The 61,757-nt window shown below is 28.3% G+C and overlaps 2 protein-coding genes across 2 annotated transcripts; both read left to right on the top strand.

Annotated features, from left to right (window-relative positions):
• Positions 1-6,638: 6,638 nt before the first annotated feature.
• LOC119674691 (BMP-binding endothelial regulator protein-like) lies at positions 6,639-23,763 on the top strand. Its single transcript, XM_038085846.1, has 7 exons — positions 6,639-6,727; positions 6,779-6,858; positions 12,850-12,869; positions 16,614-16,713; positions 16,782-16,964; positions 21,949-22,161; positions 22,254-23,763. The coding sequence occupies exons 1-7, from the start codon at positions 6,639-6,641 to the stop codon at positions 23,657-23,659; spliced, it is 2,091 nt and encodes a 696-aa protein (XP_037941774.1). The 3' UTR covers positions 23,660-23,763.
• Positions 23,764-35,131: 11,368 nt separating this feature from the next.
• LOC119682898 (antigen 5 like allergen Cul n 1) lies at positions 35,132-59,317 on the top strand. Its single transcript, XM_038096436.1, has 4 exons — positions 35,132-35,230; positions 56,499-56,648; positions 58,572-58,816; positions 58,888-59,317. Exons 1-4 carry the CDS (start codon positions 35,189-35,191, stop codon positions 59,138-59,140), a joined length of 690 nt encoding a protein of 229 aa, XP_037952364.1. The 5' UTR covers positions 35,132-35,188; the 3' UTR covers positions 59,141-59,317.
• The last annotated feature ends 2,440 nt before the right edge of the window (positions 59,318-61,757 follow it).

The following is a 61,757-nucleotide window of genomic DNA, read 5'->3' as shown; positions in this document are numbered from 1 at the left end:
TTCCCACGGAAATATTTGCTGTACTAAATACGTGATTCCATATATTGTTGCCGATATGAACATTCAGGGAAAAAGTCCATATTTTTACAGACAAGCACACAACTATAAATGCTACCTCGTCCCAGATATTTTACGAATGTATATAAGTCATTAAGTTCTTCTTCTTAGTGTCCGCTTCCCTTAGTAGGATATAGGACCGCAAGTCATTAACTTAATATATATTATGTTATTTAATAGATTTAATTACGGATAGATCAGTACAGCACCAATGAACAATTTTACAATTATGTAAAAAGTTTCTTTTCGTCTAAAGAATTAATGAAAATAATGACACTGCAGACTAGAACTATAAACTTTGAATGTTTATAGCTATCGGAGTGACTACACATCACAGTGGAAGTTTGATCCTCTCAGCTTTTAAATAATAATTTATAATTATTTATTTATTATTTATTCATTCATTATTTTATTTATAAAAATTTATAATCACTTTATTATTATATAATTTAAATAATTAATTGATAATTAAAATTTTTAATATTACTGAAGTTTGCTTCATCTAAAGCAGATTGATCCTTGTAATTTGCACTATAATTTTCTTCTAAGAATATGTTGATTAGTTGATCATCCATCGCTATCCTAAGCTAAAGGACTTTATGTCAAGTGCGTCTTGTCTTCAAACCAATTTGTATTTTTTGTATAAAATTCTTGCATCTTAATAGTATTATATAGGATTATCTTTTTAAGAGTACTATTGATGTAAATATTATTTTCCATATATCTCAACAAATTTCAATTTACAGAAGTATTCCCCACTTCATAATAATAAAAAGAAAATTATACATGAATAAATAACTCTGACAACTTCAATAAATCTATGATCATCTAAATAATTTAAAATGGTTTATAAATATTTAATAGTAATCAAAAGTGAACAAAGCAAACAGCATCAGCCAGTTTCTTCCAGTTCAAGCTTATTTATCCTGTTTAAGGTATTGTGAACTACTCAAGCTCCAGTACAGTGGTACTTCTAGTATTGTTCCCAATTTGACGTAATCTACTTCATTTTAATTTATTTTTTATGCAAGAATATGCAAACATACTATAACTCTAACTTAAGCTATTGTTGCCAGCCAGGCTTCCACATATACACTCGTATCTGTTTTTATGCTCGATTGTAGCCTTTGGATCGAGTGCAATTTTTTCCCAGCTCTAAATCTGAAATAATCAAATGGAATAAATTTTATATAAATTAATATTGTGGCATTTGTCAAGTCTGTGTGGGCCAATAATTTATTGCATATGAATTGGATGCAGACTTGTGGAAAACTGTGTGGACAAAAATCGTATATGACAATAAGAAGGAAAATGTGTTACATTTCGAAGTTGTTTCAGTATTTCAGAAAAATGAATAAATGAAAAATTATTATTTGGATTTTTGTTCGTTTTACTTATTTTTCTTTTTTGTTTTTGTATGACAACATAAAGAAAAGCATAAAAATACGAGCATTTGACCCATAAATCGAATGACAACTGCAATGAAATTGTCGCCAAATTTTGTGTTCATGTATGTACGTACGAATATATTCATATATGTACACTTTTAGCGCTTAACATGGTCAGTTCGCTAGAAAGTTATTGACCCAAGTTATGCATTTAAACTATGCTCAAAAGGACACACAGGGTTGAGTTGAAGCAAATACTACTAATCCGCATATATCGTTAGATATACAACTTCTTCTCTTTGCTAATATTAATGCATAAAATTCGGGGTAACATATAGTACATGTTACGCATATATGTACACATCCTTTTGGCTGGGAATTGTGAATTGAGTTTTTTATTTCTTAATCCTGCATTCCTCTTGACGCCACTAAGTTAAGTAGATGTTTATGGATATGGCGGAAGCCTGTCAACATGTCGAAACATTACTTTACATCTTGCTGGGTAGAAATATATTTTATTTATTTATGGTTGCAAATATTGCAATATGTGCATATAAATATTAATATTTGATTCCAAATGATAGTATTTGCTTTCTCTGTGCTCTCTCAGACAAGACATACATTTCATTTCGGATTTTCTGAAAAGTATTAAAGTATAAAGAAATAAATCTTTGTTTTCAGTATTATTTGCACAATGCTTTTATATCTTTATCTGATTTTATGTGTTATAATAAGATTAAGTGCATTTTCTTGATATCCTTGGCCTGCTTATCATCCATAGTAATTATTTTTATGCTTGAACTGATGTATACATTTAAAGTGTTTTTTTTAAATTATTATATTGTCTTAGTTTTCCACATATTGTTTAATATTATTTATTCTGTCATTTTTATGAATTTAAAATGAACATTTTAGTACACTTTATTTTAATGTGTTCATTTTTTGTAAACTATAATGAAACAAGTTTGAAAAATATTATATAGCAAGTTAAAGCACAATAAATATTCTATAATAATTTATTTTAAAATAAAGTAATTCATAGACTGACCCAATTGAACTGCAACATTTGCAACTTTTCAGAACGCTGTCTTTTTTAATTAAAGTCCAATTTTATTCAACTAACAAAAAAAAGAGGTTATAAAAAAAACTAAATTTTTACGATTAGTTGTCGACATTACAGTATTTAGCACGAACTAATTTGTTTGACAAACTAGACATGTGAACATGCGAAAACTTTATTTATTCAGAAAGAAGGGCCTTTTGGACCTTTTGGACGACAAAATGGACTGTACCAAAATGATAACCATGAAGGTTACTATGCGATAGAAATAATATTGACGAGTTTTTGATGTGCCAGTGCAGATGTTTTTATCAAAATATTGATTGTATAATATAGTATAGTACCCTCTGACATTAGTTAGCATAACAATGCGTTATTATCATTAAAATTTATTATTATAATCAGTATTCTATTGACAAACTTAGTGACGAACTCCATTCAAATTATTATTTTCACTTTATATAAGATGTGTTTATAGATTAGTTATTTATGCCATTGTGATATGCTATAAATTTTTTCAAAAAAAAGTACCAGTTTAGTCTAATTTTCTAAATTGGGCTGAAATCATTGGGAAAAATGTATTGAGATAAAATTTTATCGAAAAATTAAAAATAAAAGAGATTAAAACGTGGAGCTTGAGCATTGAAAGTTTGTGCAGTCTTGGCTACTTGTGAAATAACACGATTAGTGGTCGCTTATAATTTGACAGGCACAAGTTCTAAGCCTGGGAATTACAGTCCACACAAATTACGGACAATGAACTAATTTAAAACAAATCGAATATTTCCTGAGGTCACTGGTGATGTATACTTGCCAATATTCGAAACAGAGTTTTATGGTCAGCCAAATTTTAGTACACTAACATAAATTTTTGTTGTTGTCTTTTTATTTCTATTCGAACGCTTCTAACTTTTAAATAATTTCTTACTATGATACTAATAATAATTAATATAATAATTGTTTGAGTACTTCTCAGAACACTATTGAACATCATTTTATGTGGTTATTTTAAAAATAATATTAAACAGAAAAACATTTAAATTACTATTATTTGATGGGTATTTGGATAGAAACCCATTAAAAATACAATACTTGCATTGGTTTTGGATATTATTGGTAATATATTTTTATGGTGGGACGTTGCCACAAAATTACTTGGGTCCTTTTTCGTCCTTCTATTCTCGGATGTCGTTATTGAGTTAAAGCTGGGGTAATATAATGGTAATATATACAATCACACTTAATTAAAAAACTAAAAAATTAAAAAACTTTGACAATTCACTGTATTTTGTAGATCTTGATGCAATATATTATATAGAGAGATTAAAAAAATAAGGAGAAATAATGAGTTTTTCAAATTAAGAGGACATTATGTTAAAAAATAAACAAAAAATTTTAGAAATGTTTCAGTTTTTTCAAAAAACAAAACTTAAAGTTTTCCTTATTTTAGTAATCCATCGTTAAAATACACCTCCTATTAACTCCTTAGCATGTAAGTTTAACCTCATAACACAATTATTTTTCCCGCTTAATTGACTTATCATGTTAGCAGTTCGCGACATGCTCGTACATTTCAGAGTATTAAACGAATACTAAACCGTTGTATTCGTTTTTTTTTAAATAACTTTATCTTTTTTTTTTGTATTTACTATCAATAGTAAAAAATGCAATAAAAGTTTTAGATGAATATTCATTTATAAAAATTGGAAATCAATTTTTTTATGACTCAAGGTCGTCAAGCAAGTTTTGTCACAATTATCGAAAACCGCGAAACTACATTTGTTTGGTACACTTGGCGCCATTTTATTCGCACAACTAAACTGTTCGAGCGGTCGCTGCCTCATCCACATTTGCACCCTATGGCGTCTATTCCGCAACTGGGTTCCACAAGTGTAAATATTCATTTATCTTCTCTTATTCGCTAATAAAAATCGAGCTCAAGCTCCGATTTGAAATCTCGCAAAATGATTTATAATTCATTAACTAAGCACATAAAACGATCTTAGTTAATTTGGCTTAAATTCTGTTTAATTAAGAAGAAAATCTATTCTCTCGTGCTCGTATTATTCAAATATCTGAAAACGTTTAATACGAGCCAGAAGAGTCGCCGAACCATAGACCGCAAGCCGTAAAGCGTAAACCGTAAACCGCGGACCGCATTTACAATTTTATGATTTTGTTGGATTTTCGTTGAATTATTTTTATATTTCGTATTGTTTCAAGTTTGTGGATTGTTTTCTGTTTTCTGTTTTTTATTTTATTTTTCTGTTTTTTTTGTTTTTTTTTGCTACATTTGAATTCTCTTTTATTAACTTATCCGTAAGATTTTGTGGTTTGATTCGCAAATTTATGCTAGTAGTCTGGTGTTGTTGTATTTTTCAGTGGGCGTAACCAAAAATGTGCTGGCGCCACCTTATTTAATTTACTTGTCGTTAAGAAAAAGCATGCCAAGATTTTTATACTCTTAAGGCGACCGGCTTAAAGCGTTTCTACTGTATTTGCCGATTGTTTTTTATTGCATTCAATATTTCAAATAAATTCAATAAAGCATTTTTGTTTTTATTTTTATATTTATTTTTAACAATAAGATTTCACAAATTACAAGATTTTAATCTAAAGGAATATGAGGTAAATGGGGCCGGTCAATATTTTGTGTCTTCCACATAATGTATACGAATTATTCCAAGCTTTCAAACTTGACTCGAAAATTGAATTTAACATCAAATTAATTTAAAAATCAAACAATAAACATATATATTATTATGTTGAAGCTGTTTTGAGCTAGTGCACTTAAGCACTTATACTCTTTTTTAACTCTAAGTTTCTTCAAAACCCCTTTCTACACCTTGACTAAATTATTGTTTATCACTTCATCAGACTAAGCAATAATTGACCTCAGATCTGCATACCTCCCCTAGGAGCCTGTAACCATTTTGAGATTTGATAACGCGGTGTTGGTTAGTCTGTCAGATTTCGCAAATAATTTCAGGGCTCTATCGAAAGGCTGTTATCTGTAGACTTTGTTTAGGCCAATCTTATTAAGGGGTTTAAAGTTTAAACAAATGTAAGGGTAACAATGTATGTACCCAAAACATAAAATTGATGAAAATATTAATAGAAATTCATGTGAACAAGTAATGCTAGTTATCAGTATAAAAAATATAGGACATAAAAGTTGGTTGCAGTTCAATTGGTCCACATTCATTTATAAATTGTATGTGAACCAATTAAACTGTTGCTAGTTACTAGTATAAAAGATAGAGAAGTTTGAAGTTAAATAGTTCACATCTGTTTTATTCATGATATATGAGTTTAAAGCTTGTTGCAGTTTATTGCATGCAATTTATAAATGAATGTGGACCAATTAACTTCAAACTCCTCTATCTTTTATACTGGCAACTCGCAACAGATGACCACATTTTGCCTAAAGTTGTTTATATTATTTGCAAGCGCACAGAAACTTTTGCCGTTGGTTGGTTGGTTGCACTGACAGTTCAGCAGATAACTTTTCGTTCCGCCATTTTGCTACCACCTCCTTTTCAAGAAGCCTAAAGATAGAAAAAGGCAGACTAAATACATACCATCGAATTTAGATAATATAATTAGTCTTTTGTCCTTAACGATGAATAGTTCAACTAGCTGTTAAAAAGTGCCCTCTTCCTCTCATATATTTGCAGTTTATATTCATTTGTTTTGCTTAAAGTCCAGGTTTTAGTAGCATATTCTAGCTGCTTTTCTCTGGGTATATTCTTTTCTGCGTAATACCAACATTACAAAATTAATATCCAAATTAAGCTATTTGAACAAGACACTTTTGAGATATAAACCCCTTTTTATAGATTTTTTTTTTTATAATTTTTATTATTTTTCAATTCAATATTTTGTTAAATAAAGCTTAGGAATGTATGCTTAGGAATGTATGGAAATCGAGTCAAATATCTCGTAAAACAAAACTTCGCATCTTCAAATCATATATAAAATCTATGCTCTTCTATGGCTGTGAAACATGAAAAGCTTACAACCGCATTGAGTCAAAAACAAGTGCTTGCGCAGAATACTTGGTATAAGATAGCCTGAAAGAATAAGAAATAAAGACCTGTGGAGCCGATGGATTGGCAACGCACTTCGAAGACATGCTAACAATATTACAAGAACAACACTCAGATGGAACCCCCAAGGATCTAAAAGGCATGGCGCATCAGCACAAACATGGCTCAGAACTGTAGACAGAGAACCTTATAATGCTAATTATAACTGAAATAATATAACACAGGTATGACGCGAAGCATCCAGTAGAGTTAGGTTTAGATCTATGGCAGAGGCTGTATGCTTCACGAGCAGAAGAGGACAATAGTGAGTGACCTTGTTAAATATTGAGAATATTAAATTTGTAATCAACTACTCGTATGTGTAGTACTAAACCTTAAATATTACAAAAATAATAGAAGAATAACATTACATTTCCTGCACATTCATCAAATAAATTAGTTCAGAATATCTAAGATATTTACTTTAAGAAGATTGCTAAATACTTTTGCGTTTTTTTCTTTTTTTGCTTAATTCTTGTAGAGCTATGACCTATTAAAAACGCTTTTTGTATTAAAACACATAACACAAAAAATAAATTCACTACTTAAAAGAATAAAATATTAATCTCTGTGCTTAATAGAAAAAGCAATAAAACAAATCACTTAAGCTCAAACTATTCTTAACTACTCGCAAACTGGTTGAACAATTAATTTTAGTGTTAATATGTATAAACATTCTTATAGAAGCTCATAAAAGTGCAAAATGTTGAAAGAATGTGAACTCCTATAAATTGTCAATACAATAAAATAACATAAAAATAAATAATTTCATCGTTAAACAACGTCAACGTCATCAAAATAGTCGAAAGCCAACAATCCGAAAATCCGAAAAGCCGAAAGAATAGAATTGATATTCCTAATCCACAGGGTTGGCTAGCCATCGCCGAATGTATGGATTTCATTATATTTGCATTTATAGCCTGAGTATTGATAAAAACACTATAGATATTTAGATACGCGTGTATGTATCTCTATTTATGTGTGTTAAGATATAAAAAAAAATAAACTCGAATAGTTTAGCAAAATTTGTGTTTATGTATTTTTTATATAGTTTTTATGTTAACAGAGTCAACTCGAAATTAACACGCGACAAAGCTAATCATTTGCTGTCAAAAGCAAGGTCGTTAGAGGCCGTTTGCAAATGTGATTGTCTGATATTAAAGTGGTTATGACCATATACAATATATTCGTATCTTAGTGAATATGTGGTGTAAGTGTATGTTAAGTTACTTGTGTGGATATACAAAACAAAACCAACTTATACCGAGACTTGGAGTTATATTTCATCTTTGGACTTCTTTGCTTACACTGTTCCGCCTCTGGAAACAAGTGAAATATCTGTGCAGAGGTGAGGAAATAAAAAAAAAGAAATTTTTTTACTAAAAGTACGAAGATATACACATATACATATCTGAAGAAATGTTTAGATAAAACTATAAATAAGACTAAAATTTTCTTAAAATTATTTGCTAAAATTCAAGCAAAAAGTAATAATCAGTTTTATTAAAACTATGTTTCTTGAACCTTAAAAGGAAATCACATTTTATTGGCATAATTAACTTATGTAAACACTTTAAATAGCTGATGTCTACACTTTGATAATTTTATGTGTGTCGAGCACATTTAAACTTGATATGCTGGCGAGATTGTCATTAAGTGGAGCTTGAAATATTTTTGCATAGAATAGAAAGAAAAAAAATTATATTTTTACTCATAAAAATATATTCATTTACTTAAAGTGGTCCACACATTAATTGCGGTATCAAAATCGAATTGTACATCGATTTGTAAATGTGAATATATATTAAATATACGAGTAGACAGAAGTATTTAAAATTTCAGCCTACCACTGCTTCACCTTCTAGATCTGCGCGTAGATCTAGAGTACTTAGCACACTTCAAGCGTCAAATGGCAAATTTTCACTATGTCATGTTGGAATTACAATGGTTGTATCTGTTAACAGACCAGCGGGCAAAGTCCAGTTTATGTGTAATAAATTACAAAAACTCTACTTAAGTTGTCTGTTCAGTTTGAGTTTAGTTTTATGTTAAAATCAGTTTACTTTTTATGGCGCCTTTTAACTGCTTTTTATTTGAAAACATTTCAGTTAGAAAAGAAACTTTGTAAGATTTAAAGTAGTTTAGTAAATATAATAATAATAGTCAAATATAATTACTTTTACTCCAATTATATTTACAGCTTATGAAAAAAAAAATAATGCAGTGCTTTTAAATAACTGCAACAATAATTTGAAATTCTTGGACATATAGATATTACTGATGCATAAAAATATTCGAATTTTATATTAACTTTAGTGATTATAATTTTTAATACCTACATAAATAAGGACAGTATTTTATATGACTGAAAAGTAGTAATAATTGTAGTTACATGCTACTGGAATGAATCTGCAAAACTGTAATTCTCTGAAAACAAGTTATTCACAGAAAAAGAAAAGATATATAATAAATCATGGTTTTAATTCAATACTACAACCAATTGAAACCATTTCGTGCGACATGTAAATAGTGAATGGGGCCATACTGGCTCAGTAGTCAAGTCAAAGACTAAATGGTCAATCTATTTCAAATGTAGAAATTCTGACTTGTCAAGTCAGCAACAGCAAATATTTAGGTATTTAGAGGTATTTAGGTTAACATCTGTCTTTACAAGGCACTGGACCCTAAAACGGCATAAAACGGAGCTAGGGTCCCTGCTACAGTTGTCAACCAGCTCTCGTAGTAAGTATACGAGAAAACTTGTTGTGTCTATATCCAGGCTTGACAAGAACTAGTGCAAAGTTTGTTGGGCCCCCTTCTTTAACACACTAAGCGATGTCTCCAGCATTAGCACAGATCAGACTCTCGTCTTTATAAATGCTTCTGGCTGGTTCTAGTTTGACCATTCTTCTACTCATTATTACTGGGATAGATTCAAAACAGCTTTCTTAGTTTATTGCAAAGGATTCGTTCCTCCTTTTACTTCAACTAACTAACGAGTTGCAGCACTGAGTTGTTCTTTAGCTTCTCTAGGATTTTCATAATAAGCTCTTCATTAGTGACGAAATATTAGACAACATCATTTTAATCCTTTCCAAAAAAGTTTAAATGTTGCTCTTCAAAGTCACAAAATCTTTAAAGTCGAATGTCGCATTTTTAACAAATGTGGCACACATAATTTTAAATATTCAAAATATTGATTGCTCTGTTCAATCTTCTAGTACTTCTACTTAATCATTAACGGTAAATCATTTCCATTCCCAAAACCAGTACTATCACTCTTAACCCAATCAGCCCACTTATCAACAATCGTTTTCGGATGAGTCGACTGAAATTATATATTTGTCAATGAGATAAGAGATATTGAGAGCCTATTTATTGCATGTGGAGTTTTCAAGAGTAGATTTCTTATATACCCTTTATAACGATCAATTTTAAATATGCTCTCTCTCCCTTTTAATTTTTTTACATGTATAGCGAATAATTAGGAAACGCCTCGTACACCACATTATTGCTTTGGATCACAATAATACATGTTTTCTTTCTTAAACTATGAAAAAGTTTACAAAATATATTTTAAGAAAATATAAACTATTAAACATACATTACTAATTTTATAATTTAAGTTATTAATGTTATTACATCGTCTTCACAAAACTAGATTATCTGTTTTGGACAATCTTTATCGTGAATGTGTGTAGAGATATTCTCTTAATAATATTCTTCCAGCTTTTTTTTTGTATTTTTACTTAATTTTGTTTAAGTAATCTTTAAAAGTAAGACTAATAAATCTGTAAAGATTTTCTCATTTCAAATATATCTGCAAACACTCTAGTTATTAAACGAAGGATTTATGTTAAATTGGATGTTTAAATTGCATGCTGGATGAGAAAGTATTGTTTGCTAACTAGGTTTTGACGAGGCTTAGAATCTCATGAGGTTTATTTAGATTCTTGTATGGTATAAAATAATTTTAGTGTGACCTAAGAATATATATGTCAGTTAAGGTGAAAATAACAACTTGAGAGCCTGAAGTAAGCAATGTGTATTGCATTGGGTTCAGAATCAGAGTACCGTCGAGGACTCCAATCTTTATATTCATGGTAATAGAAAAGCAGGTTTAGATTTTTATTTGGAATTTTTTTTAATACAACATGATTATATTATATTATGTTGTTCACATTTTTAGAAATATATAACTGAATGTTGTACATTAGTATGTTTTTATGCTACAAAATAATATCATAATTAAGCAATATCTGAAAAAAATTTTAAGTCCATTAATAACATTATTTAATATCAATATTGATACGAATATTTAATACACATACTTGTTACTTAAATACATATTGATTCAAATTAAATATCTTATATATAAAATAAAATGTGTTTAAGCTGAACATAATAATTACATTAGATATATTTTAATCTACATTAATTTGTGTATGAAGTATACTTCTCCATAAACATAGCTTAATCTAAGCTAAAATTCCAATTTAAAAATGTATTTCAAAATTATGCTTAATATACATATGGGTACAAACATACAATATATCAATATTATAGATATATTTTCTAAGATCTCACCAGCAAATGTTTATACAGTTGCGAATTATCTTAATTTATATTATTAAGATAAACAAAATAATGGCTAATAAAATGTTGCTAAATGAAGTGAATTTTATGGCCACTCTGACCAACTACCTCATATGAGAATGCAATCAGTAAAATAATAATGCCGTACATTATTGCATATTTGAGATAAGTTATTTCAGATTTCGAGAAGGCAAGAAGGCAAGAAATCTTTGGAGTAATGCAACAGTCACTCGCAATTGTTGTTTATGGGCTGTCACATGCAATTTGTAATATTTTGTGTCTTTGGATTTGAACAAATAATTATTGGTATTGAAATGTAGTGAAACGATGTCAGGTGCATTCAATGTGAACAGCTGGCCATAGAAGCCCGCCTCCCAGGTACATTATAATCGCGTGCACATCGACTTCACATTTAGATTTTAATTCATAAGTAAGCAGCATTTGTTCAGATTGTTATTTGTGGCAATTGCCAGATGAATAATGTTGTTTTCCTTTTTTTTTTTTGTGCTTGATACTTTTTATGTTCGTTGTCTTCATATCAAACCATAGTACATATCACAATTTTTTACTTGTTTAAGTATTTTGTCTGGCATTCGTTTTTTGTGAACAAAATGCCACATGGTAAACAGGATTATAATGAACTTAATTTTCTAAAAAATTCTAACATGTACATAAAGTGCATTTTCATTAATTATGATTTATATCTACATTGCTATTATTGAATAATTTTTGTTAAATTAAGTTAAAAATTTGTAATTATGTTCAGCTTTTACAATAACTTAATAATTAATGAAACAATATTATTACTATTATTATAAGTATTTTATTCATACTCTTATAGGAAGTTTAAGAAAAACATAAGCTTTCCAAATATTTTTGTTGTTTGATATTAACTAACTCGTTAAACGATTTGCCAATTTCATTTTGAATCTTCCATCTGCATGATATCTGCGGTTGACCACAGCTCCAAGTAACCTGATGATAATAAATATCAATTTCATTTTATAAAAAATTAAATGAAAACACTTACGCATTCGTTATTTATACTACAATTGATTGTAGTGAAAAAGTTTGTTTTTTTTATAACAAAAATGAAATATAAGTATTTGTAGCTACTAGTCTACACTGGCTTGACTTTCAACAATTTTTTGTGAGAATGCAAATACGTCATCGTCATCGTCAAACGCCTGCAAGACAGCGAGATACCCATAAGGACTGATCGATCTACATATATGGCGGTTCTTGAGGACCAAATGAGTAAAATGTCATTAATTACTAATTGGGTACACTATCTTACAGAGCATTCTTATTCAAATAAAAATATACCCTTCTAACGATGCTGCTCTATATATTTTTTCGACTCAAAAATAGGTAAAATCTCTTTCTTTTTTTCGTTTTCAAACAACTACAAAACCCATATAATAATTTTATTAATACTGTTGCGAATTCTAATTTTGAAGTCTCATGTAATGAAACGTAGTACACAACATAATTGCACAGTTCGTGTCATTGATTATGCAATTTTTTAGCAATGCAATGCGGACACTGTCCACATATGATCCAGCCAGTTCAATGTCATGAAATATAATTTGAACAATTGGGGCAGCAAAGTATTTATAACTCAAATCTTTGAAATGTTCTAGTTATTGTTTTTTTACAGAACTACAAGAATTTCACAACGTAATAAAAGATTTAAATATTTGATTTTAAAATAGATATCTGATCAAAGAAGTAACTTCTCCATACAAAGTAATCCAAAGGAATGAGGTCATTTGATCATGGGGCCAACCGGAAGCAAAGATATATAAGCCAACAATTCCACCAGCCTAAAGTTACAAAGCAAAGCTTTTAATTATCGAATAGGTTGATAGTAAAAACTTAAAAATCTACCCATTAACAATAGCTTAAATTTAGTTATAAACTATTAAAGTAACTTTAAGCTAACTTTGAACTTTCTTTCATTCGTACTTGGAAATACGTTCGAGTAGTATAAAACTAGATCATAAGCAGATTGATTTGTATAAAAACAAATTATGTGTCTATAATGGCAACAATCAGTAGTTAATATAATTTCAAACTTATTTTATTTGACAAAAAAAGTTAATAAATTTTCAAAATAATAACAAGTCCTTAAAATAATGTAAGATTATATTCAAAACCTTCTATTAAACAATCTTAATACTAAAATATTATTATAATATTTTTATAAAATTGAATTTATTTTATAGAAAATATTAACTTAGTTTAATGATCAGTTTAATAATACTGATACGGTATTATAAACACTGAATAATTTTATCTTTATCACCATAGCTATTTAGCTCATTTAAAACCTTGACTCATAACACAACATTAACACATTCTTCTTGGTTTTTCTCCTTTGTTTTTCAGTATGCGGCAAGATCACAGATGTCACTCTATCTTATTCTTTATCTTCCTAGATTTTTTGTTATTTTAAATTCGCTTTACAATATTTGTGTCCTTTCTTTAAGAATAAGTATAGCATGTTGTATGCAGTCCAAGTGTTTTTAATTTTTTTTACCTTCCATTAGCTGATTAATTTCATAGTTATACCTGCTACGATATATTTCTTTTCCTGTATCGTCCCAAATAATGTCCGCATTATCTTTCTTTCAACTACTGTTAATCTGTATACTTCTGTATCTAATAATCCCTAGGTTTCACACCCGCAAGTTATTACTGGACGTATTATTTTTTATATAATATCATCTTCAAGTTCAATTATTAAATTTAACATTTCTTAATATGTAGTAAAAGAACTTCTCTGGTGAAATAATTACTTTATAATGTATGTACGATAAATTTAGTCTATTTTAATTCTTTGTAAGAAAACCTTCGAAAATCATAAAAAAAAAATTTTTTTCTTAAATAAATAAAATTAAATAAATAATTAAATAAAAACAATTAGTCTTTAAAAGTATTAATTGTTTCTCATCAAAGTAGCCTTTAAAAGTATTAACTGTTTCTCATCAAAGTAGTGTCTCAATATACTTTTTTTGGATCCTTCCTAATATATACCTTCTTTGAAAATTTTTCAGATTTCATTGCCACACATTTTTCCCCAGTACTTTTTCAATAATTTTTCATCTAGCTATACATTTAATCTATATGAAAGTATTATACCTATTTGTTGATTTTAAGTAAAATAATAATTTTTAAAAATAATTTTAATATAAAAAAATGAAAATTTAATATTAGTTTTATCAAAATTAAGTTCCTTTTTTTCTAACTGCAAAGATTAAATCCTCATTTAGCATATAAAATATGTAAGAGAAGAACAATAAAAAAGCTGCTTGTGTAAAGCATACAAAAACATTTCCATCTACATATACTAAAAAAATACTTAGCATTCCTTTTATCTGTAAATATAAATACTCTTAATATTAACACTTATCTATTTACATAATTACAACTTCCTGAATAGTTTCTTGAAAAATTCATAGACGTATTACAGAGGAAGGCGACTACTTTATTTAAACTAAATCATATTGTGGGTCGCTGGGTGACTAGTGCAATGTGTAGGATTTTATTTTAAGAAGTAAATGATAAAATAGCTTTTAATACAATTTTATTTGATTGTCATTAATGTATTCTTTTATTTTTATTCATTTGCATTCATTAGCTTTTTTAAGTATCGCATAAAAAGCAAATGTACGCGTGGGTGAGCTAATGTATAATTCAGTTTTGTTTTTTTTTTTTGTTTTAGAGCTACTGCAATCCGATATTTTTATCTGTTTTTAATGTTATACGATATTTAATGACGTTGGTGACATTTATTGTTATTTTGTTTTTATGATCTTTGCATTTTAACGCAATTGTGACTAATTTATTTGAGTCATTACATGGTTTTGTTGGTCAAAGGGTCTACACAATTCAATTTATATTTTAACAGCTTATAAGATTACTAATTTAAAATGGATTTAGTTAAATCCTATTGCATAAACATTTTTATTTAGCTTTTTATGTTTTCCAAGAAATAAACTTATTTTCAATAAATTATTTTACTATAAAGGGTTTGGTTAGTCATTTATTATCTAATATTCATTTACATGATCATTAAACTTTTCTTTTTCAATGCAATTATTTAGCGAATATAGATTTTTAAAGGTGTGCTATGTATTACCTAATATTGTTTATAGTTCTAATATAGCAACCATCTTTTGTTCACGTATAAAACCATTAACTATTTAAACTATAGGTATTAATCGGCGTTAGTAAATTTATTCACATTAAGGATTTATATAGCAATGCCATTTATTTAAGGAAGTAATTCGTCCCTTCTTATGAAATACAAATTTTAACTGCTTTTTCTTTGTCTTGAATTTTTTGTCTTGATATAATATTACCTCAAAGTAATAGTAACGTAGTCCTATGGTAGGAAAAGATCACTAAGAAAAGAATGAGAGAGAGAGGTTTATTTGTGCGAGTCCGGCACTCATTTTTGCGTGCGACGGATTGTGGTCATAGGCAAAAAGAAACTTGGTATTGTATAGAGACATGTAGATTTCATATACAAATATATATATAAATATAAACATTAATAAACTAATCCGGATTGGATTCCGTTTTTCACAAAACTATAAAAATTTCACAACGTAATAAAAGGTTTGAAGATTTGATTTTAAAATCGATATAAAGTAAGTCAAAATGATCAATTGTTCTCGATTTATCGGATTGTGTTCAGTGCATAGGCAAAAAAAAACTTGTATATGGACAAGTTGAAGATTTCATATACAAATACATATACCTATAAATATAAACATTAATAAACTAATTCGGATTGGATTCCGAATGAATTCATTAGATCACAAATTATGATTAAAGATCTATTAGTTTTTCATAACTAATTTAGAATATCATATTATTTTTATAAAATATATAAAATAAATATAAAGAGGTTTTCGAAAAGTAGTGAACTACAACAATAAAAATTTTTGCATTATATTAATTACTTGACTTTTTGGGCTGACCACACAGCTGTTTCGAGTATTACCAAATACCCATCATCAGTGGTCTTGGAAATAATTCTTGTATTTAATTATTCGTAAATAATTTTTTTTTTGAGACTGCAAGTACCAGGAATCAAACTCGTGCCCCGACAAGTTTAAAGCTCAGAGTCAGCACTCCTTAAACAACTGACCCAAAGCCATACTTGACTTTTTTGTTCACACATTCTTCTGGACTTTTGTTAATTTGCTGTGAAAGTTTTATTAACAAATTTACTTGCTGCGTTTATATTATAACAAAATCATAAACCACCTGTAGAATGATTGAATTAATTACTTATATTTTTTATTTTTAATTTTAAATAAATAGATTTATAAATTTATTTTTATTTATTTTATTATGATTTATTTATTTTTTAATTATTTTAATAAATAATAAATTTATAATTATTTTCAGAATGGTTTTGTGAATTGTGAACAAGAAAGTTGTCCGTCTATTGATGATTGTTATCTACTAGATTCGAAAGCGCCTGATATTTGCTGCAGAAAATGTAAAGGTAATGTTTATACTTTCACAATTAAAATTTTATACGAACGATTTAATATAAGATCTCTTATATTGCAGGATGTATATTCAAAGGACTTGCCTACGCAAGTGGTACTGAATGGACTGATCCAGAAGATCCTTGTAGAACTTTTAAATGCATTGCCAGTGTTGTCACAGAAACAACAATGAAGTGCTATACGCAATGCGATGATAATCAAGCGGCACCACCAAGACCAGGCGAATGTTGTCCCACATGTTTAGGTGAGTTGAATTATTTATTGAAAGATATGGTATATAAAGTAATATATTGTCAAATCCATTCTATAAGAAGTTATACAAATAAAAAAAAAATAAATAATTTTTTTTACATATAATAAGAATCCTTCTTCTCATTATACTTCTTTATTAACATTTGTGGAAATAAAAAATTTAATTTAAAAAATAATTTTATTTAAGAAACTTCTATTTGTATAAAGTAATTACGAAAAGTAAGATGTAAGTCATGACTTTCGTGTTCACGCATATTTTTGCGGTTTAAAGAAGAAGTAATAAAAAATTAAAATAAATAAAATATATAAGAATAAAAAATATACGCTGACATACTCGTATTCGTACTACATGAAGCACTAACTGACTTCTGCATCTTAACCGCAAAACTGATTGTGTTCAATAAACTTCTACTCGAATTACTTAAGCTAAGCTCGGTTATGGCACAAAGGCACTAGGCACTTTCCGAAAAGCCAGCGGCATTGTGAACTCCATCAGCAACGTCGACATTAAAAATCTTTGTTTACACAAGCACTGAACTGTGTGTTTGGTCCTCGATCTTTCGGTCAATTCGATGCTGCAAACTTTCAACGCTGGCATAACTAAAAACCACTTAAAGATCTACATAAGGGCGTACATGAACCTCTTTGCTACACACTTACTTACTCGTACATAAGTGGGCATACGCTTTCGTAGTGGCTTATGTGAGTAGTGAGCAAAGCCACTACGTATCTTTAAGATACGCGCATGCGCCATAATTTATGTTTTGTTTGTTTGGAAAGGAAAGGAAACATTTAAGCATGAAATTGAGATGTGTTTTTAAGTCAGTAATTTCCCTTGATTTAGCGAGGAACCAATTTGACTTTTAGAGTCATTAAGTTAAACAAAAAGTTATAAATAACTTGAAAGAAAAAATTAATAAAAAAAAATAAATATGCTTGTCATCAAAGAAAAAGAAATTTTAAAGAAAACAGGAGACACCCAAGTTGAGTTTGCGAAATAATGTAAAACGACAACAAACAAACAACGACATACCGAATTATTTCTAAAGCACCGTAAGACTTTTTTTACTGCTACTTCATAAAAACCAAATACACACCGATCGAGTTGTGAGGTCCAAATATACTTTCAAGAAGCCCTTAATGCCAACATCTAAAAAATCGAATCTTAAGAAGTAAACACATTGTCTGCCAGTCAACACCAACTACTTATTGTGCTACGAGCATTTAAAAACAGATTACTGTATTTGATTTCTTTCAAAAATGGTAGTTGCTGGCATTACTCATAGGCCAGCTACAAATATGTTACTAAATGAATCATCCATCAAATCCTTATCTCATCTTACTGTAGGCAAAATCTTTGATAATACAGAATAAAAAATTTCACATATGTTTTGCTTTTACTAAAAGTATAAATTATCTGAAAGGGTAAGATGTTATTCTCTTCTAATAATAGAAGATGAGAAATAATATATATATATAATATATATATACAAAGCTTTTAAAAAAAGCTATAATCTTGAGTTATTGCTCTATTTGATTTTAATTTAGTTTTACTAGCAAAATCTATTGTTTAATTAAAGAATTTCAAAATTTTTACAAATAATTTTTACTCTTTAATATCAACGATTAAGACAAAACCGATAAACTGTTTAGAGGAACTTGACTGACCAAAAAATATTGTTTTAATCCGGATTTTAATAAAAATTATATTAATAATATAGTATTTTAGTAATCAATTAATATATTCGGCACATATTTTAATAAAAAAAAATTTGGTATTATTTATTAATAATTTGAGTTGAATAACCGACTTTAAGCCTGGTTAAATTAAATTTCATTTTAATAGTATTATTGTGAATATGAAATTTAAGTAAACTTTGATAATTTCTAAGGATGTCAGTTTAGTTAGAAAATAAGTTTTGATATATTATGGTTATTAGGAATATTGTGTTTGTGTTTGATAAAATACAGAGTATAATAAACGGTTACACTAAACTCAAGTTAACTATTTATATTACTTATCAGGATGCAGTGATCGCGAACGACCACGTAAACCAAAGAACTGAACTTAATCATACACTTTAAAAACATTTTAAAGCTACATAAATAAACTGATTAACTGATACTGATAAACTGATCTTCTGATCCTTGAATTCTGCAGAAGATTTTGAGTACTGTATTTATTCAATATGATTTTCAGTAACTTATTGAGATATAGCGAACTTTAACGCGGCACTAATTTCACGGCTATTCTTATTCAAAACTTCGAAATACCAAAAGATTACCCACATAAACACACAATCTTATGCGTAACTCTACATAAATGTTAAGTAATTCTAAATCTGGAAATCTGAAAAGTTCAGTAATGACAAATTGCATGATATTGGCAATCAATTAACATCACGACCGTGAAGTTTCGCATCCAACAAAACCAAATTGGAATAAATTATTTAGCTTTAGGAAGCCACACATCTTCCACACTCATATACCTATATATTTGATATAATAATTTGATTTTTGGCAAATCCAACAAGAAACTACCTATATGATGCCTTTATATTTAAATTCCTTCATCAACCACATATTTCTGATGGCAGCCCATTAGATGTGCTGTAACTCCTCGGAACAATAGTGGCCGCCGCATTATTTGAATTAAAATCTTATAAGACATAGTTATTTTATTTGTATATAGCATTGTTACTTCCAGCCAACATTTCTTACATTTGCTGGAAATTGGCAATAAAAAGTCTAGTAAATAACAACAATGGGGCGAATGTGAACCATACTAATATAGTCACCACTAAGAATACTCAATGAATATTTTCCTGAGTAATAATATAGACAATTTTTAGAATAACTAATGATTTAAATATACTTATTGAAGCCAAAACTTATCACGATCATGTAACACGCTTACAAGTCGCTTTAATGTCGACTTGCAATAATATCTTCATTTGTAGACCTCTACAGACCAGATGTTATTTTTGACTTCTTTCAATACACTTACAAAATATGAATTACTTAGTAAATTACAACACTGCCCAATTTTTATGTGCCAGCTCCCACTGCAATCCTAAAGATCCACCATCCGCCATTGACATCATTCTTGTAGGTAGATAATCGACATAAGGACAGAAGTTTTTGGAGATAGAAGTACTCAACAACTTAAAGTACTATTGTTATATATAAGGATAGGGGTTATTGAAAATAGTTCTTAAAGAACTGTGACTATACATCATTAAAGGAACTTTTTGCCCCAAAATTTTTAATAGTTGACGTCAATACGAATACCTGTTTAAAAATGTCGTGCTTATTTTAATCTCTACATTATATTCTTAATTTATATGAAATCTGGTTTCTTTCATTACTTTTTAAACATTTTATATATTTAATATATAATATATCCTTCAAGCATAAGTATTTTTTTCACTATGTATACACCAATCAAATTCTAAATTCAATGAAATTTTGATAGTACGTCAGTGAAGAGAGGTCCTTCACCCTTTTGATTTCTATCATATTTTCCTATAGAAGGCCTCACTACAAATATCTATTCTGAAATATATTATGTTAACTTTAAACTCTACCTTATGCTCACAATTTATATGAAGTCTAGCTTCTTTCGCTGCATTAGAAACATTTTGTCAAACTTAATATATCAAACAGAAATAGATATATACAGACAGATAAACATATATATAGTCAAACAGAAATATATTTTTTGCTATGTGAATGCTAATTAAATTTTATTTAAATACGTACAAAAAATTAAACAAATATTATAATTTCCATACTATGAACAATACTTCCAATCTAACCGTATTCCATTCGTGTCGCCGGATTGTCACAAGGAATGATGGTTCCCAGAAGAAGAGAACAATGGAAACAATGTCTTTGAAAAACATGGTGTTGCCAATACAATCATATTCCAAACGCGCTGCCGGATAGTCACGAGGAATGATGTTTCACTGGAAAAGAGAACAATAGAGACATTTAAAAAAACATGGTACTACCAATCCAATCGTATTCCAATCAACCTTCAACCGAGGTGCAGATTATCTTTCATTGGAATAAAGTTTAATATAACATATAGTTTTAATCTTCTACTTAATTTCCCCTTTGCTTTTATGCTTTTAGTAAATTAAATTATATTTGTTGTAGCCGATATTTGGTGCTGGAGTTATAACAGGCATTCGGACATAATACTAGACTATACTTAATTTTAATATTTACTACTTTTCTCAAAAAATCACAATAAATTAACAATTCTTTTTAAAATTTCTACTTCACTAAAAGACTGAAATACCTTTCCAATTCAGTTGTAGGGTTAAGGAACCTTGCGAACAAGAAAAAAATGTGTCTCTGTGGGCTAAGAAGTATTGTTACAACACAAAGGTGGTCTTCATTTGTTTTTTTTCTGATTTAATTTGCAATTTATAGACAATACACGACCGATGTTGTGGCAGTGTTGTCGGGGAGGTCATTGTCGGAAAGGAACATTGCACAATTTTCACAAAAAAGAAAAGAAAATTATTGCATTGATAACTTATTTTAATGAAGAGTACCAGTATAGTTACGAGTATAAATCTAATGAAAAAGGAATACATAATGGAGATTTTTATTGTGCTGATAAATTTACATAAACATGCATTTAATTAATTTATTTCTGTAGTTTGTTTTTTTTTCTTGTGTAATGCACTTGATTTTGTTAGTACTAAAGTGGAATTTTAAAAGTAGTTGGTAAATTTAATTGGTTTTACTAAAAATCCTTTATCAAGATAAGAAGGAGTTAACGAGATTGCATAAATTTATTGATTGAAATCGAGACTGCTCTAATGACGTACAGCTATTTCTTATTTCTTAACATTGTTACCAAAAGTTAAAAGTATAATTAATTAAGATATTCATGTACGAAAATATTTTAAAATTAATTTTATTTATAAAATATAAAACTGTTTTTCTTAAATGTAACTTAGGTTGTAAAATCAATGGACAGATTGTATCTGAAGGACAAGAAGTTGTAGCTTCAATTGATGATCGTTGCCTCGTATGCCAATGTACAGGAAACAAACTGACTTGTGCTAAAAAAACATGTCCTATTTTGCAATGTCCTATAACGAAACAGCGAAAAGATCCCAATGAATGTTGTCCTCGGTGTACCGAACATCGTGAATTTATGCCAGTAACGGGTAAGTAAAAAAAATATATAATTCCTTTAAAAATGTCAATCAAAATAAATGTAACTCATTTAGATAATTATTTTCATCTTCTTCTATTGTAGGCAAGTGCATCTTTAGCAACAAAGTGTACTATGATAAAACTCAGTTCACACCAGATCGCTGTACAAATTGTACTTGCACGAATGGCACCTCCATTTGTCAACGTAAAACTTGTCCAATACTTGAGTGTTCACCGGAATATCAAGAAATGGATGGATGCTGTCCACGTTGCATTATATCTGAGGTGCGCAGTGAATGTATGCATAATGGCATCACTTATTCCAATAATGAAACTTGGAACTTAGGCCCCTGTCGTTCATGTCGTTGCACTAGTGGTAATATACGTTGTTCGGAGATGCGCTGTCCTCCCATCAAGTGTCGGACAAATGAACTGTTGAAAACATTACCAGGAGAGTGCTGCCCAAAATGCGTTGAATCTGCTGGTACCTGTACAGTATTTGGTGATCCACATTTCAAGACATTCGATGGCAAATTTTTTAGTTTTCAAGGTTCTTGTAAATATTTATTAGCGGCTGATTGTAGAGATCACAGCTTCTCTATACGTCTGACTAATGATGGACGTGACACAAAACGTTCATCATGGACAAAAACCGTAACGCTTAAAATGAAAGATGTACGTATTAATCTAGGACAGAAGATGCGTGTAAAAGTGAATGGCTCTCGTGTTGTTATGCCCTATAGCCAAGGTTCAATATTGAGTATAGAACGTTCTCCAGAAGGTATTTTGTTGAAAACAAGTTTAGGCATCAATATTGAATGGGATGGAAATAATTTTCTACAAGTTATGGTACCGGCAACTTATAAACATAAACTATGTGGTCTTTGTGGTAATTATAATGGTATTGGACGCGACGATCTAACCAGTCGCGATGGTTCTAATCATTCAGAGAAAGAGATATGGCGATTTGCAAATTCTTGGAAAGTTGGTGGCCCTAAATCCTGTTCAAGAAAAGTTGATAAAATTGCTGTACAACCTAGTTGTAATAAGCGTAAGTCCAATGCCTATTGTAAACCACTGCGAGAATCTGAAGTATTTGGAAACTGTGATAATAGATTAAATCCCAATAACTATATTGATTCATGTAAAATGGATGTATGTGAGTGCCCGAATGGAATGTGTCACTGTGACAGTTTTGCTGCTTATGCACATGAATGTCAACGGCTGGGCGTGCGCCTCCCAGATTGGCGCACCGCTACTAGCTGTCCACTGGGTATATGGCGACGTAATACAACGAATTTGGCTCTTTCTTTGAGTAGTAATCGTTACTACGGGGATATGAGCGTAGACAGTAACAACTTGCGACCATATCAACGCAAACAGAATCGTCGACGGAAACAACAACTACAGAATAACCAACTTTTACAACATGAATTTATGACAAAGCATGTTCCAAAAAATCTACTTATCTCTAAGTCGCCAGATAGAACACCTCCACCAATACATTAAGTTACATACCTGCCATGACTATTAATTGACATGGTTTCATCGATAAGCACATAATCTCATTGCGAAATTAAGAAAAAGAACGGAAAGCATATTGCTTTTTGGTAAAAAATTGTTATAATTTAAGAGTTAATTTATTTATTTATTTTGTTTATATAACTGAGATTTTTTAACTTTAATTTTACTTTTATATCAATATAATTTATTTCAGTGTACTCGTTTATCATTGTACAAACAAACATTATTGATTCATTTTGATTGCTCATAGGAGCGTATGCATGTACAGTTAAGTGCAATATAATAGACACAGATTATTTGACCTTAAAAGGATAAAAACATATTAAAGAATTTTCTATGTACCTTGGAAACAATCTACAATTTAGTTAAGGATTACTTTGTAGCAAAATAAATATCTGTATTGCAGATATAATAACCATTCATGCATCTATTGAATATCTTTTCATGAAGAATTCGACAGTCATGTATCAACTGACCAGTTCGCGAAAAGTGGTGACTTAACATCATATATTGGACTCAAGTTTTCTGCGGAATATCCGCTACTAGATTCTATTTACACTTATACGTATCTGTGTTGATTAGTGTAAATAAAGTAATCCTCGTCTGAATATCTGTTCATGAAGAATTCAACCTTAGCTTATCAACTGACTAGCTCACGAAGAGTGGAAACTTAAGTTTCTATATTGGACTCAAGTTTTTCTGCGGAATATTCGCTTGCTAGATTCTATCAGCACTTATACGCATTTGTGTTGAATAGTGTAAATAAAGTAACCTTCCTCTAACCTTTCGCTCCTACCACTTTTCAAGGATGGAATTAAAGGACACTGATATCTGTATATCAGTGTTCAGTTCAGGGTAAAACCTTTTTTAATCTTACTTGTAATCATCCAGTAAATTTTTCGTAACAAATCCTTTACCTTTATTTGGTTTTTAATTTGTCGAGTGAGATTATGTGGATATTGTTACGTTCATTAATACGCTTAATGTATCCGAAAACTTTCTCTTGGGACAGCACAATAGTTTTCATTTGTAGTAATATTAAATGAAAAAATTCTCTAAAATTTTTTTAATTATAACAAAATCAATTTTGTTTTATTTTGTTGAAGCTAGTTGAGTCAGTGCACTTGAGCACTTTTATTCTCTATTAACTGCGAGGTTTCTTCATGACCCCTCTCTACGTCTTGACTTGATTATTGTTTATCACTTCATCAAACTAAGCAATAATTGACCTTAGATATGTTTTAAAGTAATTTATTAATTTATTAAACTATTAATTTTAATTACAAATTTTGTCTAAAAATTTTATAAATACATTCTCTGAATTATTTTTTTTTTCATTATATTTAAAATTACAATCCTTCTATGAAATTATAAAGCGAAATATCTCACATCCATGTAGTTTTCTTTTATAACATGTATTTTGAGTCCTTTATTTTGCACTCAACTGTTAATTAAAATGCAAATTATTTTTAGATAAGATTTTAAACGTTGGTTTTTGTACTAGGCATGCACGCATGCGCTGGCTGGCTGACGCATACGTGCACGTAAAAGACACGTTCCAACAATGAAAGTTCCAAGCTCACTTCTACTATAGAAGACTTTTTAGATTTTAATTGTATTTTAAGCGCATAAAGATTCATATTTCCGCACATATAAATTAACATATATATAGATTTATATTTACATATTATGTACATAAAAATAAACTTCTATCGTTATCGGCTATGTATTTTAACAGTAATTCTGCGACTACCAAGTTTGCATTCGGAAATATATCCAATATTTATTCAAAAAAAAAACTCTTTTCTTTTTTTACTTTATGTACTAAAATAGACAAAGGCAAAGTTCCAAGATTCGACTGTGATATTTTATTATCAATTATTTAACAAAAAGATCACTTTTAAGGAACTTTGTAGATTAAAATTAAGAAAATGGAAAGTTCCATTATTCGAAACTGTAATATTTCAATTCCGTCATCTTTAAATGTTTAATATACATTTCATTGTACTATAATTCCTAGAGTCCTAAAAATTTATATTTCAATCCTTGAAGCTCTCATTACATTTACGTAGTAACCTAAAAGCAAAACTGTACAAAATTTCTCGTTTTGCAGTGCATTTCAAACTGTAATTTTTTTCAAACTCATATTGTTTATACCCATACAGAATTATAGCATAATTTATTATTATAAAAAATATTATTTATTCTTTAGTTTAAAGATTTATTAGTTAATTTTTTATAAGTACTTACGCACACTTATTTTAGCGTTGCACTTAAAGCTATTTGCATTGTATTATTAAAGTGAAATTATGTCGTAAACTAATCAAATAATTGCACAAACAGTATTTTTACTTACAAAATAATTTAATTTTAATTTACTTAATTAGTTAATAAATTAAATATAGGAAATACTAACTTAATATTAAACAGCAACAACAACAACAGCAAAAGAAAACACTATAACTTAGCACGATTCTGTAACAAGTAAAAAGTTTTTACCATGAACTTGGAAACACAATATTGTCTAATCAATAATTCAGTATACTATTAAATTTTATACAGAAAGTAAATGTAATAAAATTGGTTATTATAGAGGAGTGATCATCGAGAAATTCTTTGTATTATATATATATAAGTCTATTTTTGCGTGAATCTTGAACAAGTGCTACGTTTCAATGAACTTATATAACTGACAGTAATCATTTCCGAGTTTCTTAACTCAAAACAAAAAATTCGAGAAACTGTCTACAAATAATTTTATTCCATACACGCCTTTACCCGGCTCACAATTCATATAGTGTTCATACATTTGCAACGAAATATAATAATTATAATTATATTAATTATTATTTTATAAATAATTATTATTGTTTCATATATAGTTATTACAATAATAATTATTATATTTACCTTAATTTTATTAAACGAAACAGGAGACAGAAACTTCCCATATCGCTTATCGTTTTAGTATCCAGATACATTTTTTAACAACTCGAATAATGTAGCGATCGAAACAGCTTAATGTTGATTCGCTAAACGATGTCAGCATCATGATGAAGCTCAAATAGAGTATACAGAACAAACTGCAATTATAAGCTAATTATAAAGTTTATAGTTGAGGTAGTTGTTGTCAACTTGTTCATGAACAAAGTTCTTACGAAGAACTCTCGAGCACTCCTAATGCTGCTTCATCATTATATGATATAATTTATATCATATAAGAGTGCAGGTCGAATGAGTATAAAATTTATTGTTTGATCGATAGCTGTATACTCCAGTTTGCTATTGAGTATATAGTAGCATCTATTATATGTGTGCTAATGATAGACTTTTTATGCTCAAAAGTAGAGTCTTCAGTAAACTTTTAACAATCTTTAGAGCAATGCCCATTTCTGACAATAGTTAATATTTATTTTGCCGGTATTCACAATTAATTCCACTTTTAAAGATTTCTATTTGATATCGGTAAAGTAAGTGGGCACATCACGCTCTATATACACAGTCTTGTCAATATAACGAATATATATCAAGAGCTGGACACATTTATAGAATCTGCTCAGGACTATATATAATATATGTAGAGAGTTCTTTGCATGATAAACACTATAACAACCAATACATGTTCTAATATGAAATATAAAATAAAAAATTAAATTTTGCAAATATTTTTATATAATATCATAAATATATATACCAATCAAATTGTTACAGAATCGTCTATTATAATATAAAAAAGCAACACACCATGTAAAATCTCATTAAAATATACTAATTTTATTAACAATTTTAAAAATTGTATTTAAATATATTCTGTAAGCATTTTATATAAATATATATGCAAACAATATAACTATTATAAATATATGCAAGCATATAATGTTATAGACACATACATATGTATATGTAAACAATATATTTTCCAATTTTAATTGTATTAACTTTGATTTAATAATAAAACAAAAAAAAATATGAAAATTTAATGTAATTAACTTTATGAAAACAAGTGCTTTCTGCAAATTTTGCCATTTATATTATAAACAAAAAAAATATATTAAAATTATTTATTGTAAATTTTATATTATATGTATAATTAATATAATAGAAATTTTGAAAATATTTCAAATTCATGACAAATAGAAATGCAAAATAACAACTAATTAAACTTCCTTTTGAAGTTAATTGTAAATTTCGTATTCCAAAAATACTTAGGAAAAAATATTTTAATAAATAAATAAAAAAACAAAAAAATTAAAATAAATAAATATCTGAATTATTCAAATTAAATGTTTGTTTTTTTTTCCAATATAAAGTATAATTTTCTTTAATGATCATCGTACCAATAAAACTTCTCTTCTTATCTGGCACTACAGTCCAGTGTGAACCTTGATCTCCCTTACCAATAAAACTTAAACTTTGATGTAGTTACATTTCGTGATGGATATGGAAAAGAGAGATATATCTGTTTCACCTAAAATGTTCAGTTTAACTCACTTTCTAAACTCACTATCACTACCTTAAAATTTTCAACCTCGGGAAGAGCAGCAGAGCTATATTGATATGGTCTGTTTACCGATATCTTATCAAGTTCACAAAACTCAAGAATATCTTTGATATTGTATATGAATTCAGCACTTGGATCAATCTTCTAGACAATATTAGTCGTGAATAATTACGTATCCTTTTATATTTGGAGAAAGGGTCTACCCTCTTGGTTCCACATGTTAAGTATTTGAACACCCTCTTATATAAACCACCATTCTGATCAATTCTGATTATACTCCATTTTAGAGTATGCTCTTTCAATTCATAGTTAGTGTATGAAGACTCATGTGCAACTTATCTCATATATTTTCTCTCCTAAAAAATGAGAGATGTAGTTGTAACCAGGGTTCAGAAAAACACTGTGCTGTGCACAAAAATGCAAAACACCACGCACAAATGTTGTGCGATTCTAAAATTTCACACCACAAATGTGGTGTGCGAAAATTTTTGTGCACATCTTAAGTGCACATCTTGTGTGCACAAACGAAACGCACATTTCACACGAGTGTGGTGGAGTGAAATAAAACTCGCACACGCATTCGTTGTTTGTGCCGAAGTTATTTCGCACAGCACATTGTGTGTGCGGCAGCCAACTTGCCCTCGCACACAACGTGTGCAGAAAAGAATACGAGAAGCACATTTTGTGTGCAGGCTCGAAAATAAAAATGCACCCAAATGTGCGGAGACGAAATGTCTACTGCACGTTTGTGTAAAATTATGATTTAAAAGCGCACAATATTATGACAAATATCGCAGCAAAATAGTACGGAAAACTGATTTGTATTAATTTTGGTCTTAATGCGAAATATTTTATTGAAGAAATAATTTTGTATTTATATTTTAATTTTGAATTTATTATTAGATTTACATTTATTGCTTATATTACTTATTTTTTTAAGGTTTATTAATTTAAAATATGGGAATAAAGTTAATTTCACAATGTACTTGAAAACTTTGTTATATTCAATAGGTACATGAATTTAATAGAGAAAGAGTATTTGTTTCGAAATGTTATAAGTAAAGAGGATCGGTTCTACGGATCGTACTTTGAAAAAATTAAATATATCAATTTCGGACTACTTCATAAAATTTTATTTAATAGTAAGTTGTACACTAAGATTCGTTAGTAAGGTTATAAAAAGCAAATTAAATATTTTTTACAACAACATGAATTAATTTTGTTATTAGATTTCAATTAATTTTTTATCTTTAATTACAGCTTAAATTTAACAAAGTTATTGAAATAATTTTATAATTTAATATCTTAATTTCTTATTATAAAATATATAATTTTTATTACATATTTTTTGAAATAAATTTTCATTTAATCTTATTAATAACATTGCTGAAATATTTTTTTCACTTAAATTATATCTCTGCTTACTTATCACAGTAGAAAGGGCGCTAAAATCCTGCTACCTGTTCAAGAAAATATTTTCTTAATCTTTCGCGTTTTTTAATGAATGTTAGATACTCTACCTATGTGAATACATATTTCTGGAGAAGAAAAATATCTATTTGTGGCCCTCCCGTATTATCTTTTTTAAACTGTTGCAAAATTTATTAAACAAATACACCAATACCAATACCTGCTACCTGTTCAAAAAAAATATTTTCCTAATCTTTCATATTTTTTGGGCATAAAAAAATCTTCCTAAAATATGTTTTTATTTTTTTTAAACTGGTGCAAAACTTTCCAAACAAATACTTTAAGTTCACTTACTATATTTGCATTTAAAAATGCACAAAGTAATATACAAAAAACTAATATTTTAAGTTAAAATACAAATAAGGTTAAGACAGTTATAATTTTTAGTTTACATTAATTAACAAAAATAATTATTTTAAATATTTGTTAATTTATGCAATTTTTAACATAAATTACGATCCCAACGAACGCAAATATCAATTTTTTCAAAATTTGCAACAAAATAATATTTTCTATTTCAAACAAAATTGTGAAGTTCCTGTAATTTTTTCCACCCTTGGGTGCAAGCGCAAAATCGCACATTTGTGCACGTTTGTGCATCGCACATTTGTGCACGTTTGTGCATCGCACATTTGTGCACGTTTGTGCAGTCGCACATTTGTGCACATTTGTGCAAACGTAATATGAGCAGCACACTCGTGTGCAAAGAGAATTTTTTGTCGCACAGTGCGGTGCGAGCATAAAATTTTCTCGCACATCTGATTGTGCACATTTTTAAAAATCAGTCACACAGCACAAATGTGTGTGCACGAATCTGTGTGCACAATCATCGCTTTGTGCGATGTGAAATTTAAAATCGCACAACAAATTTGAGTGCGTGCATTTTTTTTCTTAACACCACAAATGTGCGTGTGCATATTTTAAAAATAATTTCCACTCGCACAGTGCAGTGTGCGATTTTGTGCACCACATTCCGAACTCTGGTTGTAACTAAGCCAGAGTATTTAACCCTTAAAATATGACGAAATACTAGTAACATTATTCATCACTTCTACAATATACCATGAACGAGTAATACAATGTTTAAAAGCATCATCAACAAGCGAATCGCATATTTTAAATTAAATAAATGGACTATACTACATACAGACGGTTCTAGAGGGGAAACTACCTTAACGTTAGGGATAGTCCGAGACCGATAGCATAATCTCTACTATGCTATTGGTACCAAAAGAAAATTCGTCGTGTGTTCCGCTGATTTAAGAAAATTTAAGAAAAATTGGAAAATCAAAGAAACAATTTTCTGATTTTACAGATTTTATGGAAGTTAAAATTCAATATCACCTTAAGAAAATATATATATATTTCAGATATATATTTCTGTATAGCAATTAAACTTTTTGATACCACATATATATATATTATTCCTATTAAAAAAAATTTGTCGAATATTCAATTCAAAAAAACTTTGTTAACTTTAAAGTCAATATTTTTTATTACAGAGCTTAGGATTTATCTATTGAAGAATATAGATTTTAACTGAAGTACTGTTTAAATTGTTACCATAAAGCATTTAAAGTGAATCAATTGTTTCCTTTTCGCTCATTTTATGGTATAATGTTATCCAAGTACAATTTTTTGATCCCTCGCAGTATGAACAACAAATCAATTTGCTGTGTTTACGTAAGCTTATATTTCTTTCAAGAAACTGGACCACCGCTGGCACATAAAGCACATAGCATTGAAAGTAAGTCTTTCTGCATTGTGCTCAAGTCTTGTGCATTTACTTAGAGGGATTCAATTACATGTCTATCATTTTGATTTCAATGGCACAAATGAATACATGGAAGAGTAAAGTCAGAAACTCAGTACGGTTTGTTGTCACCGTTGGTGGCTGTATTTACGACAATGTCGGAAAAAATGCATGTTTACTCGTAAATTAATGCTCCTGGTGTCTTGTGGACTCATGTAGCAAATGTGATTGTTATGCCTTTAAATAGTTGACATTTTTCGGTTTCCAAAGAAACCAGACTACGACTACCACCAACAAAGAGGATTGAATGAATGAACAAATACGTTTACTGTAACTTAATTCTTTTCTTCTAGTGTTTGACTTAAGTATGTATATTCGATTTTTTTTTAATAATTTGTTCATATTTTTTTTATAATTTTTTGGACATATTTTTCTTAAGTTTTTGTTTCTATTAAAGACTTGACTTGCATATGAGATGATTCAGCTGCTTCTCCTCACGAACTGGCATGATATTGTATTTGCTTCTATGGAGACACGTGTGACTTACACTTAACTATATTTATCAACAATTAACCCCAGAGTGGTAAATTATCCTTTATTGGTTTATGGAAAACATATGCATAGCTTTTCAAATTATCTAGGAAATGGTTGCTTTATGCTACTGAAAGCTCCACAAAAAGTGTATATTACTTACTTATGTTATGTGTTTTGGAGAATATTTAATGAACAATTTTGTTTTTAATCAATAAAATAATAAAAAGTAATAGTTATATAGTAATACAATTGGTTCTTACATTTCCTCATATTTTTACTTTGACACGAATAATCAAATATACTATTTTTTATCAGATGAACTAATTTCTTACAGCACAGCTAATAAATCCTTTAAACTATTGGAGCAACTCGAATATTTGCAAAATTAAAACGAGCAGTTTAAATGCTCCAACTGCGCGAACAGCTGTTCCGGTCTATGTTTCATACTAGTTTCATTTTATTTTATACAAATATTTTTTTTTTGTTTTCTAATTATATTGTAATATGTCTCAAAAAGAAACAGAGACAATGTACAATATTTTATTTCATGTGATATATATATACATATATATATATATATAAGTATACTCCCTATACTCTACATTTAAGTTTAGCATATCATTCCACTGATTGCTGAGAGTGTTTACTTTTTAATCAGATACAGATAAACGAATTAATATCCAACAGCTTAGCTAACTTGGTCATGTCTTGAGAAAAAATGACATGGCTTCAGCCAAATAGATATTTGAAGGAGAAGTTAAAAGAAAAAGACGTGGAGGTAGACTGTGTCTTCGTTGGAGTGATTAAGTTGAGGGAACGCTATCCACATTTGATGTAGGTATAAGACTAAAGAAGGCACGCACGCAACTGAGGCGCTTGGAGAGATATGTTGTATCAGGCTGAAACCCATTAAAGGGTTGTTATTGGCCACTTAATTAATAAGTAGGAGATTTTTATAGATAACAACAAATTTCTAGATAACAAGCAAAATCCTTATAATATAACGATTATTCATATATGTTGATATTTTTTTTGAACATATGAAAAAATTATTTTAAATTATAACCGTTCGATTTTTAAATTATATAAAAATGATTATAATTAATAATTTTGAAATTTTTTGTATTAATTTTAACAATAAATGAATTTTGTAATTATTGTTCAAACAAAATGAAATAGTTTCAAATTAGTTAATCCCATTTAATAAAAAAAATAAAATTATATAGAAATATTATTTATAAAAAATTTCCGTAGAAAATATTAATATAATATTTTAATATAAATAAATATAAATATTTTTTTCATGTTATAAACAACATTTCTGTTAACAAATAAGCATGTTAAAAAAGTAATAAAGTAATATGTGTGTATATATTTTATTTTTAAACTCCATCTTATGATAAATAAATTCAATTTACTTTTATTCTATTATAAAGTTAACAGAAAAGCTCTTTAATTTATGATCACTTAAAAGAACTCAGTGTAGGACTTATGGTATTGAGTCAAATAAATTAAGTCTTTTGTACTAGTACGCACTGTTAAGTACATTACTTGCTGACATATCTACTACGTGGGCGCATTTCTTTTAATTTTATCGTTTCTTTCACACAACACAGTGTTGATGATGTTAATTTGCGATTAAGCTCTGAACTTTGCTTAAATCTTGACGCTTGCAACAATTTATTAGCTACACTTCTTTACTCGTATATTGTTTAATTTATAATATAATAACATTTGAATTACAATTCAACTAAAAAAAATTGGTAGCAATATTTGCGTTTTGTAGTTGATGTACTCAAAATAATATGCTTTAACCACTTACCATTTAAATTGACCTGATTATTTTCTTAGAGAAATTTCAGCTCATGAGAACTAACATATAATATGGTTGTGTGTGTGTGTGTGTGTGAAATCTACTACCAATCTACCTACACCATTGCTCATAGTTTCTGGTTTAGACATATCTAGCCCCCTAGGTACTAAGCTTACTTCTTATATCTTTCTGCCCTGATTATTAAAATGAGGTTTCCACATTGCTGTGAAAATCTTCTCCATTCATTCCTAAGAGGTGATTTTAATGCGTTAAACTATCACACTGGCTGAAAAGGAAGGATTTCATATTTCCCACACATAATTTCTATTAACATCTTTAAAGATATACTGTAAACTTAACAATTTTTGTAAGGACTACTCTAAATAAAGTGTCAATTTTTGCAAGGACTACTCTAAATAAAGTTTTTATTATAGTTATTGCCTTAACGAACATCTTCATCCTTTAACTTTAACATCGATTAACTAATCAGATTGCTCAGAAAATTGATTCATAAACAGAAATGCACATGTAATGCGTGTAATAACATTTTTGTAACATTTTTTTCCACTGCAAAACATCTATTAATCTTACCCAAATACAATTCTGCTAATGACTTCAATATGTTATATGTCTTTGCTTCTGCAATAATTTTATATATTCTATTTCTATTTAACAATAAGCAAAAATAATGTATTCTATATTACTATATTCTATATATTCTAATATATATTCTATATATTCTAATATATATTCTATATATTTATAGAATATTTTATTTTTCCAACAAGTTTCACATAGGTAAACTTTTCACCAGCTTCTTTTATATTCAAGACAAACAAATGAGTAAGCAGTATTGTCCACTGTTATCGTACTGTTAAGTTAATATATTATTTTCGCTTAAATTGTATCAAAGTTCAAGCCGAGTTGAGTACATGCTTCTTCTTAAACTTTGACTCAATGCGTAATGAATTAATATGCAATGAATCAGTATCGACTCGGCGTGGACTCAATGCAGTTATTGGCGTAAATTAGTGAATGAAATAAATGTGATAGTGAAAAGTTTTTTGTTTTTAGGAAATAATTATATTTTAAAACAGTTTTTAAGTGATCAGTTATTAGTAATATTTGCTTCCAAAATATCATTTACCTAAAATAAATATAAATTATTGAAATTACAGTTTAATGTGAATTTGTGTAATCCGTTAGCGCAAGCCGAGCGTGGTTTTTAATATCAGTAGTATTAATGGTAAATGCTCTTTCTGTGTAAATTAAAGTTGTTATTTATTCACGTGCATTAATTAATATCATTTTATATAAGTTGCAAATCGAATTAAATAATTATTTAATAAATAATAATAAGTTTATTTAAAAAAGTGTTCGAAAAATATTAAAAAAAACAACAATTACTGCTAACCAGCATAAAATAGAAAGAAATTTGATGGAATGAAATGGAAACGAACTGCAGTTATTGGAAATACCGTAAATGTAAGTACATAATGATAAATAGTTGTTAGTGTTAAATAGTTGTTGTTAGTGTTTTCAATATAAACATTTATCAAAGACAATATTGATTTTTAGCTATGAAAAGGGCTAATCTGACAATACACACTTAAGTGTTGATTTGCCACTAAAATGACATTTGCCGCTTAATAATCAGCACTTAGTTGAATTTCAAGTAACACTTTAGTGTCCATCGACGAACAATTCAGGATTGCTATATTACTTAACAATAATATCTCGATATTAAAGGAAAATTGTAATTTCAAGCAAAAAACAATATTATTTATTTTATTATACATATTATAAAATTTTAAATTTTTTTAATTATTATTATTTTCATTACAATTTTTCATGATTAAAATCATCTCATTTATATAATGAAAAAATTTTATTCCATTCTCAACTTAAGTGTGCCTTGTAAAAGAGTTTAATAGGGATATTGCAATCCATCAACTAGTTTAAAATAAATGATTCTAATGTAATTAATATGGTTAAAGAGAACGTTTATGTACACATATGTATGAATAAATAATTTGAATAAAATAATTAGAATTAATAAAATGATTTATTATTATCCTTCGACAAGAATTCTATTTCAAATAGAAAAAAGAAAACCGTATAACCCCATAAAAAATTTCTATATTCGAAAATCTTTTAATTTATAATAACATTAGTTCTTGAGCTGACTATCATTAGTGACCTTTTAAAATCATCTATTAATTTAATTGGCCGTACATAATTTTGGAAATTCTATAATATGTAACCTTTTTAACCGAGTGCCTGTTTATAGTCCTCTTTGTCAGAGAGCAAATTCGATTAAAAAGTCCAGATTTATGGCATGAAAACTCATTGATTTTGCACCTTTATAATGCACCATCTCTCAAAACAGTCATTCTGAATAAATCTTTTGTCAGAAACTTAACAAATCTTATCGAATATCTACCGTACTCTTTTGATATAGCTGCAACTTTCTTTCTCCAAAACTCAAATTACCAGTTCGAGCTATCCATTTTCAGTAGATAGATTGCCTAAACAAGAAAATACGGCGAGTATTTAAGGCGATCCAAGAAATTCGTTAAAGAGAATTTTTTTGATAATTGCCATGCTTTTTGTTTTTTCAGTTCTTATCCTTAAATCGACAGTCTCTGATTTTTCGTTTATGGTGGATATCTTCTGCTGTAATTCAGATTTGTGCCTTAACAGCAGTACATCATCCCCATTGGATACCCCTAATATTGTTTAATGCTCTGCTGAGGATATCATCTACTGCGAGATTAAAAAGCAATTTTTTTGATAATTGTCATGTTTTTTGTTTTTTCAGTACTTATCCTTAAACTGACAGTTTCTGATTTTTCGTTTATGGTGGATATTATCTGAGGTAATTCAGCAGATTTGTGCCTTAACAGCAGAACATCATCCTCATTGTTTAATGCGCTCCTGAGGATATTATCTAGCAATAGCAATAGTGACAATATACACCATTGTCGTCAATCTGTTTAGATGTCGAAAGGCTCAAAGAGGTGGTTTTTGTGATTACGCGACACTTACCCAATGAACTATTTGAAATGAATGAATATTGAAAACAGTTTGTAACCTAAAAAATTGTTTATCTCTCAACAAGTTGGGATCCAAAGTTTCAATTGATTAGCTCAAAAACTAAAAGAATAGTTTGGGATAAAATAGACAAGCGAATAGGTCTAAATGAGGTCAGCTCATGGAGCAGATCGAGAATATTTATTGCTATTTATACTTTATGGGGTCTTCGTTATAACCTTCAATTATAATATAAAAATGTTGCCAAAACTAATATACCTTTTATTCAATTTATTGTGTATATGGTATAAACACTTATCACGGTATTAATGCAAGAACTATGTAGTAATGTTATTCCGTACTCGTACATAATGTGATGTTGTTCATAGTTAACCATTTAATAATGTGTACCTCATACTTCAATAATCAATTTCATTGATGGTCTCACTGAAGAAAAGCATGTGAAGTATACAATAAGTACAATAAGAAATGCTTTTCTCTGAAACGCTAAAGTATCGTAAATGTCTAGAACCAAATTTGGTAAACATGGCGCCGTTTAATAATATTGCCGCACCTCCATTTTCATTAGAGCTGATACGATTATGACAGACAGCATCATTTCGTGCTCGTGCTACATTCAATTGAATTCATTACTTGTCACAAATGGAAAAGATTCTGCACGCACTTTTTTGGGAAACAGAATGCGGCATATCAAACAACGGTAACATTTTGTTGGAACACTGGCACGAGCCTTTTGCGGCAAGATTTGCGGCCGGTGTTGAGGCTGAGGCCGGCGCTGTGCTCGTTGTTAATGGAGTCTATTCGCTTTTCAATCACGTTCCAATTATAATTTATTTCTTGGTACTTGCACAACTCATAAATGAATTCTTTATTCAATTAAATAAATGTTTAGATGGTTTGTGCGTACATGAAACTACTCAAGTACAATTTAGCTATTGAATCTAAATAAATTTTTCCAGGAACATTTCCTAGTTAGTTTATTCTTCTCCACCTATTCTATTTAATGATTTAACTTTTTTCCTTTACAAAAGAATTTTGAATTCAGTAGTTGATGTAGTTGGTGAAATAAAAATTTTCTATTACTCTCTGGGGTACTACAATACTCAATGAGCTTTGACATAATTCCTTAAGGAATTTAAGTTGTACAATAATTCCTGAAAGTGGGAAAAAATTGGCTGTGAGTTATACTGTCATATATATATCATATATATATATATTATATATTATTATATATTTATGTTATTATTATTATATATTATATTAAAATTTATTTTAACCGAGCTTAAGGTCGGTTTTTGTCAACACACAAACCTCCTGAGCATCTTAGGACCCCTTCACTGTTGACAATATAAATTCGAAGTTGTGAAACACTTTGTTTATTAAGGAACCAGCTTAAACACCAAAAATAACGTCAGCCTAGAGATTCAACGAAGAATCACTATTGTCAACAAATGTTACTTCGGGCTAAGTATGCAATTGACAAATAAAGCACTCTCTCGACAAACAAAAATCATGCTCTACAAATCTCTTATCATACCTGTCCTGCTGTAGGTACGATGCAGAAGCTTGGACAATTACCAACAGTGATGAGAAGGTGTTAGGAGCATTCGAGAGAAATACCTTTCGGAAAATCCATAGTGACTTACGTGTTGGCGACGAGTATCGAATTAGATGGAACGATGTGCTGTATGAGCTATACCGCGACATTGACATAATTAAGCACATAAAAATTCAACGGCTTAATTCGGTACCCGCAGGTGGAAAACGCAGTAGAGTACGTCCGCATCTTCGGTGGAAGGGCCAGGTGATCAATGATTTGGAGGCGCTCAGTACTATCAACTGGCGACCGCAAGCAACTGTTCGGGCTAATTGACGGAGGCTACTCGACACGGCCTAGGACAACTCACGTCTGTAAAGGGCAACTAAGTATGTAAGTAAGTAAGTAGGGTTGGTTATTTAACACTTTATTTTTGTATAAAAAATATTTTTAAAAGCAAATTAAAAATGTAAACAAAAAGTAGTAAATGTTACCTATTAACAATTTAAGTGTTAAATAACGGCCCTAGAGCTCGGTTAAATTAAAATATTGGATAATATTTTAAAATGAATTTCAGTAGGTTATCTAAGATAAAAATATTTTATAGTTTATAATAATAAGATCAGGTGTTGTGAAGTTTGGAATATACCTGAGTTACTGACCCCAACTTCTGTTAATCAGATAAGTTCTGAAAATCTACTCATCTTAAGTGTGTTAAAATACGACTAATCGGTATTGAAACAAGAAAGTGTAATTTTGGATATTTGTTCCAGTTTTCAGTACGTAAAATTTAAATATCTTAACTTTTATTTATTAAGCTATTAAAAAAGATAAGTTATTAAAACTGTCTTTTTAATATTTATTTTGTATAACGAATGAAATAATAAAATTTAATTGCACTTTGCAGATCATGCATACGTCTTTAGTATGTCAGACTACAATTCATTTCTACTAAAACATATTTACATATATACAATATGTATTCGTAATATAAATGAATAGCATTAGTGCATACTATATGCATAGGTTTTTCAGTTTTAGTACTGTTCGATGTTTTCATTGATTTCTTCAGGCAAAATATAATCATTTTTGTTTTTCTTCATTATTTAGAAACGCCTCTACATTAACTGTCAATCAACAAAGTGACAGTAAAAAAGTTATAAATAAGTGCAAAAACATTAGTTGCATATTAGATTTTTATGAACCCCACTTCACATAGTAATTCTCTGCTGTTGCTACATTGAATATTTCACCAACGAAGCAACCGGTTCACTGGGCCACTACTCCATATCGTTGATCTATGCTTCCATATTAGAAACTAACTTGCATATGTTTTTAAAAACTATTGATTCTTGGCAAAGCAATTAATGTCGTTTCACTAGGAAAATATTTACCTAAACTTGCAAATAAATATCATATCAACAACAAACTACACTATTAAAAATTAGTCCAAGTATAAGATTAACTAATGATTTGCATACATACATTGTATATTTAATATTATGTATAAAAAAATTAAAATTATAGTTCTAATAATATATTGCTATTCATTTGATTTGCAAACTTCTTGAAATAAAAATTGTAGATGTGCTTAAAATTTTAAATTTCATTCTACATTACTCAGCAACAAGAGTTGTGGAATCTACAAGCACTATATAAGTTAAGTTAGGTTAGGTTATACTGGCCATCCAAAGAGGATCCCCTTAGCCCTATTGACCCATTGGCTACCATATAATGAAAAACCTGGGATTTAAAACCACCAAAAACCTTGGCGAAGCTTAGTTCATTTTTAGACAAGATATAGCTTACTTAATGGCGATTCATTCCGCATGAAAAACACTACAATAATCCGAAAGCCTATAGAAAGGAAGATTTTTTCAGTCCCTCTGCGAAAACTTCACTGTCTACACCACTACGTATTTTGGATCCGTCAGTAGAAATGGTTAGAAATACACCACACCAAATATTTCCTTTTTGTCATTCTACCATACATTGGTTACCGGGATCAAATCTTGCTTGCAGCTGCATTAATGATGGATGCTTAACCATATTTTGTTTGAGGTGTTCATATATTAATCCTAGTAATGATGTTAAGATATTCATATTAAGACAATATATATCATTAGAGTGTATTCGTTAATATACTCCATAATAAAAACAAAATACTATACTTAACTTTAAATGAAATATTGTATAATTTTTTGTTATTTTTCCATATACGAATATGTACATCTCACCTTCGGGCACAATACTAAAATACACTTTTCTATTCGATTTACTTTTTGCAGTGTACAGAATCGAACATTAAATAAACGATTTGTTTTAAATGTATTTATGTGAATATGTATGTATCAAAGTAAATAGTAGCAAACTGCACTTTGTTTTTACATTATTTTTATTAAATTTATGCATCTCATAGGTTTATGTTTTTCAAAATGTCCAATTGTCTGAAGTGTTTATTTTCTAATTTAATAAAAAAAAGCTAATTCAATAAATTAAGTATGGAAAACTATTACGAAAACAAAATATTGGTAATATTGGAATAATTGACGACAAGGAAATACCCTACACAAAATTGTGTTTCCTCTTAAATACACAATATTTGACGAAGACATAATATAAAAACCTTATTAAATTATTAACAAAACTATTTCACTTAAGAATTGATTTAAGATTAATGAACATATACCTTAAGACTTATACATTAAGACTTCATCGTTTCCACTGGCACAAGTTAATTTATGCATGTGAAAGAGTTTTTATATGTCATATTTTGCAATGTTTCATTCGACATATTTGGTATAATTTTTCTTAATTTATTCTTACCATAATCAAATAAACTGTTTTAATGAAGGAATGGATTTTGCTATACTCTTATCTTCCTATCATAACATATTTTCATATTTTCGAACTTCAGAATAAGTGAATCGTTCTTGTTGTAAACTAATGTTTGATCAAAAATCCCTTGTCCTGATATGGCTCCAGCCTTAGTTTTCTTCTTTCAAAACTCAAATTACCACTTGAAGACACCCGTTTTCAGTTAGTTGATGACATAAAACAGAATTTGTGGCAAGTGCTAAAGTTTATTCCAAAAAATGAGTTTAAAAAGTTTTTTAGTGATTGGGTTGTGTGGCGGAATGTGCTAGTTTGGAGAAAGTCTTCTTCGAAAGCAATAATATAAATTTTGAGGAGTAATACATATTTTTGTGTTTCATTAACTGATTCTAGGTATCTTATTGATATAGTAGTATATATTGTACAAAAATTTAGACTTATTTTTGTTATCGTGTGAAATAGATTTCTAAACAGTATATATCAATCTGTATTATAATTACTCATTTCATAATAATTTCATAATAAAGAGGAGAAATATAGACTTTTACTATGTTCAGACACATCTTAATTTCATCTTCGTTTCAGCGAAATTAAGTTATTTTTTCCATACAAAATTCAATTTTAAGGTTAAAACGAAATTAAATAAAATGGCCTTAATTTCGTTGAAACGAAGGCTAAAATCAAAGAATATTTTAAATGCAACACTATGCGTAAGATAAATTTAAAGCAGAAGATAAATATGAACACTTTTGAAATTAACTTAATTTCAGTTGTACGAAATTAAGAAAATGTGACTGTCTGAACATAATATTAATTTCAATGTTTAGGGTGACCATCATTAAAAAAAATTTGAGAATTAAACTTTCTACTCTTATTACTAAATAGTACTTCACAGCATTTATGCGTGGTAACCTCTAGAATGTAATCTAGAAGGATATCACGTGGTGACTTATTAAGTGTTTATTGAAAAGTTTATATTATATAAAATCAATAAGAAGAGTAAAAATAGAGGTTATTTATGATTAATAGATGGGGTTATTGTCATACAAAAAATATTTCAAGTCGTGTTTGTTAATCGCGCTTCCTTTTTTAAAGTTGTTACATCAAATACACTATAAAAGATCCATCAGGAATTACTATCTGGTAAAATTTTTTAGAAAGATAATATTAATAATTGCAAACATATTGAATATTTTACCTTGAGATATATTTTTGAAATTCTGGTTCCAATGATAAAAAAAATATGTCTTTTATTAATGCATTATCTGTGGGAGCGGGTTCTGTCTTGCTAAATTCCTGTTGTCGTTTTCGAAAGAGCGAGATTCTCCTGCTCCTGTTACGAGATCATACCAAAGAACAATCAAAGAAAATTAATGAAGCTACACATAAACCGATACAAGGACAATTTAATGAAATTAATCCTAACCGAAAACATTTCTCAATTACGGGTAACAGTTTGTGGTTACCCGTTACATATGATTTCATTACTCTCCATAGAATTATACTGTATTCAATATCTCGATTTTCTTATAATGCAGGGAAAGAGACTTTAGGATCCCTTGAAACCATATGTGTTCTGCACATGATAAGACGAACTGATATCTGTTTAGTGATATTGTATCATCCATCTGTTTGTATGTAAATATATAACTGAATAAATCTTCAACTAACTGAGCGAGTGAAATGGAACTTTGCATAGCAACTTCAGTGAATCCAACAGACTGGATCTGCGACAAAATAAACATTAAAAATAGAAAATATTTTCAAACACGAGTATATATGAAGACTGAAAAAATCTATACCCAACTGTATCTGAAATATGCAATTACTGACGTAAAGTATCGTGCTTTAAGTATCTGTATGAAGGGTATGGATATTTGAATAAAGCCATTCTTTTCCTATATTATATTGGAGTCATATTGGAGTCGTGTATATTATCGAGTATAATCGACTATATAATTAGGTTTAATATTGATATATATTTTACATGTAAATGTAACTGATCTGACATAACTACTGCCTCATGTAGGGTGAGGTGATAAAAATAAAGCGATATCAATCAAATAAGTAAAATATGCTCAAATCATTGACAACTTATAAGGAAGTAAACGTATAAATATTTTTTATTTATTACTATTTTTACATTAATTTTACTTTTGGCACTGAATGTCATAAAGTCTTAAAGTGTGGCTGAGCACAATTAAAATTCTGTGCAGTACGTAGAGATGTGCGAACTAATAGCAGAAAATATGAATACGAATTAGTTTGTAATTATATTTGCATATATAAATAATACTCGTAATATTAAAATGCACATGTAACAAGAAAAACACAAGCTTGTAGCTATCGAAACACTGGGGGGAGAAGGTGACCGTATTTACCACACACATTGTGAATTTAATGCGTTAAGATTTACAATTAATTCCTGATTGATATTTACAATGTAAAATACTGTCAAGCGAATGTTGATATCACGTCAAATAATTTTATAACGGTACATCCTTGGGATCCACTTTGATTTTGAAAGCATGTTATACTTCCGTATATATGTCACTTTAACGCATTTAAAACCCTCTTCAAATCATTTAGAAAGTCAGACCTAAACATTTTTAACGTGCCTTGTGCATATGATGTAAAGCAGATGTGAAACGCTTTCATCACCTTCTCACAACTTTGAGATAATTTCTTGAAATAATTATTGGGTCTTTTACCATAGTAAACTAATCGACATTGAATCGTACTCTATATAGGGTTAAATGCAATCTTTCTCAATAAGATAGTTTAATGAGTTCTTAAAATGATCCAACTTACACATGTCTGCATAACGTAAATGACTCCAGCTTTATGTTTAACTAAACATACCTCTGATATATATTGTCATGAAACTCTGCGATGGTCACCTAAAAGTATATATCAAGCCACCATTTGGTTGAAGCCAAAGACTATCAAATGCATGTTCATAGAAAGTCATTGAAAGTGACGCTTGGGATTTTTGGCAGCGACTAAGTACTTGTAAAGAATAAGTCTACCATTATCAACAAGTCCATTATTAACAATGAATAATGGTCTTCTTCAACATTAGTTTCAATCGTAGAAATATAACTCTGCATTATCATCAAGTCCATTATTAACAATGAATAATGGTCTTCTTCTACATTAGTTTCAATCGTAGAAATATAACTCTGCATTCCGCTTATGATATAATTCAGTATTATTGTCATTATGCTTGGAGAAGTTTTACTGCAACATCAAAATATATTATCCCTCATTTATGGACTTAGAGGATATCTGACCTTTCTCAATGGTCAAATATCCCAGTAAATTGTGGTATTAAATGTATTTCATAGTTTTATTTGTTCTTCGATATGAGATGTACATGTAGACACTTCTATTGTTCATAAATCAGTGCCGGGAACACTCCAGACTCCTCTTTTAAAGTACCAGGAGTTGAAATTCAGTCACTAATAAAGTTAATTTTAACATTCATCTTTATATACACAATTCCTTTTAATTTCTTATTTTATTTTATTAATAAAATATCAGTGGTCTTATCAGTGGTCTTGGGAAATATTCAAATTTCTTTTTAATTAGTATTTTAATAATTAGTATTTTTAATCAATATTGCCTCTTTTGGGCTATGGCGAAAATGCATGTTATGTAGAGTGTCACAGAAATTGTAATAATTTGATACTAAAAGATACAAATGTTGATATTTGTATCTGCTTTGCCAAAGTGACGAGGCTTAAATAGCGTCGGATTTATAGAATATATATTAATATTCTATATATCTATTATTTGCCCCAAAAAATATATATATGAGATGGCCATATTACCGAATAAACGTAGTCGTTGCCGAAATACTATTCTTTTGAAAATCTTTTCTTCATAATCAATTCTTCAGGTTTCCAAATAAAACTTATTATTGAATGAATGAATGCTTTTTAATGTAGTAAGGTTTCATTAGAAGTGACATGCACCAAATGCTTTATGCAAGCATTAATGAAACTTTACATTTCAAAAACCAAAATGAATGAAAATAGGTCCAAATTCAAAATCATGAAACTTTATATTTTAGAAACCAGAACTATTAAAATATAAGCATATACTCGAAACTAATGCATTCAGGTCTACATATTAGGGCTACAGATTCAGCCTATGGGGTGCGGTTCTAACCTGTAAGGCTTGACTAATACTATATTACTGAATAGACATAAACGATGTCCATTGAATTTAATTTCATACACCACATAATATTTTATTGTACATATGAGCTCCATAGCTTGCCAACATATAAATAATTCTTGAATTTATATCCAATATTTTTCCCTTAAAAGAAAGAAAAACAAATAAAGTAAATCATTTAATTCATAATTTATCATTAAAGCAGCAATAAACATAAAAACCAAAGCTACCCTCAGCGACACTTACAAAACTGTTGCCAAAAAAATTTAAAGACTGGGTTGGTTGTTGAGTTCCATGAAGTACTAAACTTCGCCTGTTTACGAGTGAAGCTCATTATTTAAATGACAAATGGTGAAAATCATGCAAATATTGTCCAAAACACAAAAACAAATATCAAAGCTACACATTTTTTTCTTCTTCCTCAAATTATTTGTGCTTGAGTACAATTTTTTATCTTCAATTTAATCTATATAGACATCTACGACATCTTCTTATACGAGTGCGAGTGCTTAAATATGTATTTGCATAGTCATATAGATACTACTTAAGGCAGTAAGGCATGAGTACAATAATAGAGATATAGTTATGACTGAAATATGTTTCCCTCTTGAAATGAAAGTAAAACGCCTTCATTATTTTCCTACACCCTTACTCTTTTTTTGAAAGGATTTGTATGCAACACATATAAAGGACACATATAAATATGTATGTCTTCTAGAGAATGGGCCAAAGGAGGTTATGAAAATTTGCTGCCTCTGCATAATTTCTTCGGATTAAAAAACAAATAGTCCTAGTCGCTTGTGTTTATTATATTTCCTACTCCTTTCATTTGGTCATAAATATTTTCAAGGATAATAGTATAAATTACAACTATAAGAAATTATTTAACAGCAAACGACCTACACTTAAATTATAAAATATTGAAATGCATTTTCATTATTTTCTGTAAATTATCTCAGTTAATAAAAAACAGTATTTAAAATGAATAAACTGCAAATTTTCTTATATGAATATTTATAATTTATTTTTGTAAATTGGGCAGGGACAATATACAGGGTACGACCTAAACACGTCTTCTAAAATAAAGAGTTATTTCCTTGGTTTAAGAAACGAAATAATCGTGCGGATATAATTATTATTATTCAATTTTTATACTCATTATCATGGAGATATAGAGTGTCCAAAAAATATGTATCACTATCTATAGTCGAAAAAATCTTCAATATCTCAAATAACTTGAAACATGTACCAATTTTCGTTTAGCCTCCTTTAATTTGATAATAGGTTAAGGTTAAATGGGTGCAAAAATTATGATGGCTCAGAATCAATTTATTTAAGCATGTGTTTGAAAAACTTTCCATTGTCAGTAATGACAATAATCAATTATATCATTTATTCAGGTATTTTTCTCTAGGGATCTTCATATTCGAGAGCATGGAAAAGTACATCAAAAGTTTAGTTGTATAACTGAAGAAATTGTTTAATTTTTTGAATGTTCACATTTCTATGAATGAATAGAACACTTGTTCCAGTGAATTATCCAACTGATCACAGACACTATTAAGTAAGTACACACTCGTTTCATCATATCATGTGAATATTTATGGCGCCAGAACTTTCCTTCTATCATCCATTATTTACCTATAATCCATTTTTGAAGTGGGCAACCCACTATTTTTTCGAGAAAAATGCAGAAGAAAGTAAGTGCCTCTGCATCTTACATATTTCTAATATATATTCTGCCCAATTATAATAAACCCCGATAATATTTTAATATGTTTATGATTGAAATTTGAAGTTTCTAAGGTCACATTGTAATTTTAGTGGATAATATGTAATATTTATTTAGAAAATATTTATTTTCGAGACGGGAATATAACTAACTGTAGTTAAGGCAACTAACTACTTCATCTATTAATCTATATCACATGGGTGTGTGTACTTATCTTAACTTTATTTCTTCTTATCACCATTATAACATTGCTATGATATGTTTTTAAACATACTTTTTTCTATTGTGAAGATTTATATATATTTTATAATAATTGGATCTAATCACCTACACGTATTTTAAAGACGATTTCTTGAACACACATTTCTTTCATATACGATTATACTACTAAAGTAGAGAGTATGCTAATTATATACTTTATTTTTATTGTGTACTAATAACATTCTTTCCTAATACAACAATTTATAATTTTCTTAACTGAAATAATAATATTATATACCCATAATTTATAGAGTATCATGAAAGATATAGCTGTTATAAATATATTCCCTAAACATTCACAAGTAATAAACTTAGACATCCTTTACATGAGAAATTTGTATTATTATATAACATCATCGTTCATAGTTACACAAAGCTTCATTGACAGTCTTTCTCTAGCATTCACCTTTAATGACCTTAATTTCCCAATCCAAAAGGATAATAACAACTCTTTACTCTGTTTCTGTTGCATGTAGATTATCATCTTTCTTTTGTGATAGAGCCTTCTTGTTTTCATATCACATTTTTTAGGTGTACTGGCTTCTGGCTTTCGGATAACGTGCCCAACCAATTTTAAAGAATACATTGTGTTTAAACAAAACATATGATAGTTTACATAGACAGTTACCCTATCTCGGTGATGTCATTTTTCAGTTATTTTTTCTGAACTCTGGGCTTTCATGAATTTCCTGCGTATTTTCTCTTAAAGATTGTCGTCGTATAACTTCAGATTTATGTTCACACTTGATAGCCGTTTGTTGAAAATTAACTATCTTTTAGTAGATACATGTATTTTAATAGATATATACTTCGATATAAAATCACTCAAATTGATGATGATTAATTCGGTGAAAAAATAACATCCTTCTATTAAGTAACGTTTGCGAAAAAACCTACCCTTAGGTCCGTCACTACTATGATCTAAAATTTGTTATTTATGAATAACAAATATGGTAATATTAATTTATTAATTTATGTTTTATCCAGTAAATTTATTAACTGGCCATATAACTATTACGGATATATTTATTCGAAATTTTTTGAAAAAATTAATTTGTTTTATTGTCTGGAGAAAATGGGTATCCTATCAATACTTATACGTCTATGTAAAATGACATTAAGCATCACTATTAACTCCTTTAGAATTGAGAAGAAGCTCTCCAAATAGTTTAACACCATATGACGCTAATGTTGGAAACGATAACCCGAGCAACCAGTGGCGAGACTAGACCAGCTCTGGACGTCGGTGACATCAAAATTGTGAGGCTCCTTTCATTACCAAGTTAAAAAAGTAAATAATTTACATTCACTAATATGACGCAGCATGTATAAAAGTATGTATTGCTAATCAAATTAAAATAAATACCAATTAAATTAAACGAATTATCCTACTATTAGCCTTACTCAATTTTTTTTTAAATCATACCATAATTTCCACCAGCTGCTATTTTCGCTTCAATTAATAGAATTGCCAATACAGATAGTCTCTAATGGCTCATTATACATCTCAAATAGATCTTAATCAATTTTAACTTTGAGAAGTTTCTTTCAGTAGAAGCTATACTACCTGGAACTGTGAGCATGATTCCGGTTAATATATAAATATTTGAATACACTTCCTTTAAATTCTTTTCTTTAATATACCCGACGAGTTGTTTTATATCGTTCATTGAGTCTAGTGATTGATTTTAAAACCAACAGTTCCTCATACAGTTCAGTAGGTCGAATTATACTTAGAAAGCATTACAATGCTTGAGAAGGTCTTTGCTTGGTATACTTTTTATGTGATTAATGTCTTATATGAAACCAAATTGTTCAAAATATCCACTAAGTGCTTTGAATCGAGAGTTAGTAGCTATTTGCGAGCCCCCGATAGGCGCGAGACCGTCAGCGGTCGCCGACGTCGATAAAGTCTAGCGCCGCCACTGTGAGCAACAGATTTAAGCCGTACTGGCACAATATTTTATAAAAATGTGATCAGTTTTTAAATTTACACTTTTGAAGTTCTTTATCAAAGTATTACCTAAAACAATTTTAAACCTCTCTTTGGATTAACTTTTTCACAAATATGAATGAAATATATATATATGTATATATTACTCATTAATAAATGATAAATCAAAATGAGGATCTCTGTTTCTCTAAAGATAATTACTAACGTATGAAATGTAATGCAGTAGAATAGTCATTCAAAATTTTGAATTTATATTTGCAAACGAATGATACTACAACTGATGATCACTATAAGAGTTTGAATAAAATGGAATCTCTTTTTACTGAATATAAGAAAAAAATGAAAGTCCCAGACTATAATTTCTAAATATTTTACTTCACTATGACTTCTGTACTGTATTTGTTTGCAAATAAATAAATATCTTAAAATATAATTCTAGTTCCTTTCAAAAATAAAAAAAAATAAAAAAATTCTCTAACTCTTTGCAAAATTAGACTTCGAGTTATAGAAGTTCGACTGTATATATAATATACATAATATATATAAAATACATAATATATGTAATATACATGTATATAATATCTTAATGTATATAATATCTTAATGTATATAATATACATAATATATGTAATACACATAATATATATAATATATGCATAATGTACATAATATATATAATATACATAATACGCAGTCATACAAACACACAACTATACAAACATTCCATCATTCATACAGACAAAACATACAAAGATACATACATAACATATTAATAAAAGGCCACAAGGCCATAGGTTACACACCCATGACATAAAGCATTTCCTTCAACTGACAAAACAAGTAGCATATTTTCGAGGGATTATTTGTAATAAAATGGTTTGCAACTTGGCTATATTGCAATTGAAAAACTCTACTTCGAATATTTTGCATGCTGTTGTTGTTGTTGGCATGTTGTCATGTAGTCATGTTGTGCGCACATGTTGAGATGATATTGGAATATTTTTAATTTATCATTACTTTATTTGTTTAATTTATTTATTTTTTATTGATTTGTTTTTGTAATTTAACACGCGTAACTTTTTAATTAATTAAGTTTTTATTACTAAGTATTTTTTTTTTGTTTAATATTATTTCTTTAAACAATTATAAGCCACGAGTGATTAGCCAGTCAGCCCAGCCGCTCCTCAAGTATCCATCCATTGGCAGAATGGAATGGTGACAACAACCTGACAGCGACAAAAGTTGTTGTACCACCTAAAAGTCACTTTGTATAATAATAGAAATTGTTTATTCATTTTATGATTTTTGTTATTTTTCAATTTTTTTCTCCATTTATTCTTTATCTATCTATAAACAAGACGATTTGCATATTCATAAGATTGAAAACAGTTCTGAACTGACAAGTACGAGTGTGAATATGTGAATAGTCTTCAGCGACTTAGCCGAATTTGATTAATCTCGCTAACTCTCATCTTCCATTCACGCGGGCCTCACGATGTGAGTGTGTTTGCAGGTGTCTCGTGCAGTTTACAAAAGAAATGTTGTCAAGACGTAGAATTATGTACGCGTCAAAATCGGGTATACTCGCACAGCGAAAAAAAAACACTTTATGTAAATAAGACGACAGATCAGTTTAAGGAGAGACAAACTGGCAGATACAAGATGTGAAGTTAATTAATAATAAAATATTAACTGTTTTTTTAATTTTTTTATTTATACTTTTATTAGCATTTATTTATTTGTAATGCTAAGCACTCCCAGTTGCTTTCGACCGCAAAAGTTTAATTTAAATGTATAAAATATAAATAAAATAAAATAAAAATAACAATTATGAAATCGGAAAATAAAAGAATCGTAGTGCTGTTCTAAACAAATCGGCATGTTAAGTTTACCGATTAGTTATATATATTAAGTAAATCATTTCACTTTTAAAAAACCCCCGAAAAGAATTCATTAAAAGCATATAAATTTAATTAAAAAGTCGACCTGTGAATGGATTAATTTTTCACCAAATTCTCTTAACAGGTTATTTTAGTTGATAAAAGTCTTTGACTTTGTTTCCACCTAATCATTAAAATAAGTATATAGGTAGTTTGTACTGTAAAAACCCGGTCATTTCTAAGATTTGCCAACTCATGATGGTAAAAGTTCGTATAAATTTTTTTAATTCGGATTTTTATGAAAATATACAATTAAATGACCGCTGCAATAATTTTAATTTATTGTCATTTTTTTTTTAATGGGAAACTTCCAGATTACAAACATATAATTAATTAAAGATTTCATAAAAACGTACGTCCATATTTAATTAGAGATGAATCGATGATTTTCAAAGAAATTCCGCCAAGTCATCTGAAATATGTTTTGTTCTTAAATCTATAAATTGGCATCCTATGCACAGGATATTGATATAATGGTGCCCTATCATAAATCAGATCAGTAAAAGAAGTTTGTTTGTTGATTTTTCATTAATTTTTGTCCAAAAATACAACTATTACTTAGTTGTTATTAGTCTTAATCATAATATTGCCTATATTTCTTCTATAATATTTAAAAAAAATTAAAAATTAAGTTCAACGAAGCCCAATATCTTTCACATCAATAGTTATGTTTTGCAAATCAATTATTAACCACTAAAAAATATTTTTTCTACCCTAACAAGAAGCTCTATATCAATACGACATAGGTGGGCGATGCCTAACAAAATGAAGAAAGGAACTATTAAACAATATTTTTTCTACCATTACAAGAAACTTTATAATCAATACCACATAGGTGGACAAGGCCTTGAAATTAAGAAAGAAACAAAAAAAAATTGGTTAGAAGAAGAGATCCATACTTAATATTAACCAAGTTATGAGGTTTTAATGAAAACTTTATCTGAAAAAAACCTTTAATTATAATATTCTCAACATCTCAAGATAACTATGTAATTGTACACAGAATCTTTATATACCATTTTCCCATTCATTTGACTATCCATTCTTTATTAACGAAAATTTCAAACCATATATATATTTATGAATATAGGATCAGTTTTAGCAAAGTATGAGTAAGGAGTATATGACATAGTCAAGCTAATATTTTACTTAATTTACCCATATTAACATACAGACAAAAAATTAAGAGATTATTAATAGACAACAGGTAGACAAACAGTCAAAGAAGGGAACAGCTGGACATATAGATCAAAAGTGTTTAATTGATTCGTTTGTTCATGCTGGGGGTATATATAATTTTCCTTTAGAGATATTTTAATAAATTTTCTGTACTTTTCTTTTCCATTAACTTTAAGTGAAATTTAGAATCTGAACAAGACAATTAATATAAATTATATGCCTGTTCGAAATTAAGTATATATAAATGTGAAAAAAGCTGATTGATACAAGGGACGGATGTCTTTTGTATTTTTTGTTTTCGTATTATACAACTGATAGATTTGCTCAACTCTGCTAACAATATTTTAAATGTATTTAGACACTATAATGTCATACATCCAGATTTAGATGCAATGCTCCAGACTCCTTTAATAAAGTCTGGTTGCGGCGATGCAGCCCATAAATACCACTACTGTCTAACGTCTAATAATATTAAACTGTGTCTTTGTAGTCATTTCTATCAATGGTTATTACTTTTTCCTGCAGATTTCTGAGAAAATTAACTTCAAATATTAGAATTATCGCTATATTTAGAAATAAATATACCATATTATTAACCTTTACTGGTATGTAGGGTACAAAAAGAATGATCAGAAAGCAAACGATTTATATTTTACAAAATATATTTAACTGATGATGTTAATTTTTTGTATATGTTCAGACATTTCGTGTATATATTATTATACACCCATATTTAACTGGAACGTGTGCTAAACTTTAACATTGTAATGGCCAAAATATAAAAACCTTTAGGTCTTTTATTAATTAAGATAGGAAAATTTCGACAATTGAACGTAAATTGTAAGACTAAATTTACTTCGGAATTTTACAGATACTGCACACCATATATCTCTGCATAATAAAATCTATATTTGTTATGTTTGGTCTAAATATTTGGTAATTTATCTACTAACAATTGACACAACAAAAAATATTAAATAAATAGTTTATTTTCTTTCAAGATCTATAATAATGTACTAGTGAAGAATTTGAAAAATAGTTCATTATTATTCTGAGCTTTTAACATTTATTTATTTTTTTTTTCAATATTCTTAATCAATTTTTAATTCATTTCATTTTTTAACACTTTAATCTTTAATTTAAAATATAATTTATTAAAAAAAATAAACATTTCAAAAAAAGTCATCACTTCCATTTTTTTATTTCACTTTCGATCACTTAATCCTTATGTATTCTTAAAATATAGTCGTATATATATATATATTAGTCAAAGTACTGATGGACCATTTATCAATAATAATTCAAGAAATAATTGATTTATTAGAAATAATTCAAAAAAAAATATTGATATACAGTCTAACAGTCTAACAAGCTAATCCAATTATCTAACAATGTAATTATGTATTTCAAAAAGATCTGAAAGTTCGACTTGCTTGTGAAATAATTCGAATGATTTTATACAGTATTTTCTGATTTGTGTCCTTTTAAATATAGAAAGTTAAAAGCAGAATTTTCGGTTTACGGTCTTTTCGAGAATTTTTGGTTTCGGAAAAGGTTTACACATTCTGTTAATCCCATATGTATAAAGAACGCTCTGAAAGTCCAGTTAAAAATAATGAACAACTTATGTTATAAGATCGTTCAGAGATCAAATTTATTGAACTCGACCCTTCATGAGCATTTGAAATGCCCAGGGTTAATCTCAAAATACGACATATATATTCCTTACGCTCTTACACAAAGAAATTTGTTTTTGTGTTTTGTAAAAGTCAAGAAAGTGATCCATTTTTGAAAACCAATATCACTAAAGAGAGAATTGATTATTGTCTACAATAATGTTAAACTTTCAAAATCAACAAATTATAAAGATGAACCGTCCTAAAGCACTACGAAGATAGATATACCCAAATATCTTGTAACAAATATTGATATTTGTTTAGTTGGATTTTAAAGACATCATTATTTGAGTTACTACCAGACAACTTCATGATCAATTTTAAAAGGTACTGTCATTATCTGAGCATGTTGAATAATAAACGTAAACAGAAAAGTCCAAAATTGTTCAATAGAAAGGCTGCACTGTTCCACTAAGATAATATGAGATGTTTTACAAGTTTAGTAAAAAGAATCAAAAACTTTTATATAGTTTGGATAAAACTATACCCACAACATTCTCCACATCTGGTACATAATTATTTCTTCCGGTCTCTATAAAAAATTGTAGATCGCAAAAGTATTGCGTATAATTTAAATGAAATTAAGAATGGACTTGAGTTTTTTAATAGGTTGTAAGATATTAATATACGAAGCATAAACTATAAAAAATATTTTGAAAAAATAAGGTTTCTAGAAAAATTTTTGAAAGTTTTTCAATTTTGTGGTATATTACTCTTTGAATCTATTTCAGTCAAAATTGATTTTAAATATCGAATTAAAAAAATGTCTAATGGACTTAAAAATCGTGCATAAATTAAAAAATTTTATCTAACTGTTTTTCTTCCTAGACTATTTTTTTTAAGCTCAAGGCATCCCCTCCTGTATATACTATGATTTGTAAGAAAACAATCTGTACATTGATGTTTAACATAAGCAATACATGTTGTAAATAATATATCATAAAAGTAATGGGATGACATCAGGTATTAATTGTGTAAAACACACAATTTTTTTTAAAAATAAGTGGAAAATCGGTTTCTGAATAAGTAAGTTTTCCTCTTAACCGCTAGGTATACATTATTGCCAAATTGGAATAGTGTCATTATTTAATATCATGTGTTTCTTTAAAAAAAAAAATAAGATTAATAAGATTTAATAATATTTAATATTTAAAAAATATAAGAAACACACTGTCTTCAATGCATTGTAAATCATGACAATCTAAATTAACCCTATTTATATATGACGTATGGTTAATACTTAAAATATTCCAACAGTATTTCTTGTTAGGTAGTCTGAACCACAAATTCGGCAACAGTCTTTGAAAGCAGCCCTATCCGGTCGACATATCGTATTAGTACCCAATAAAAATATTTAAAGCTCTTCATATTAATTATGAATATTTTAATAATAAATTAATAGTTATTTAACTATCAATGATTAGTTTAATACAAAATATAAGTAAGCTATCTTGTATCTTTACAATTCATAACATTAAACAATGTTGTGTGTAAAATTGATTGGACGTAACAATTTTTTATGTTATTTATGTGTAATTTCCGAACATCGATAAATTTATATTCTCCCCCAATATTTAAATATTTTTTGTTTATTTATATATAAAAATTTTTTCTTATTTTTTTAATTAAGTGCTTCTAAACTTGTTCTTATACACTAATCATCGATTCAACTAGTTTTAGAAAGCCTTGTTAGATTATCAAAGCTCTTGCGCTCTTCATTCTGTATTAGTCGGTTGACAGGCACACTTACCTACCGTTCGCTGTTAACCAGGGAAAGTGCTATATTATTTAATTTTTATTATCAATTTGGTTTTTAATGAATTAAATTTTGTCATAAAATTGCTATAACACGCGTTGACTATAAAAGCGGTTCGGAGAACTCACCGTACAGCATTAAATAAATATATTAAAATTTAAAAAGTCATTTAATAGTTATTAAAAATTTTATTAATATTTTTAAAATGTTGCAAATGATATTGTTAAGTTTTTTATTAATAAATTTTGTGGGGGCGGAGAAGGATTATTCATGGTGTGATCCTGAACTCTGTCAAGATGGCTTAAAACATATTGCCTGTCGGACAACTGGAGTAAGTATTTTAGATTTTTCTTATAATTAAACAAAAAAATCTTAACGAAACTGGGTTACAAAATGATTATATTAGTAATAAACTAAAGTTGCTTAATTATGATAATTTTCTCCATTCGTTCAATGATTTATCAATTATTTATTATTAACTATTATATGATATATTTAAATTTACTCCTACAATTTGAATTAATATTATTTTAATTTTCCTTAATAGTTTATTTACTTATTAAATATTGTATAATATATAATAATTTTAATTATTATATATATATAATCTATAATATTATATCTGTCTCTTTATATCACTATTTTAGGCATTCCATCGGCGTTGTAAACCAGACTCTGTAGATGTGGATGTATCGGCATATAAATCTGTCTTCGTACATGAACACAATAAGCGTCGAAATTTTATTGCTCTGGGTTTACTACCTGGATATTATCCAGCTTCGAGGATGGCAACAATGGTAAGTTAATGACCAATATATATAATAAATAAATTTTTAATTCATAATTAATGAAATGAATTAATTTATAATTTTTATTAAAAACAAAAGTGAAAGTATTTATAGAATAATTAAAATTCATACTTTTAATTAAAGAACCTGTAAAACCTTATTTAATTTATTCAAAATTAAATATATTCAACAAAATAAGGTCTGAAACCTTGAAGGTGAGGACATTATTTGACATATCAATAGCCTCCGAGTTAGCTTAGGATACTTTCGTAAAGTATTTCTTTAGGAAACATAATGATACTTTCCTGAACAATGCTAAGCTAGAATACTTTCGGGAAGTATAACAAAACAACAGTCATAGGTCGCGGTGTACTATAACTTCTTTAACCTCTTGTAATACACACTTCATTTAAATTCTTAATAGCACAATAAATGTCATAAAAGGAGTAGTATCGAGTAATAAATTTAAATCATATAACAAAAAAAATAAATAATAAAATAAATATAAATACATTTATAAATAATATATTATTTAAATAATAACTATATTATTTAATTAATATAAATAATAATAAATAATTATAAATAATTGAAAATAAGTAAAAGTAACTATAAATAATTGTTAATAACTATTAATATTTATAAATAATTGCAAACATTTATAAATAATTATAAATATTTTTAAATAAATATAAAAAATTAAAATTAGTTATAATAAATAGGTATAAATCATAACGAATAATTAAAAAAAATTATAAATAACTATAAAAATTTATAAATAATTATAAAGAGTTATAAAAATTTATATAAAAATAAAAGTAATAAATTTTTAAAAAATTTTTTGGTTTTTAAAAGATTTTATTATATTAGAATTATTATTTATTTTTTATTTAACTATTGACCAATTAGACCAAAATTATTTTTAAAAATATTTGGTCATTAAAACAATAAATTATTATTATAAATAATTGCAAGCTATTATAAATAATTATAAAAATTTATAAATAATTAAAAAAATTCAAAATAATAACTTTTTACTGTAATGTTTTTTTTTGTTTGATTTGGCATTGTTTGGTTTATAGTAAATTATTTAAATATTATTGTTAATATTAACTTATTTCTTAATACCCCTTTTGATTATTCAAACATTAACATCAGTTCTCACATATATATAGATATATATATATATATATATGTTGTAATTTTTGATTTGAATGTTATTATCTGTTTATAGAACTTTATGATAAATACAACATAATTATAATGTTGAAGTCAATTCAGATAAAAAATTTAATCAACTATAATATTTAATCAACTAGTATATTTGGATATCTAAATTACAATACCACTTCGAATTTCTCATTATATACCGATATCTGGAGTTAGACCTTTATATTATATATGTTTGCTAGTCGCAAAATTAGTCTAGTAATATCTAGTAATCTAATTTCGTAGATAAAAATTTTTTTAAACGACATTTCAATTTTAAAGTTATGAAAAACTTCAGCTTCTATACCATAATTATTGTAAATTTACATTATAACCAGGTTGAGTTAATTAATTAGCTTATAATTTTAATTTTAATAATTATATGTACATTTTACTACTTGTACATATTATGTTAATGTATTAAAATACTATTAATAATATTAAAAAATAAAATTAATAGATAATATAACAATATAAATTCATCGCAATTTTGAAATAAATATATAATTATTTAAAAAGCTGAAAATTAATCAACAACACATTTAAAATATATTTATTGTATATCATAAATATCATAAACTGAAAACTATGTATCTCTCGCAATACTCTCTGCCTATTAACATTTTCATAATTTCAAATAACTGGAAGCTATGGTTTTTATAAAGAACATTTATATAGTATTATGATGAACAAATAAACTCCTTCACAATAACAATTTCTCAGGTTTGGGATGATGAATTGCAATACCTTTCATCGTTAAATGTACGTACTTGCATACTGGATCACGATGATTGTCATAACACATACAGATTTAAGAACTCTGGTCAAAATCTTGTTGCAGTCTATAGAGATCGTTCACCCTTTGTGAATGTAACAAGTCTAATAGAACAATCTCTAAATCTTTGGTTTGATGAGTATCCACTTATAGACAGTACATATATAGACTCATTTAAAGTCACCAAATACTTGTAAGTTATTTTAATTTCTATCAAAAAAAAAACAAAAATTATTTACATAAACAAAAAATATTAAATTATAGCGAAGACTATGGACATTTTGCCGAAATGGTTGTTGATCGAAATACTCATGTTGGTTGCTCCATTATGCGTTTTACACGGCCGGACTATCCCATCGTTTATATATATCATATTGTTTGCAATTATGGTTCAATTTATGCGCTTGAGACGCCGGTCTACACAATTGGCTACCCTGCTTCCAGATGTAAAACCGGAAAAAATCCGCACTACCCAGGACTGTGTTCGGTCAAAGAGCAAATTAATCCAAATTATTAGCACAAATTGTACAAATGTATTCCTTTATTTTCGTTGGTATTAATAAATTTAAATAGGTATTTTTAGAATTAATACACTACATGACTGGTTCATGAACACTCTTTGAAAATATTGTGTGTTATGTATTTTTGTTAATATATTAAAGAATCAACTGCACAACATCTTGAAATTGTATCATCTATAGAATTTAAGCCGGTATATAATAAAAAAATTTATTTCAAATTAAATTTGCTCATATCTTCTACTGTGATCTTTATTGCTTTATAGATATTTTTGGTGTTTTGTTTTTATAACTCAAGAACTTCTGGTTGACTGTAATGCTATCCAAGAAAAAGCTACTAGAATTACAAAAATCATAGAATAGTTTTATTACTAGTAATAAGATGACGATGATGCTCATCATCATATTTAAAAAAAATATCAATAAAAGTAATTGATATTCAATTTATAAATTATTCTGAGCTTTATAAGGCTGTGAAAATTTTTGTTGCGGTTGGATTCAGATTCAATACTCTGAAGCATTGGTTCGGTTAAAAAACCGGTTTATTTAGCTTTCGCCATCGGTTCAAAATTTGCGAGCCAATGGTTCGGTTCAATTACTTTTAAACTTCGGACGTTCCTGTTTAAAACCAGTTCGGCTAAGAGCCAGTTCACGTTCGGTTTTATAAAAGTAGGCTTAAATCATTTGTTTTTTTTTTTGTGTATATCAATATTAATAACCAATCGATTGGTACTTTATTTATATCTGCAAACATATGATAATAGAAAATATTTTTTTGAAATTTGGCTGACCATACAACGCTGTTTCGAGTATTGTCAAGTACTCATCATCAGTGGTCTTAGGAAATAATCGAATTTTAATTAGTTTATAGTGCGTATTTGTTTTGGACTGCAAGTGCCAGGCTTAGAACTCGTACCTGTCAAATTAGAAGCGGTACTAAGCAGAGCTTAATCAAAAAATCGATTTTGGGATTCATGAGTGTACTATTGTAATTTAAAGAAAAAAATTAAATATATATATACAGTACTTCATATTTTTTTTTACATATTTATATATTATTATATTGAATTTATTTGAGCCAGTGCACTTGACCACTTTTACTCTCTTTTAATTGCGAGTTATCTTCAAAACCCCTCTTTACGCCTTGACTGAATTATTGCTTATCACTTCATCAGACAAAGCAGACCTCAGATCTGTTATAAATATTTTGTTCTTTTTGATTATACTTGCTATAAGCTATATACTGAAGAAACATATTTTTGATATTGATTAGATGACTTAACAATGATATAATTTTTATAACATAAGATTATGGAAAATATCAAATATTACGCAAATTAGCTAACATATTAAATAAATTACAAAAAATTAAATATCTGTTAGTAACAAATACAAAAACAAAAAAGTTAGCTTTAGCCCCCGAAGTTTCAATACTAAGTCTACAGGGTTGGGAAATAAACGAACATATGTTGTACTTACAACGGCTCTGCATTCCTTGCTATAATCAATTTAGACACGAATAACAAAGATTAAATATAAATGCTGTAAGAAAGCATAAATATGATTTAAACTCATATGTTCATGTTTAAAAAAAGGCACTCTTTCTCACAAAAATCGTCGTTTCGTGGTCACACTTGGATATTTGGAATATCTTTTTAAATAATTATGATCAATATATTTTTATTTATAATCAAGATATGTATTTTATAAAACTAATAGTCGATTTTTTTATTACTATATGATTTTAATGATGTAATCTTCAAGTCATATCACAACCCCATAAACAGATATTTATTTTGGAAAGAGAGTACTTAACTCAATAATTATAGCATCTATGCAGAAACTTTAAAGATTTAACATATTTTAATTAAATAATTTAAAAATTTATAGCAACTCTTAATTGATTCAAAAAAAAAATTGATATTGGTTTTATATTTGTGTAGTGTTCATCGGTTCATTTTAAAGAAGTTTCTGCCCCTTAAACATAAAAAAACAAATGAAGTCAAAGCCTTTCTTTGAGACAGGCAGTCAGATCAATGGGTACATAGCCAATCTATTCCAAATGCAGAATACCTCTGATTTGATACACAGAAGCAAATCGGAGGTATTTATTTGATCTATTTGATACACAGAAGCAAATCAGAGGTATCTAGGTTAATATCTGTTAATATCTAGGTTAATATCTAGGTTAATATCTGTTAATATCTAAGTTAATAGTCTTGACAAGAACTAAGCTTTTGCGAGCCCCCTTCGTTAAGACACTCAGCGATATCTCCAGCATTAGCATTAGCCTATTTCGATCTTCTTTTACCCACTATTATGAGGAATTGTGGATTCAAAACGACTTTATTAAATAATTGAAGAGTATTCGTTCTTTCCTCCATTTCAACGAACTAACTAAAACTTTTTTTCTTGCAATAAAAGATATTTCAAGTGTTGATTTTTAAGTAAAGGACCTAAACATTTGCCTGATCCTAAATCACGAAAATCAGATAACTATATCCTGAAATAGACAATTGAAATCGAATTTTCGATTTTACCCATAACAGTATTTAACTAAAATTCGGTTCTTTATATAATAAAAAATATTTTATATTGATTCTGTGTACAAAGTAT

Source organism: Teleopsis dalmanni, chromosome 2, assembly GCF_002237135.1.
Source record: "Teleopsis dalmanni isolate 2A chromosome 2, ASM223713v2, whole genome shotgun sequence".
In the NCBI taxonomy this organism is placed as follows: domain Eukaryota; kingdom Metazoa; phylum Arthropoda; class Insecta; order Diptera; family Diopsidae; genus Teleopsis; species Teleopsis dalmanni.
The sequence above is the reverse complement of the archived record's forward strand: the minus strand, read 5'-3'. Positions and strand labels throughout refer to the sequence as shown.

Bases quoted from the DNA above. Each gene is read 5' to 3' on its own strand.
- LOC119674691 (XM_038085846.1), top strand. From the start codon at position 6,639: ATGCTAACAATATTACAAGAACAACACTCAGATGGAACCCCCAAGGAT. The intron at 6,728-6,778 runs GTAGACAGAGAA...AATATAACACAG, and splicing joins CACAAACATGGCTCAGAACT to GTATGACGCGAAGCATCCAG. The intron at 16,714-16,781 runs GTAATGTTTATA...CTTATATTGCAG, and splicing joins TTGCTGCAGAAAATGTAAAG to GATGTATATTCAAAGGACTT.
- LOC119682898 (XM_038096436.1), top strand. From the start codon at position 35,189: ATGAAATGGAAACGAACTGCAGTTATTGGAAATACCGTAAAT. The intron at 35,231-56,498 runs GTAAGTACATAA...TCACTATTTTAG, and splicing joins TTATTGGAAATACCGTAAAT to GCATTCCATCGGCGTTGTAA. The intron at 56,649-58,571 runs GTAAGTTAATGA...ACAATTTCTCAG, and splicing joins CTTCGAGGATGGCAACAATG to GTTTGGGATGATGAATTGCA.